Genomic DNA, 72,089 nt, shown 5'->3' on the forward strand with positions numbered 1-72,089 from the left:
GGTTTTCACAGGCTCACCGACTAGAACCACCCGATTGTTTTTTCCGGGTTCACAATCAAATCCAGTTGGTTTTTTCCGGTTCACCAACCACAACCTTACACCGTTGGTTTTTTCTTTGGCTCACCAACAAACCTTAACCCCTTGATTCAATCCCTTGATTGAATCAAGTTACAAGATATTAAAATAAATCAAGAAGAAGGATTTGCTAACTTGATTTAACTAAATTAAACTATGAGTGCGAATTGAAATTTATTAGAGTAGATAGATCTAGGATTTGGAATCTACCACATAGCATTGCATTAGGGATTGTGTTCTTAATTTTTATCTTTTGGAGAGGCATGCAAATTGACTACAAGCCTTTTAAAATAAAAGCATAAAGAGTGTTAGAAAGATCCATCTTCGGTGTAGCATGAAGTGTCTACCTAAGTATGCTAATCTAGGATGCAGCACACTTCATCTTCCTAGGCATGAATCATCTTAGACTACTTTAGCAAACATGATTAGTAACTAGCATGCTCAAAGTTTAAATATCATAAAGGAATATTTCATTGAAAATAAGAATTTAAACAAGCTCCAAAATAATAAAAAAAATAAGAACTACAATGCCCTGATACATTGCTAGGGCTTCATCCAGCCCTAGACTAGACGTTTAGCCGCGCATGGCTTTCGGACAACCTCCCATCTGCAAATGAAAGCCTTCACCTCCCATCATTCCCAAAATATCACAAAACATTCTCTTTTCCCCTCCTTTCTCTTTTTTTTATTTCTTTTTCTCTCCCTCTCGGCTTTCTTCTTCTTTTCACCGAAACAGGGGGTCTCCCCTGTTTTTCTGTCGAAGCCCCCTCCTCTCCCTCGGCTCTCTTCTTCTACCCTTTATATAGATCTCTCCCTGGCAATGAATCCAAGGGGAACGGACGCATGATCCTTGGGCGGAATGCGCATCAACGGCTGGATCATGGGAGCTGGTTGCGGAAGAGTGGTCGGTGGAAGATGAATACGGACGGGAGAAGGGGTTGAATACATGTCCCGATTTGGATGCGTGATCCTTGGCTTGATGCGAGAGGCTGAATCACCGGCTGCTGGGATTTCCTTCACGGATGCCGGGGATGCGCTGGGAGGAGCCAATCGGAGGATCGATGGGAATCCGGAAGAGGAAGAGGCAGAACGCCATTTCTGTGATTCGGCAGCTGGTGGCTGGTGTGGATCCGTGGATGGAATCATGCTTCATTGCTTTTCTTCTTTGGACCATTGGCTGCTGGGAGGTGAATCCGGAGGAGTTGCTCGCTGGTGTGCTCGTTGGATGCGGCTGGAACGGGCTAATGGCGCTGGTGCACTACGTGGATCACGGAGGAAGAAATGGATCACGAGTTCTCGGTGGAGGCCGGATCGCAGGAAGATGAGATTGGCTCCGGATGCGTCACGGGCAGAAGAAGGGCCGGAGGATCTGGTCGCGGGATCGTCGGGAGGTTGCCGTGGAAGGTGGACGGCCACGGGATCTGCGGGAGGGGAAGAAGATAAACAGTGAAATGCATTTTTAGTTTTTTTTTCCTAACACTGTTCATATGAACAGTGTTTTCACGGAACACTGTTCATATGAACAGTGATTCCAGTAATTTTCGGAAAAAATTCTTTTCTTGCTCTATTTTGACATGAAAATGGGCATATGTAGATTTAAATTAAAGGTCTCCCCTATTTTGCTTAGTTTGCAAACGTGATATGGAGATGGGAATTTATGAACCGTTCGATTGCTTGGGTGCATGCATGTCAGTTGGGCATTGGGCTCGAACCCAGTGTTATTGAACTGAAACGTGCTGGCTGATACGCTTGGAAGGCGAGGATATGTGAATTATTTACTTCTTATAATATTTTAAATTTATTTCAAAGATTGTTCTATTTTATGGTAAAATAAGTGGTTATCCGTTTAAGAACATTGAAAAGTGCTGGAAAAAGAATATTAAATTATAGATTAATCAGCACTTATCACACCCCCAAACCTACATTTTGCTAGTCCTCGAGCAAAATAAAAAAAAAAAAAGCTCTAACTCACTTTCGCAGGCATCGCGATTGCATTTACCATATGCAACAAGGCTTTAAACCCCTAGGTTACCCTAGTGGACGAGTTATAGTCTCATGAGGGTTTCTAGTGAAGATACCCACAAACTTCAAAATAAATCATTATTGTTATGAATTTTTTTTTCTTTTTCTTTTTTTTTCTCGTGAGGGTTTCTAGTGAAGATACCCACAAACTTCAATATTAAAATAAATCATTATTGTTATGAATTTTTTTTCTTTTTCTTTTTTTTAAAAAAAATCTAATTTAACATACATAAATGATAAGAATTTCAAAGCACACACGGTTTTATTTACTAAGTCAGCCCAAATCCTAGGTCAAGATGCAATTCAAGTTGAAGTCATCAAGTTTCCGTTAGGAAAGTTGTAAGACTCATTTATACTGGAGTGCTCGGTGAAATCTGGACCGTTCACAAGCTAAGGGTTTGGATCTCCAAAATGTTGCTAATACCAGTAGTTTCCAAGGATTGGTCGAAAGAACCTGCTCACTGATTCAAAATCATCTTATCTGCAGGATTTCGAGAGTTGTGGATGTTTACTTTAGTACCTCACGGGCTTTATCTGTAATATTCCAGTTTACTCGAATTTTTACAACGACGGCTTTCACACTATTATCTTTTTCAAGGTCAATACAGAGTTTTTTTTTATATAAAGATATATAAATTGTGCACTTTTACTCTTGTCGTGATTTCTCCGTGTAACGAGCAATCAGTCGACAACTCTCATACCAGTTGGCACAAGGTGTCAGGCATCAAGACTCCCCTACGGACTTATGCTCGGAGTTCTCATCACAAGCCCACTTGACCTTTGACAATAGGTAGCCCTTTTCGATGTTCCTGACTAAATCCATTATTATTGATGATTTTTTTTTTTTGAATTAGATAAGTATGATTCATCAGGGTCCAAGGTTGCTACTATACTATCAATATAATGTCGAGCATAGACCTTAGAAGTGTCGGCCAGTGTGTAGTGAAATTCCAAAGTATTAATTAGCTTACAACTCCCTAAGAGAGACTTAATTAAAAGAACTTAAATTTGTATTACTTCCGACTAGTCATTGGGCTTTTTAGATTTTATATACCTTGTGTGTTTAGCATTCTCGTATTAATGTATAGAAATGAGGTTTTTTAAAAACAAAAACTTTTTTTTTAATTTTTTTATTATTATTATGTTATAAAAAATGAAAATGAACATATTTTTTTTAAAAAGATATTTTTATATTTTTATTTTTTTTGATAAACCTGACATTATGAAGTGAAAACGAATGCAAGAGATGCAAACAAAACAAAAAATAATTAAAAATACTTAAAAATACCCCCAAACCTAAACCTAACATTGTCCTCAATGTTAAAGAAAACTAAAAGAATTGGGTTGCCTCCCAACAAGCGCTAAGTTTATTGTCTTCAGCCAGACACAGTGAGATAGTTTTTTGCATCTTCTTTTATGAGGTCATCTATTTTGTCTATCATAAAACACTCAACTTCCCTCGCGGGTTGGTCGGCCGCATTGAACACATTTAAGTTTTATCTTCATGTTCCCAAATGATATGTTCATTACCCCTGTTCTACAATTGATGCATGCATTGGCTGTTGCTAAAAAGGGCCGCCCAAGGATCACGGGGATTTGTTTCTTAGGATTAGGCTCATGCTCCATATCAAGGACAATGAAATCTACTGAAAAATAGAATTTGTCTACCTTGACAAGAACATCTTCAATTATCCCACGTGGTGTTTTTACAGATCGATCAGCCAATTGAAGGGATACCGAGGTTGGTTTTAACTCACCTAAACCAAGTTTCTCATAAACTGAATAAGGTAAAAGGTTGACACTTGCCCCTAGATCTAAGAGTGCTCGATCAATGAAATTATTTCCTAAGACACAGGAGATGGTGGGAGCACTAGGATCTTTGAATTTTGGAGGAGTGTTGTGTTGGAGAATAGAACTCACTTGCTCAGTTAGGAAGACCTTTTTAGGCACATGTGCCCTAAATTTTCGCTTTTGTGTACAAAGGTCTTTGAGAAATTTGGCATAGGAGGGAACTTGTCTAATAGCATCAAGAAGCGGAAGGTTGATTTTCACTTGTTTGAAAACCTCCATCATCTCCTCTAGTGAAGTTCCCTTCTTGCCAAAGGGAGAGGGTGAATTAAGAGCTTCAGGAAATGGGGCCTTTGGGATGTGATTTTTGGCAGAAGGTGGACTTAGGGGTGGCAAAATATGACCCGATCCGCCAACCCGACCTGTGTTCGACCCGCCATAAACAGGTTTGGGTTTGGCCTAAACAGGTTCGGGTCGTAAACAGGTCGACCCGTTTAACCTGTTTATTAATTGGGTCGGATACGGATTTTAGATGTCTAACCCGTTTAAACCGTTTAACCCGTTTAACTGTTGGGCAGGTTAAACAGGTCTAAACAGGTTAAACGAGTTAAACAGGTTAAACAGGTCTAAACAGGTTAAACGGGTCTAAATAGGTCTAAACAGGTCGGGTTGGGCAGGTTAAACAGGTTGGGTTGGACAGATTAAACAGGTCTAAATAGGTTAAACGGGTCAGGTTGGGCAAACAGGTTAAACAGGTCGGGTCGGGTTGGGTAAATAGGTTACCTGTTTATTAAACAGGTTAAACGGGTCGGGTCAGGTTACCTATTTAATAAACAGGTCAGGTTTAGGTTTGCAATTCCTGACCCGTTTAATAAACAGGTCGGGTTCAGATTTATAGTTTTCTGACCCGACCTGTATTTGACCCGACCTGTTTATGCCTGACCCGACCCGATTGCCACCCCTAGGTGGACTAGCTGAAGAAGAAGAAGATTTTAGATTTTTATTTGACACATGTCTATCCTCTTCTTCATCTTCCTTATTGTTATCTTCCCCAATCTTATTGTCTACTACACGTCCACTCCTTAGGGTAGTCAAAGCACTGGCTTGTTCCTGATGAATTGCATTTAATTGATTTTCTTGAGCCATATATTGTCCCCTAGGATTACTTAGTGGTTGGCTTGGAAGCTTTCCTTCCTCTCGCTTGTTCAGTGCATTAGCTAGTTGCCCCATTTGGGATTCTAGCTTGGCGATGGATTGCGTGTGAGAGTGCACCAATTGTGTAATGGTTTCCAAACCTTGAAGGGCGTTCAACACTTTCTCCTCAAAGGCTGTGTTTCTTTGGGGTGGAGGAGGAGTGTGTTGAAATTGAATCGAGGGACGGTAGGGATGAATATTTTGTGGGGTTTGAAAATTCTGAGGATTTTGAAAATTTTGGGAATAGGGTTGGGCTGTGTTCGAAGCTTGCTGCTTCCAAGAAAAATTTGGATGATTTCGCCATCCCGGATTATATGTATTGGAAAATGGGTCAGTACCCGATCTAGGCTGTGTTTGAGCAGCATTGATGTGTTCTTGCACGAGTTCGGAGAATTGGGGCGCTGAAGGGCACTCATGAATAGGGTGGGATGGGCTAGAATAGATAGTACACACTTGTGCTTGGGAAGAGTTCATGTAATGTCCACCTATCATCAGTTGGTCAATCTTATGGGACAATGCATCTACCTTGCTAGACAGGTCTATAGAATGACTTATTTCATAAATGGTCCCTTTTCTTTGAGAATTCGGGGGTGCTTGACGAGAACAAGAAGCATAGTGGAGGGAGTTTTCATTTAGATTTTCAAATAATTGCCATGCTTCATGCTCATTTTGAAGCATGAATGTCCCCCCGCATGCAGCATCGATCATCTGACGGTTTCGTTCAGTCAATCCGTCATAGAAACATTGCACTAGTTGCCACTTAGGTATTTGATGATGAGGGTATTTACGGATTAGGTCCCGAAATCTCTTCCAAGTTTCATGAAATTCTTCTCCCTCAGTTTGGGAGAAGCTTGTAATGGCACGTCTAAACTGGTTTGTTCTTCCTATGGGAAAGTATTTTTTTAGGAATTCTTGTTGCATTTGATCCCAAGAACGAATCGAGTTGGCTTCTAAAGAATTCAACCATTATTTGGCTCTATCTTTAAGGGAGAAGGGGAATAATCTAAGTTTTAGAGCATCATCAGTAAAGTTCTAAATCTTGACAGTAGTGCAAATCTCAAGGAATTCATCTAGGTGTTTATATGGGTCTTCATTGGTGAGCCCATAAAAAGATGGGAGCATTTGGATCACACTAGATTTTATTTCATATTGTACGGCTGCTACTTCAGGTAATCGAATGCAAGATGGGGAAGTGTAAATGGTGGGAGTAAAGTACTCCCTCAGGAGTTTGGGTTGTTCTTCAGCCATCTCAGGAGGTGGGAATGATTCTAAGGTTTTGATTTCAGCTCGAATATTTCTAAGGGTCCGTTATATTTCAGGGTCAAAAGGTAATAGGTCACGTACTCTAGAACGACTTCCTTGCATACACTAGTACTTGATCAATCAAGCATGCAATAAAAAAAAAACACATAAATCCTTGTATTTGTCCTAAAACCACTAGACAGCTCCTAACTGGTTTGAAGAGGGCACCTAAGCCTCCAATCCGGTCTAATGAACCGAGTTGACCAGGTAAGCTCCCAGGTAAGTAGAGGGGTCACGATGCGTTCGCAAAGGTTCCACTTAAAACCCACTTGCCTCGAACAGATGAACTGTCTCCCTTATAGGGACAAAGCTTGCCTAGACATCAACTAAGCCACAGAGCGAAATTGGTGCAACTTTCGGTGATATTCGTCCTATTGAGCTCGAATGTCCCTAGGAGCCAATGTCTAATTGATTTTAATTAAGCTGACACTATGTGAGATTGAGTTAACCTAAGTTGGACAAGAGTCCGATGATGAAATCCGGCTCTTATCTTGTTGGGGTGATTGCCCTTACTATGTGCGGATTAATTTGTGTATGCGTATCAAGCATGCATTCACACTTTTGCTGAAATTAAAATCAAACGATCACCACAAAATTTCAAGCTAATAATTAATTTAAATAAGAAAGGTTTAGAGGTTACCAAAGGGAATTTTTCCAGCAATTTAAAATTTTTTTAAGCAAACCTCTAAAGCATTCCTTTTTGATAGCCCAGATCTCCTCTTCGATTCCTGATCAAATAAGACCAAAAGAAAAATTAAAAAAAAATTAGTAGAAGAGAAAAAGGAGATAAAAAAAGTAACAATAATAGAAAATAATTTTTTATTTTATTTTAGATATATATTTTTTTTGAAAGTTTTTTTTAATTAATTATTTTTTTTAATAATAGGAAAAATAACTATGCTAGCAATCCCCGGCAACGGCGCCAAAAATTTGATCGGTTCTTTCAATTTTGAAAATAAACCACGCAATAGCACGTATCCTGTAGGATAGTGATTACGGGTGTCGGTCCACAGGGATTGAAGAATAAGTTATTTTTCTTTTAAAAATAAATCAAGAAGAAGGATTTGCTAACTTGATTTAACTAAATTAAACTATGAGTGCGAATTGAAATTTATTAGAGTAGGTAGATCTAGGGTTTGGAATCCACCACATAGCATTGCATTAGGGACTGTGTTCTTAATTTTTATCTTTTGGAGAGGCATGCAAATTGGCTACAAGCCTTTTAAAATAAAAGCATAAAGAGTGTTAGGAAGATCCATCTTCGGTGTAGCATGAAGTGTTAGGAAGATCCATCTTCAAGACCTACAAATGGAGACACAAGATATTCCTCAATCAAATGTACCCATGGATAAGGTACAACCACAACACACATCTCCTCTTCGAAGGTCAGATAGAGCGCGAAGAGCACCTGAGAGGTATGCCGAACCAATCTCCATACCGGACGTACCGAACCGATCTACAAGGACAATTTGCTGGAATTTCTCCTTGCAGGCCAGGGATGATCTCTGTCATTGCTTGGACAATTTTTGGATCGTCGCTGTAGCTTTTATAGCAGCGACCCCATCTTGGATCTCTACAAACCTGCACAAGGCTCGAGCAGAAGAAGACTGAAACTGAATGGTCCTGGATGTTCTCCGTGAGATATGTTTAGCTTATTTATCTTTTTTGTAAGAACCAAAATTCACAGCAACATAATGGTTTTATGTCATTGTTATCGAACACATGGAGCGAAAACATAAGGAATACCTGTTGCTCTCACTTCAAGAGCAGTTGCAGCCCCAATTCTCTTCACAAGTGCTGGTTCTCTAATAGAAAAAAAAAACATTTTTAACAAGAGCACAAAGATTATGAACATATAAAGAAAACGCTATGGAATAAAAGCAGGTTTACTTAATTTGATTATCCTTTGTAACTACTCTGACAACTAAATTAAGCTGCACCTTAGGAAAGAAAATATTTGGAACCACTTGAGCTGCCAGAATGCTGAACTGGCAACAATGCACTGATTGTTTCAAGTCATTTCACCCTCAGTGTGAACAAGTAGCAACAATAAGTTTAGTGGTACCAATACATATGCTGGATACGGCCTTACAACCATGAGAACTTTTGACACTCTTTGATGATAGCAAGCAGTGATGAAGGTATTGCCTTTTCAAAATGACTAAAATTGCCACGCCCCCAGCCCGAAATCGCGAGCCAAGGGTCGCGCCAACCGCCGCACACCAGTAGGAAACTTTCCCCACGAGCATGCAAGGCATCTTAGCCAACATCTCAATCTATATAAATTTAAAATAATTCAACTAAATAAATGCAATCTTATTTCATTGACTAACTCAAGTCATAAAGTCTCACAGTTCTAAATATGCAGCGGAACAATAATTTACCAACATGCAAAACTTAGTTCTTAAAATAACAAAACCTAGCAATGTCTAACAATTATAATAAATGTCCAAGATAATAGTTCAACTTAAATAACCCTAATCTAAGATAGCTTGTGCCACAATCCTTCTAGTCGCCCTCCCATTTTGAAACCTCAATAGACTAGTTCTCGAGATCTGTAAAACAACAATAAATTGTATAATGATCTAAACAGCCCAGTAAGTAACAAACACTCTAGCTAGATAAATCAGGCAATAATATACAGAAAATAAATATATATGCAGTTCCAAGATACAAATCAAATATTTCTTAAATTCTTAAGATTCTTTTCACGGTTTCGAGATTCTTTCACATATTCAATTCATCTTGTCGATCCTGGACTATGACCACATGTTTCCTGTGGCAGGGTTATCAATACCGACTAATCTTCTCGCGGTGAGTCCTTCAGGATAGTCAATTGCCAACGTATCTGCCCCCATTGGCGGGGTCCTCAATATAGCCAGGTCGAAGTTCAATTAGTTCTCTATTTCATATTTCAGTTATGAAAACATGCAGCGTCAAAACCAAATATCGTTCATATCTTAATTTCTTTCAATTTATCAGAATTCAACTTAACAGCCGAGAACTATGACCACATGTTTCCTGTGGCAAGGTCATATCACTGACTAATCTTCTTGCGGTACCAATGTATTAGCCCCTATTGGCAGGGTTCTCAACATAGCCCAACTGCGAGTCCAAATTTATTACGAGTTATTATTCTTTTCTTGCATTACGTTCAATTTTCTAAATCGAAAATATGATATCGAATCAATCAAACACAATCCAAGTCGAAAGCAAATATGTTCAATCAGAATTATACAATATTCTAAAAATAGACATATAACACCATGCATCGAATTTGTAAATCAAGAATAACTCGACTCGAGAAAATATTTATAACTTGCCGATAAATCTAGAAAAAGGTTACATTACTTACCTTACGAACGAGATCCACAACAAATCCAATTAATTACGCAAATCCCTCACAGAACCTAATATCCAAAAATCATATTTTTCTTTTAAAATTCATCACTATATATATATATATATAAAACTTAAATTTTAACATCCTCCCATGGTCGAGCCTGCAGAAGTGCCTAGCACTCCGAGTTCAGGTTCATACCCGTAAACCACCTCCCTCCCTTTATATATATATATATTTCCTTTTCTCTTTCTTTTTCTTTTTCTTTTCCTTTTCTTTTTCTTTTCTTTTCTTTTCTTTCCTTTTCTTTTCTTTTTCTTTTCTTTTCTTCTCTTCTTCTCCAGAATCTTCTCCCAACTCCTCTCTTCCTTCCCCCCTTTCTTTTTTTCTTTTTCTTTCTCCTCCTCTTCTCTTCACCCGACTTCCTCTCCTTCCCCCGCTTTCTTTCTTCTTCTTTCTTCTCCCGCAAAGGGAGGTCGGCGAACTTGGGAGAGGCCAAGTCGAGGCCGGCGATGCCCGCGGCGGCCGGCCCTCTCCTTCTTCCCGCGGAGGAGGCATGCGCATGGGAGAAGAAGAGCCCGCAGCGGTCGGCCTTCTCCTTCTTCCCTCTCTTCTTCTTTCTTTCTTTCTCTTTTTTTTTCAAATGGTATAACAAAGAGGTGAAGGCTAGGAATCTTTACCTCAGCCCCGGCAAAAATCCGGCGGCTTCCTTCCGACGGCAAACGGAGGAAGAAGAGCACCCAACCCATTGCTTTAATGGCTCTCCTCCCTCTCTCTTGGGCGGCAACACGAAGAAGAAGGAGAACCCCCAACCAGTTGGGCATGGCGGCTCCGCTTTGGATGGCTTCAAAGGAGGAGGAAGAAGCCCTAAAAATAACCAGGCATTCCTGGCTTCTTCGGGATGATTCTCCCCTTCATCACGCCCCCTCACATGTAACGCACGTGAGGCCGAAAGTTTGGAGCTGGGCTGGTCAAGTGGACTGGGCTCCGTTCCAGGGTCTCACATCCTTCCTCCCTTAAAAGAAATTTAATCTATGAAATTTTTGTACATGCAGTTCAAGAATAATACTTCTTCCAAATCAAGTCATAACACTCTTCAAATCAAAGTCATCTTGTTTAACCAATGTCAAATAATTCTATTCACCACACTTCCTCTGCACGCTCTGATTTAAACCTCAACATACCCGTGTCAAGTCTAGAGATTTTTTTCTCCTAGAATTACTTGCTTATTGGTACATTCATTATTATGTCTTAATCCGTGTGAACACTTTCGAAATTCAAAAGCTCATATTCTTCTTTTGACAATTAATCAAAAAAAATTGTTATGTAACTATTTAATCTTTTCTAGCAGCATAATAAGTTGTCTAACAAGGAGGAGTGGGCATAGCTAGACAATAAATAGAAATAAATATTGGAACTAGATTAATACCTGGCGTCCTTCAGGACAGTCAATTGCCAACGTAGCTGCCTCCATTGGCGGGGTTCTCAACATAGCGAGGTTGAAGTTCAATTAATTCTCTATTTCATATTTTAGTTATAAAAACATGCAGTGTCAAAACCAAATATCGTTCATATCTTAATTTCTTTCAATTTACCAGAATTCAACTCAACAGCCAAGAACTATGACCATATGTTCCCTGTGGCAAGGTCATATCACCGACTAATCTTCTTACGATACCAATGTATTAGCCTCTATTGGCGGGGTCCTCAACATAGCCCAACTGCGAGTCCGAATCTATTACGAGTTATTATTATCTTTTCTTGCATTACGTTCAATTTTCTAAACCGAAAATATGATATCGAATCAATCAAACACAATCAAGTCGAAAGCAAATATGTTCAATCAGAATTATACAATATTCTAAAAATAGACATATAACACTATGCATCGAATTTGTAAATCAAGGATAACTCAACTCGAGAAAATATTTATAACTTACCGATAAATCTAGAAAAAGGTTACATTACTTACCTTGCGAACGAGATCCACAATAAATCCAATTAATTACGCAAATCCCTCGCAAAACCTAATATCCAAAAATCATATTCTTCTTTTAAAATTTAAGTTATATATATCTATATAACTTAAATTTTAACATCCTTCCATGATCGAGCCTGCAAAAGTGCCTAGCTCTCCGAGTTCGGGTTCATACCCGTAAACCACCTCCCTCCCTTTATATATATATATATATAAAGATATATATATATATATATTCTCTTTCTTTTCCTTTTTCTTTTCTTTTCTTTCCTTTTCTTTTTTCTTTTCTTTTCTTTCCTTTTCCTTTCCTTTCCTTTTCTTTTCTTTTCTTCGCTTCTTCTCCAGACTCCTCTCTTCCTTCCCCCCTTTCTTTCTTTTTTTTTTCTTTTTCTTTCTCCTCCTCTTCTCTTCACCCGACTTCCTCTCCTTCCCCCTCTTTCTTTCTTCTTCTTTCTTCTCTCGCGAAGGGAGGTCGGTGAGCCCGGGAGAGGCCAAGTCGAGGCCGGCAACGCTCGCGGCGGCCGACCCTCTCCTTCTTCCCGCGGAGGAGGCATGCGCACGGGAGAAGAAGAAGTGCCCGCGGTGGTCGGCCTTCTCCTTCTTCCCTCTCTTCTTCTTTCTTTCTTCTTTTTTTTTCAAATGGTATAACAAAGAGGTGAAGGCTAGGAATCCTTACCTCAGCCCTGGCGAAGATCCGGCGGCTTCCTTCCAGCGGCCAATGGAGGAAGAAGAGCACCCAACTTGCTACTTTAATGGCTCTCCTCCCTCTCTCTTGGGCGGCAACACGAAGAAGAAGGAGAACCCCTAACCAGTTGGGCGTGGCGGCTCGACTTTGGATGGCTTCAAAGGAGGAGGAAGAAGCCCTAAAATAACCAGGTGTTCTCGGCTTCTGCGGGATGATTCTCCCCTTGATCACGCCCCCTCACGTGCGACGCACGTGAGGCCGAAAGTTTGGGGCTGGGCCGGTCAAGTGGACCGGCCAGTTCTAGGGTCTCGCAAAAATACTATTAAAATATTTTTTCTAAACTTACTTGGGATCCTATCTTTCTTTGCTCGTAGGATTTGAGTCAATTTAGCAATTAAGCGACCATTGGTTTTCGAATGGACATAATAGCTTCTTTTATTAGCTGTTACTCTATATGGCCTTGGTCTCGTTCGTCTCACTCTTTCACATTAGTCGAGGCAAGCAATTCTTACTCGGAAAAAAGAAGACTGTGACGAGGGAGTCCAATTAGTCAAATAGGAAGAAAATACGAAGAAAAATGGAAAGTCGTCGAAAAGCAGGGGTGGGATGTGATTCGCCAAGCTAGGGCAAACAAAGCCGTCCGGCCCTATAGGATTAGGAATGCGAAGGCTTTAAAGAATTGACCTATTCATAGAGTAATCCTATGATCTATATAGAGGATATATGCTATGTCTTTATTTATATAAATAAATATAAGGGTGACTCAATCAATTGGGGGTGGGACTCAGTAAGATTTAGAGATGCTCTTTTCAGTTTGTTTACAGATGTATGGCACCACTGCTGGTGTACATTGTTCCCTCTTCCGAAGTTCTTGCAGGGCCACTAGCAACACATTAAGCTGGTTGTGAAGGGGAAAAAAAGGTGCATCAACAGATAAAATACATTATTTGGCCCATTACTTTGACAAGTCTTAAAATATGGTGCATGGCTGCAAGATTTGCAAAGCAAAATGAATTGTTCCCAAATGTTTATATGTGGATGCAAAAATGAAAAAAAAAAATCTAGAGTTTTTTGGTGACAAATTAGTTTCATCACTAATCTTTTTTATATATGGTGACTGAATAAGTTTCATTGCAAACAGATTTTGATTTTTTGGCAAGGATAAGATTTCATTGCTAAATAATTCATTTATAGTTTTGGCGCAAAATGTAGACCATTTGTCAAATTGGTCTTCTGATTGGGTCATTAGGCTCAGTCCAAGGTCTAATTGGGTCTAACCTTGGTCTAGTATCATTTTAAATCATTTGGGCTTGAATTAGGGTCGGTCCAAAGCCAATTTGGTCTCTAATTAGTTGAATTAGGCTTGATTCAGATTAAATTGGGCCTGCTAGGACTAGCTCAGCTTAATTGGGTTCGGACCCAACTGAATTTGGGCTTGATTTAATTCGCATTTAACTCGGTCTGCAATTTAGGCTCGTCAGCCTTAGCCTAATCTGTTTGGAACCTGGCTTAGCCAGATTTAGCTAAGCCAATTACTTTTTATTGGACTTAACGGGTTTTGGACCCGAACCAGGATCCGCCCCGTTATGCCGTAACCGTTAAGGTCCTTCTTCCAGAGTATTCCCGCCTCTTCGCCTCCATCCTCTCTCTCTCTCTCTCTCTCGCCCCCTCCCCCCCCCCCCCTCCTTCGTCTCCACCGGATGCCCTAGCCCCTTTCTTTCTTCTTCTTTCACCTCCGGCCGAGCCCTTCTCCCCTCCTTCCTCTCTCTCTTTGCTTCCCCCCTCCCACCTCCTCTTCTCCCTCTCGCCGTGCCACCGTGGGGCGAGCCTCCTCCGGGAGATGCTTCCACCTCGGAGCCGCAGAAGGCGGACGCTTCCTCGGCCTGCAGCCGCTCCGGCGACTGCGGCCGAGGGGTGCCCTTCTCCAGGGTGGGAGCAGTGGGAGAGGGAGGGCCTAAACCTCCTCCAAAGTGATGCCGGAGTGAGTTTTAGTCTCCGGGGACCTCCCTTACCCCGATCCGACCACGGCGGAGGAGGAGAACCACCGTGACCGAGAAGGAGGCGCGAGAGACCCAGGTACGATCCTCCTTTTTTTTTTCCCCTCTTTTTCTTTCTTTATTTTCTTTTATTTTCTTTTTCTCCTCCTCCCTCTGTGGTGGCGCCACCACCTCCTCCGTTTTTCTTTCCAGAGTTTTCCCGCCTCTTCGCCTCCATCCTCTCTCTCTCTGTCCCTCTCTCTCTCTCGCCCCCCCCTTCCTTCGTCTCGACCGGAAGCCCTAGCCCCTTTCTTTCTTCTTCTTTCACCTCCGGCCGAGCCCTTCTCCCCTCCTTCCTCTCTCTCTCTGCTTCCCCCCTCCCACCTCCTCTTCTCCCTCTCGCCGTGCCACCGTGGGGCGAGCCTCCTCCGGGAGATGCTCCCACCTCGGAGCGGCAGAAGGGAAAGGGTAGGGGGCCCTGGACCTCCTCCGAAGTGGTGCCGGAGGAGTCAAACGGGTCCCCGAGGTGGGGCCGAGCCCCTGGGAGCTCCCGTGAGGAGGCGGACGCTTCCTCGGCCTGCAGCCGCTCCGGCGACTGCGGCCGAGGGGTGCCCTTCTCCAGGGTGGGAGCAGTGGGAGAGGGAGGGCCTAAACCTCCTCCCAAGTGATGCCGGAGTGAGTTTTAGTCTCCGGGGACCTCCCTTACCCCGATCCGACCACGGCGGAGGAGGAGAACCACCGTGACCGAGAAGGAGGCGCGAGAGACCCAGGTACGATCCTCCTTTTTTTTCCCCTCTTTTTCTTTCTTTATTTTCTTTTATTTTCTTTTATTTTCTTTTTCTCCTCCTCCCTCTGTGGTGGCGCCACCACCTCCTCCGTTTTTCTTTCCAGAGTTTTCCCGCCTCTTCGCCTCCATCCTCTCTCTCTCTCTCTCTCTCTCGCCCCCCTTCCTTCGTCTCCACCGGAAGCCCTAGCCCCTTTCTTTCTTCTTCTTTCACCTCCGGCCGAGCCCTTCTCCCCTCCTTCCTCTCTCTCTTTGCTTCCCCCCTCCCACCTCCTCTTCTCCCTCTCGCCGTGCCACCGTTGGGCGAGCCTCCTCCGGGAGATGCTCCCACCTCGGAGCGGGAGAAGGGAAAGGGTAGGGGGCCCTGGACCTCCTCCGAAGTGGTGCCGGAGGAGTCGAACGGGGTCCCCGAGGTGGGGCCGAGCCCCTGGGAGCTCCCCTGAGGAGGCGGACGCTTCCTCGGCCTGCAGCCGCTCCGGCGACTGCGGCCGAGGGGTGCCTTTCTCCAGGGTGGGAGCAGTGGGAGAGGGAGGGCCTAAACCTCCTCCAAAGTGATGCCGGAGTGAGTTTTAGTCTCCGGGGACCTCCCTTACCCCGATCCGACCACGGCGGAGGAGGGGAACCACCGTGACCGAGAAGGAGGCGCGAGAGACCCAGGTACGATCCTCCTTTTTTTTTCCCCTCTTTTTCTTTCTTTATTTTCTTTTATTTTCTTTTTCTCCTCCTCCCTCTGGTGGCGCCACCACCTCCTCCGTTTTTCTTTCCAGAGTTTTCCCGCCTCTTCGCCTCCATCCTCTCTCTCTCTCTCTCTCTCTCTCTCTCTCGCCCCCCCTCCCCTTCCTTCGTCTCCACCGGAAGCCCTAGCCCCTCTGTGGTGGCTTTAAATTCTGTCTTTTGAGTTTTCACATGCTTCTTTTTTCTAGAAGCCAACTATGTTTTTTTTCTCTTGATCAAGTCACCATGTATTTAGTTTCCCATTCATACTTACTAAGTATTCCTCCCGCTTTTCAAGAGAGGGAGGCACCTATTTTATGGCATCTTAGTTTTTATATTCTTATAATTAAGTAAGCTCTGTGATAACTGAATTATGTCGCCAATAGTTATATAAGTTCTGCATTTTTCTACACTTGTTATTGGCATGCTATCCATGTGATTTTGTGTTGATTATGGTGGGATATAGAATCACCGTTCCTGTAATTTATGCATTACACAGTAAGTCATGGATGTCCTCTCCATTATGTTTAAGTGCACTTAGTTTTGAGAGTTCCTTGAATTTCAGCCTCCCTCTTCATCTTCGCCTTCTCTGCTTTCTAATTGCTGGGCTTTTTGTTTTCAAGATTCTTTTTTAAGGGTTTCTTGAATTTTTGAGAGATTTTAAAGTAGATTTAGGTGGAGAGTCAAGGAAGTGGGAACTTGGTTCAGCCTCCCTCTCTCCCTTTTCTTCAGTATATCTTCAACAGTTTTGAACTTGGTTGCGATTGACTAATTAATTTAATTTGTTTTTTTCATTTTTATTTCTACTCTCATTTAATTTGGGATGCTCTGATCTTTTGCTGACATTTACATCCTTGTTTTCTGTACATCATGATAGTGACACCACTACTTTTGCCCCCATTTTTAATTAGTCATGCCTTTCATGGTAGATGCTGTTTCTAGGTCTCTGTTGGTCTAAAGTCTAAACTGTGGATGAAATAGTCTGCTGGATGATCGCACTTCATGTCATTGTATCAGGCATTGATAAATAATTAATTTTCAATCCAACAATATTTTTTGGGTATGGTAATGTGCATTTTGTTGTTTTAATTCGTTGTTCAGTAAGCATTATTTAGTTGATCTCACCTAAGTTTAATCTTCACGTGATGCTACAGGCCTTAAAGCATTTATGTCATAACTTATATTAATTGTAGTTGGGTTCTAAAGTATCTCTGTTCCTTTTTTATTCTTATCATATCCACAACTGAAGTGACATAACAAAATCCTGACCATAAATAGATGGGCTCTTTTACATGGACTACCGGTTTATTTGTGAATCTTATTATACTATTATTTTTCTGCAATTCTTTTAGGTCTCTTGTTATTAAGTTAATTGAAATGCCTGCTTCACTATTGGATAACTTTTTCTCCCATTTGTTGCGTTTGAATCTTGAGAAATTAATTTAAGTTGTTTTTTCATTTTTTTTTTCTGCCCTCAGTTAATTTGGATGCTCTGGTCTTTTGCTGACATTTACATCCTTGTTTTCTGTACATCATGATAGGGACACCACTACTTTTGCTCCCATTTTTATGTGCTGTGTATGTTGCTTAATCTTTTATTTGACAAAATTGTTTGGTTCTCTTAGCACAACTTTCAAATAGTATCATTTGCCATTGCCATGAGACAAGGACATGATCTTCTGAAAATGCATTTGCATAATCTCAGAACTATTAGACTAATCCCTATACAACTGGGAGAGCAGCATTGCTTATGTTTCTTCTATTTGGCTTTTCTTCTTCTTCATTGTTTCGCAAACTGGGAGAGCGGCATTGCTTTTGTGTTCTATACAAAGAGGCTGGATGATTCTTGGATGAGGGTTTTGCTACATTTTGAGAGGAAAGTAACTATTCTCTTGACGGTGAGGCAATGTTGGATGGTCTGCTGCTGTTGTTCTGCAAGCAACCGTTTGCAGCTGTTTTGATTTATTAGTTGCAGATCAATTGGTGAATCTAAGCCTCTCCCTCCATCTTCCCATTCTCTGCTTTCAAATTGCTGGGAGTTTTGTTTTTCAATATTCTTTTTGAGAGATTTTAATTTAGATTTTAATGTAGATTTAGGTGGAGAGTGTAGGAACTAGGGAGATCTTGGTAAAAGTCTCCTCTCCCTCTCTCCCTTTTCTTCAGTATATCTTCAAAAGTTTTGAACTTGGTTCTCTCTGGACTTGAATGATGGAGAGATAATATTTTGATCGCTGTTTGTTCAATCTGGATTTGGTATTCTTGGTTGTTGGTGATATTCTGTCTAATTTGGTTCTGGAGGTTATGTTTATATTGCTTCGATGTGCAATCTCTCCCTCTTTTCAATTGTTAATGTTATAGCATGTGAAATGATCTCTGACATGCTAAATCCATAGGAAATCCTAAATCATTGAGCTTAAATGGTTGCTATATAGGATTTCTTCGGAGGCTTATTTCGCTAAATGCTAAGACTAGTTCGATGGTTCTTCATGTAAAGAGTTTGGATTATTTTATTGCTTCTATTTCTCTCATCCTGCTTGGTTGTTGTAGATAATTTGTGCTGGTTGTTGTTTTGGTTGGCTGCCATTGCATGCTCCATTTGATGACATGTGAATGATGTTAATCAAATTTTGAGCAAACTTCTTTTAGGTCCGTTAGTCTTGGTGATGCAATTGGTTGTCCACCTGCTTTAATTTGTTGTCGCAAGCACCACATTTGTGGAATGCCTGAACATCAATTTAAAGTCGGCATTATGTGGTTCTGTATGCTGTTTTTGCCACTGTGACTGAGACACACATAAAACTTTAGTGTTTTCATGGATGTATTATAGTAATTTCTGTGCTTTTGTCGCCTCTTCCTGTCATGATATGATCAAGCCTTTCAAGGTGGATGCTGTTTGTTGGTCACTGTTGGTCTAAACTCTTAAGCTGTGGATGAAATAGTTTGGTGCTGGCGGTTATGTCGTCTTCGGTAGCGGTAGAGCGAGCAGCTTTTGAATGTCTGCTGTTTCGCAGACATCCGAGCAGCGGCCATGGTTAGAAGGGGGGAGGAGAAGAAGACATTGTGGGATCTTTTTCCTAGGTCGGCTTCTAGTTCTCTTTCTCAAGATTTGCTGGTATTCTATTTCTTCTCCTCCTACTTGTTCTTGGTCTCCCGGGTGGATAATGGTCACGATGTTGTGCTTCTTGTTATCTTTTTCTCTTTGTTTATGTGCCTTCTCTTTTGCTTTTCTTATTCTTCTTTGTTTCCCAAATTGGGAGAGCGGCGCTGCTTTTGGGTTCTTTACAAGGAGGCTATGATGATTCTTGCTCGAGGGTTTCGCTACAATTGAGAGGAAAGCAGTTCTTCTCTTGACGGCAAGGCAATCTTGCAGGCAACTATTTGCAGCCATTTTGATTTATTAGTTGCAGATCAATCGGTGAATCAGAGCCCCCCTCTCCATCTTCCCCTTCCCTGCTTTCAAATTGCTGGGATTTTTGTTTTCAATATTCTTTTTACGGTTGTGTTTCCGAGAGATTTTAAAGTAGATTTAGGTGGAGAGTGTAGGAAGTGGGGAGATCTTGGTCAAAGTCTCTCTCCCTCTCTCCCTTTTCTTCAGTATATCTTCAAAAGTTTTGAACTTGGTTCAGATATTTTATTTTGTCAACTTTGCTTTAAGTTCTCTCTGGACTTGAATAATAGTGAGATAATATTTTGATCGGTGTTTGTTCAATCTAGATTTGGTATTCTTGGTTGTTGGTGGGACTCCATCTAATTTGGTTCTGGAGGTTATGTTCTATATTGTTTCAATGTGCTTTCTCTCCCTTTTTTCAATTGTTGACGTTCTGGCATGTGAAATGATCTCTGACATTCTAAATCCATGGGAAATTCTAAACCATTGAGCTTAAAAGGTTGCTATATAGGATTTCTTTGGATGCTTATTTCGTTAAATGCTATGACTAGTTCTCTAGTTCTGCATAGAAAGAGTTTGGATATTTTATTGCTTCTATATCTCTCGTCCTGCTTGGTTGTACATAAATTTATACTGGTTGTTGTTTCGGTTGGCTGCCATTGCTTGCTCCGTTTGATGACACGTAATTGATGGTCATCAAATTTTGAGCAAACTTTTTTTGGGTCCGGTAGTCTTGGTGATGCAATTGGTTGTCCACCTGCTTTAATATGTTGTTGCACGCACCACATTTGTGGAATGCCCGAACATCTATTTAATGTTGGCATTATGTGGTTCTGTATGCTGTTTTTTGCCGCTGTGACTGAGACACATATAACTTTAGTATTTTCATGGATGGATTATGGTAATTTCTTTGCGTTTGTTACCTCTTGCTGTCAACTTTGAATGATATGATCAACCCTTTTTTGGTAGATGCTGTCTGTAGGTCCCTGTTGGTCTAAACTGTGGATGAAATGGTCTGCTAGTTGATTGCACTCTCTGTCATTGTATTTGTCTTTGATAAATAGTTAATTTTCGGACCAACAAATTTTTTTTTTGGGGCTATGATAATGTGCATTTTGTTGTTTTAATTCATTTTCGATAAGCATTATTCATTTGATCTCACCTAAGTTCAATCTTCACGTGATGCTACAGGCCTTAAAGCATTCACGTCATAAGTTATATTAATTGCAGTTGTGTTCAAAGTATTTTCGTTCCCTTTTTTATTTTTATCATATCCACAACTGAAGTGACATATGTCACGCCCCGGACCCGGATCCGTGACATGGCCGTGCTATTGCCGACTACCGCCCACAATAGCACGAAGCCTCATACATGGGTAACAGGGTAGTCAGACTTGTCAAACTGTCATATATTTAAAATATTTGCTGTGTATCATATAAGGTAGTACAGGTATTTCTTCTTCCATCTCTGTGCCAGAGTCTTTTTTCCTCTGTTTTACTGTTGAAACAGAGGGAAGAAACATTCCACAGAGGAACTTTCCCTCTTTTTATTTTGTTTAAACCCATTTAAGTAAATCAGGTCATACCTTGCTCCGGGTTGGCTACAGCCGAGCAGTACACCCTTCAAGAAATCCCTCCTTCCTCTCCTAGGGCTTCAGAGGTTCCGCTCCATCAACCTTCGGCTCTAGGGTTCGGCTTCTCTGGTACAGTACTCGAGAGGGCTAAGGAATAAGAGGGTATAGTAACTCCTAAGTTAAGAAACTGAGAGTTTAAATAAACTCTGCTTAGGAGGTGACCCTTGGAGAGGCGGCACCCTCTCCTTCCTCCTTGCTCCGGAAGCCTACAGATGCCCTTTCCCTTAGGCCAGCTGGGCTTGTCCTTTCAACCTGGGTGAGGTGGCAGACTCCCATTTTGCATGGATGAGGGCCCAACAGCTGGTCTTCCCCCCTATTGGCCAGCGGGGGCCCGTCACTTCAGTCCTCAGGCGTGAGGTGAGGGTTGCCATCCATGGGCCCAATACGGCCCCATTAACGACCGAGCCCAAATACCCTTAAACTGGGCCTCAGAAGTATTGGGCCCAGTTAGTATCAGGCCCGGATGTTACATTCTTTCCCATCACTGGGCCTCAGAAGTATTGGCCCAGTTGATCTGCATGACTTTCCGTTGGCTTGGAAAACATTTCTGCATGTTGTTCTGGATACTTTACCATTTCTTTTTCAACCTCTCTTTCTCTTTAATTTTCATGATTTCATGCCTGAGCATGTTTGTTAATGTATTACGTGCGGGTGGGGCTTGGTGCAATGGTAAGGTTGCTCCATTTGACCTGTGCATCATGTATTCGAAACACCTCAGATGCTAAGTGGCAGAAACCTTGGGGATGCCTTTTTTTGTTTTCTTGAATGTATTATGTATCATAAAGGTAAGGCTTGTGATATGTCGGGATGATTATATTCTATTAAGTTGTGAATGATTGTTTTATGATTATTATTTTTAGGATGTAGTCTTATCTTCTAAAGTTCAAATGGACCAACAATTAGCATATCTGGTTGACTCGGTGATTTATTTTTCGAGCTGAGGTTGGCTCGTTACAAAGCCAAATATTGTGTATTCTAGGTAAATTGTCAGTTTTGGTTTCTTAGGACTCACTTCTCGTAGGCTAAACGTGATTCCTTTTTTGGCTTCCAAAAAGGCTCCATTTATTTTTATACAAGAATTGACTTGTGTCTGGCCTGTAGTGGATATAGCTTTGTGTTCTTTATTATTGGAAGCCATTCTTTTCTTTTCTTTTTCTTTTTTTAACATTTTTTAATATTTTTTTTCTTTTTTTAATAAAAAACGTTGTCTTCTTGCACCTTCCATGCTAGACCTAATGATTTCTATTGAACACAGATAATTCCTTGACCTGTACGTGGTTTGACGGCCATACTCTTTCTGGTTCCCTTTAGATGAGATGAAGTTTCTTGATTCCACCTAGTTTGAGACTAAGTTTGTTTAATTTATTTACATAAATAGTACACTTGTATTGCGTTCAGATGATAATGTACTTGCTTGAGTTTCTATTGTCCGCCGGCCTTTGTAGTTTAGGTAATTATGGATAGCCACTCTCTTTGCCAGCTATCCCTTTTTAACCACAACTTTTATGTTGATTATACACTTTGCATTCCGCTTTATTCAAATCTACTTCATCAGTTTTTGTGGCTCGGACCTTCAAACTGCATCATCCTAGAATTTTACCAAACTCATAAAAACTGTTCAAGTATATTCGTGTCTGCTGTTGTCTTATCTATTTATCTTCCGAGCTATTGCTGACCCTATGCAGCAGCTAAAGTTCGAACCTTTTGGGTGATGATGACATCTTTACTCCTTTCTTTGATAGCCTTTAAATGAAATATTACAGCTCCTAGTCATCTTATCTTATAGGGGCTTGATTCGTGATTTTCTGTGGAAGCTGTCCTCGATAAATCCTAACCATTGATGTCTCTTTAGCAAGCATATCTGATTGGTGGAACAGCGTGCTCAGGTCAAAAAATTTTCTGATCGCATTATTTCTTGAAGTATATAAGTATATTTTGATTTATTTGCCAACAATTTGTCATAGTATTACTTTTATTGCTTTAGGCTGTGATTTCTTGAATCAAATTAGCTTTTTGGTCTATTATTGACGTTCAACAAGCATCAATAGTCTTGGACACCAATTTTTGGACTGGTATACTAGATTAAATTATCCATGTGTTGCTGACCTGTTCTGGCCAGATCTTGATTTGAAAGCATTGGTAGCTTGCGGGTTGGGAGGGAACCCTCTTGGTTCACGTATCCAAAAGCTCCAAAAAAATTTGGAACCGGTACGGGCCGATACGGTTAGCCGGTTCGGGCCGGTACGGGTTTTTAACACCGAACCAGACCGTTCGGAGCCAGTATCGGTTCGGTACGGGCTGAACCGGCCGGTACAGCATTCCTTGCTTTTTTGTTTGTATGGATGCATTTTTGCAGGAATATTGATGCAACAAGGGTTGACTTCTAAATTTGTTCTCTTCTTTGCATGCCACCTTCTCTAGCAATAGGCGAGGCATTTTTGGAAGGTCTACTACACTGCTGACAACCAATCTGCATTCATTGTAAGTTGGAGAGGTCATCACCCAAGGAGAGGAGGAGCGGGGATCTCCTCTTTTTGTGTGTATGTATGTATATTGATGAGATGATGGGTGACTTGTAAAATTGCTCTTTTCTTCTTTGCGTGTCAGCTTCTCTAGCAATTGGCGGGGAACATCTGGAAGTGGCGAATTTGAGCCTCTTTTTCCTTTTCCCATTTTGCCTTCTAATTTCTTGTTTTTTGAAGATTATATTTTTTTAAGGCTTCTTTAATTACAAAACTGTAATTAAATTTCTTCTGATGTGTTTTTTCTGCTGTTCCTGAAGAATTCATATGATTTGGAGGCTGATGATAGTTTCGAGATAAAGATGGTATCAATAAAGGTACGATTTTGACTTCGAGAACCGACATTCTCAAAGTTCGTGTTTTGCTTGTCAGAAATCAGGAGTTGTTTGCTCAATACTAAAATGTGTCGCATATTTACATTTTCTCCTTCACAAAATCCCGACCATAAATAGATGGGCTTTTTTACATGAACTACCCGTTTGTGTGAATCCTATTGTGCTATTTTTTTCTGCAATTCTTTTATGTCTCTTGTTATTAAGTTAGCTGAAATGCCTGCTTCACCATTGGATAACTTTTCTCCTAATTGTTGCGATTGGCTAATTAATTTAATTTGTTTTTTCATTTTTATTTCTGCTCTCATTTAATTTGGGATGCTCTGGTGTTTTTCTGACATTTACATCTTTGTTTTCCGATCGCAGTATTTCTTGAAGTATGTAAGTATATTTTGATTTATTTGCCAACAATTTGTCATAGTATTACTTTTATTGCTTTAGGCTGTGATTTCTTGAATCAAATTAGCTTTTTGGTCTATTATTGACGTTCAACAAGCATCAATAGTCTTGGACACCAATTTTTAGACTGGTATACTAGATTAAATTATCCATGTGTTGCTGACCTGTTCTGGCCAGATCTTGATTTGAAAGCATTGGTAGCTTGCAGGTTGGGAGGGAACCCTCTTGGTTCACGTATCCAAAAGCTCCAAAAGAATTTGGAACCGGTACGGGCCGATACGGTTAGCCGGTTCGGGCCGGTACGGGTTTTTAACACCGAACCAGACCTTTCCAAGCCAGTATCGGTTCGGTACGGGCTGAACCGGCCGGTACAACATTCCTTGCTTTTTTGTTTGTATGGATGCATTTATGCATGAATATTGATGCAACAAGGGGTGACTTCTAAATTTGTTCTCTTCTTTGCTTGCCATCTTCTCTAGCAATAGGTGAGGCATTTTCGGAAGGTCTACTACATTGCTGGCAACCAATCTGCATTCATTGTAAGTTGGAGAGGTCATCACCCGAGGAGAAGAGGAGCGGGGATCTTCTCCTCTTTTTTGTGTATGTATGTATCTTGATGAGATGATGGGTGACTTGTAAAATTGCTCTTTTCTTCTTTGCGTGTCAGCTTCTCTAGCAACAGGCGGGGAACTTCTGGAAGTGGCGAATTTGAGCCTATTCTTCCTTTTCCCATTTTGCCTTTTAATTTCTTGTTTTTTGAAGATTATATTTTTTAAGGCCTCTTTAATTACAAAACTGTAATTAAATTTCTTCTGATGTGTTTTTTCTGTTGTTCCTGAAGAATTTGTAGGATTTGGAGGCCGATGATAGTTTCGAAATAAAGATAGTATCAATAAAGGTACGATTTTGACTTCGAGAATCCACATTCTCAAAGTTCGTATTTTGCTTGTCAGAAATCTGGAGTTGTTTGCTCAATACTAGAATGTGTCGCATATTTACATTTTCTCCTTCACAAAATCCCGACCATAAATAGATGGGCTCTTTTACATGAACTACCAGTTTGTGTGAATCTTATTGTGCTATATTTTTCTGCAATTCTTTTATGTCTCTTGTTATTAAGTTAGCTGAAATGCCTCCTTCACCATTGGATAACTTTTCTCCTAATTGTTGCGATTGGCTGATTAATTTAATTTGTTTTTTCATTTTTATTTCTGCTCTCATTTAATTTGGGATGCTCTGGTGTTTTTCTGACATTTACATCCTTGTTTTCTATACATCATGACAGTGACACCTCTACTTTTGTTTTGGTTTTTATGTGCTGTGTATGTTGCTTAATCTTTTATTTGACAAAAGTGATGGGTTCTTTTAGTACAACTTTCAAATCATATCATATGCAGTTGCCATGAGATAATGACATGATCTTCTGAAAATGCTTTTACATAATCTTAGAACTATTAGACTAATCCCTGTATAGCTCCTATCCCTTTTTATATTAGATCAAGTTTCGAATCGGAAGAATTTCTCATTGTTTTGTCTGCTGGCCATCAGTTATGGTTATATCCTTGTGACATACCGTGTGGTAATTCCAATCCTTTAATCTTTTTTTATTAACCTTGTTGGTTACAATGAATCTGCATGACTTTCCATTTGCTTGGAAACTTTAATTTTCATGTTTTCATGCCTGAGTTTGTATTGTAATTTTAGTATGTTTGTTAATGTATTTTTATGTGGGCGGGGCTTGGTGCAGTGGTAAGGTTGCTCCATTTTGACCTGTGCATATTATGTGTTCGAACCACCTCTCGAGATCCTGTGGGGCAAAAACCTTGGGACGCCTTTTTTTTTCTTTTGAATGTATTATGTCTAATAAGGGTGAGATTTGTGATATCTTGTAATGATTATATTCTATTAAGTCGTGAATGATTGTTTTATCCTTATCATTTTGTAGGGTGTAGCCATATCTGCTGAAGTTCAAATGGACCAACAATAAGCATATGTTGGTTGACTCTGATTTATTTTTGGATCTGAGATTGACTTGTTACAAAGCCAAATATCGTGTATTCTAGGTAAATTTTCTGTTTTGATTTCTTAGTACTCACTTCTCAGCTATTGTTGGACCCTATGCTGCAGCAAAAGTCCGAACTTTTTGGGTGAAGATGACAGCATCTTTACTCATTCCTGTGTTATCCTTCAAATGAACTATTTCTACTCCTGGTCATCTCATTTTATAGGGGCTAGATTCGTGATTTTCTGTGGAAGCTGTCCTTGATAAATCCTAACCATTGATGTCTCTTAAGCAAGCATATCTAATTGGTGGAACAACATGCAAAGGTCGAAAAACTGTCCGATCGCAGTATTTCTTTAAGTACGTAAGTATATTTTGATTTGTTTCCCAACAATTTGCCTTACTATTACCTTTATTGCTTATGGCTGTGCTTTCTTCAATCAGATTGGCTTTTTGATCTGTTCTTGATGTTCAACAAGCATCAGTAGAGTTAGTCATATTTTAGATTGGTATACTAGATTAAGTTATTTATGTGTTGCTGACCGGTTCTGACCATATCTTGATTTGAAAGTACTAGTAGGTTGTGAGCTGGGAGGGAACCCTCTTGAGTCATATTCAGATTTGCGGTAAACCTTATTTATTTATTGCAGTAGACCTGATTATCTAATGCTCGAGATTTTGTGAGCTTGTCATGCAAGACATAAGCTTCAAAATGGCTTTTATAATGGTTCCATGCTTTAGATGGAGCACGGGCAGGCATACAATGTGACGGATAATCGCCTTCTCAAAGAGTTGGTTCTTGTATGTTGGTAAAAAGGCTCAGCCTTCCACCTCTCCTGCCCCCTAGCTTTCTTCTGCTCTTTTTTGTGTACGTATGTATATTGATGAGAAGATGGGTGACTTGTAAAATTGCAGTTCTCTTCTTTGCGTGTCAGCTTCTCTAGCAATAGGCGAGGAACTTCTGGAAGTGGTGAATTTGAGCCTCTTCTTCCTCTTCCCTTTTTTCCTTTTAATTTCTTGTTTTTTGAAGATTATGTTTTTTTATGACTTCTTTAATTACATAACTGTAATTATATTTCTTTTGATGTGTTTTTTCTTCTGTTCCTGAAGAATTCATAGGATTTGGAGGCTGATGAAAGTTTTGGGATAAGGATGCTATAAAAAAGGTACGATTTTGACTTCGAGAACCCAAATCCTCAAAGTTTGTATTTTGCTTGTCAAAAATCAGGTGTTGTTTGCTCCATAACAGGCTGTCACATTTTTACATGTTTCAAATCTGCTCGCATTCCAACCTCATTTTTTCAGTTTTCCTGACTCTTCTTTTTTATTTCACTTATTCTTTCCCAGGTAATTTTTGGTCTTGCATGGATTCTGTCATCCTTCATTATTCTCTATTTTCCATCTTTTCTTCAAGTAATAGTGTGAAAAAAGACGAAGTGGCTTGCTTAGAGGCCAACTAGTGCTGGCGATAACTTTAAGTTCCATTTTTGCGCTTCATTTATGTAGGAGTTGCAGAAGCCGAGGTAGAAATTTCTCTAGAGTTGGTATTAACTAGGGTAATCTCTTTGGACTTTCCCATGATGATGTCCTTAGTCTTGGTAACAGTTATTTAATCAATCAATTATTTATTCTGGTCCTTTGTCTACTTTTATTTTTCCTGATCTTGCTACTTATCTCTGTATATCTGGTGGTAATTTGATTCACTTGTAAACTTTTATGCTTCAGAGGCCTGGATCATACTCTATTGCTATGTGGTGGTCTATTGGTTGCTGCTGCAGGAATTTCTATACAATAGTTTGAATTTGATTTTCCACTACAACTGTTCATGAAATACTCTTTCCTTATAAACTTATTACTATTGTTTGACTACTAGAATTATTCCGAATTTGTTATTTATAAGATTCACTTCTATTTATTTGCCCCTTTTTCTTCATAGCTATTTATTTGCCCCTTTTTCTTCCTAGCTATTTCGTAGTATTATTTGCTAATCAAATTGGAAAGGGCGGAAATAAAATATAAAAATTTTATGCTTTGCAAGTTGTAAGGTCCATTGTTCTGCAGGCTACTGCTGCAGCCTATTGGAGACTGGACAAGATTTTTGGATCGCTATATGCCTTTCCTCCTACTCAACTCTGTATACCATTTCTTTCCTACTCTTCTGTTGGTTGATTTGTTCATTAAATATTGCACTTTATTCTTTTATTGACAGCTTTTGAATTTATATGTTAAGGCCATTTTCTCCAGAAGGTTGTGATGATTCTTGGACCCGGGTTTTGCTATGAAAGGAAAGCGGCTATTTTCTTGACGACGAGGCAATCTTGGATTTGGCATTCTTGGCTGTTTGTGGGACTCCGTTTAATTTGGTTCTGGTGGTTATGTTCTATATTGTTTCGATGTGCTCTCTCTCCCTCTTTTCAATTGTTAATGTTCTGGCTTGTGAAATGATCTCTGACATGCTCAATTCATGGGAAATCCTAAACCATTAAGCTTAAAAGGTTGCTATTTAGGATTTCTCCGGAGGCTTATTTCGTTAAATGCTAAGACTAGTTCTCTGGTTCTTCATATAAAGAGTTTGGATTATTTTATTGCTTCTATATCTCTCATCCTACTTGGTTGTTGTGCATAAATTTGTGCTGGTTGTTGTTTCGGTTGGCTGCCATTGCTTGCTCCATTTGATGACATGTGAATGATGGTCATCAAGTTCCGGGCAAACTTTTTTTGGGTCTGTTAGTCTTGGTGATGCAATTGGTTGTCCACCCGCTTTAATTTGTTGTTGCCCGCACCACGTTTGTGGAATGCCCCCGCATCTATTTAATGTTGGCATTATGTGGTTCTGTATGCTGTTTTTTGCCACTGTGACTGAGACACATATAACTTTAGTGTTTTCGTGGATGTATTATAGTAATTTCTGCGCGTTTGTTACCTGTTGCTATAAACTTTGAATGATATGATCGACCCTTTCTTGGTAGATGCTGTTTGTAGGTCACTGTTGGTTTGAACTGTGGATGAAATGTTCTGCTAGTTGATTGCATTTCTAGTCATCGTATCTGGCGTTGATAAATAGTTAATTTTTGAACCAACAATTTTATTTTTTTGGGCTATGGTAATGTGCATTTTTTTGTTTTAATTCAATGTTCAATAAGCATTATTCAGTTGATCTCACCTATGTTCAATCTTCACGTGTTCAATAAGTGGTTCTGTATGCTATTTTTTGCCTTTGTGACTGGGGTACACATATAACTTTAGTGTTTTCATGGATCGATTATAATAATTTCTATGCTTTTGTTGCTTCTTGCTGTCAACTTTGAATGATATGGTCAGGCCTTTCATGGTGGATGTTGTTTGTAGGTCACTGTTGGTCTAGACTGTGGTTGAAATAGTTTGGTGCTGGAGATTATGTTCTCTTCAGCAGTGATTGAGCGAGCAGCTCCGGAAGGTCTGCTGTTCCGCAGACAATTGAGCAGCAACAATCGTTCGATGGGGGGAGGAGAATAAGAGACACTGTGGGATCTTTTCCCCAGGTCGGCTTCTAGTTCTTTACTCACGATTTGTTGGTCTTCTCTTCTTCTTCTCCTTCAACTTGTTGTTGGTCTCCCGGGGGGGTAATTGTTGGGAGTTGTATCCGACGTGTCAATCGTCAGCGTGTTGATCTCTTATATTCATTGTTGGGAATTGATTGATAAATTAATAAAGTGTTATTTGGTATTATTCATCATTTCATTGTACATCTTCAAAATGATCTCTTATATGATGTTCTTAAGACTTATTTTATGATAAAGAAGGATTTATGTTCTTAAACCTATTTGCGACCAAATGATATGCTGTTAATAGGACAACAGCATGGTCGAGATTAGGTCGTTATGAGACATATACGTTGGTTGTCCTCTTAACCAAGGAGTGTGGAGATACTGATATGTCACACAGGTGAAGTGGAGTACATTTCAGTGAACGTAACCAATTCCGGAACGCTCTACTGTCAAAGAAATGTTCCGAGTGGATATGGGTGTAAATATCGCTCAGACCTGAGATCACCACAGTGATTAGCAAGCAACTTACTGTACTTTGGTACCGAACTAGCAGAATTTCTAATTCTGGAACGGAAGGTTACTGGGTGCAGTCAAGTACTTGCGAAATCAGTGCGTGAGTCAAGATGGAATTGTCCCCTCCTGAAAATAGGAGATAATGCTGTGTTCAATTTAGCAAAATCTTGGCCAGGGCAATCCTTGTGATGAGTCACAGGATTTCTAAAGTTGATCCCATAGTGGATGTATTGATTAGAGAGTTGACAGAACTCTGAGGTCATCCTAGCATTAGGAGTCAAAGGGATGATTTATACAGTAACCATAGTCTAGGGTTTCAGAATATTTGCTTCGCATATATTCGGCCTAGTCCGGACGTCGGATACCATTGCTAGATGGTCACATCGATTAGTGCAAGAAGTCGTTCCTGTTACTACCGGCTTTAGGTTCGAACAATGAGGTCACACGCATAGAAGTTTTCTGATTGATTCAAGATAGCTGATGGATGATTGAGAATCATTTAGGAATACATTTGGTCAATTTGATTGGCAAATTATCCTATAAAAAATTAAAGTAATTATTGGAGGATTAATTAGTAATTAGGTTACTAATAAACTCAATTTGATTGAGTAAATGGACTAAAGATGAGCCAAATTGAATTGGATTTAATTTTGGTTTTGACCTAATTGGATTAGTGGCGCAGGGGTCGACTCGAAGTAAATGGGTCGACTCGAGATGGGCTGGGGTCGACTCGAGATGGGCTGGGGTTGACTCTCTCTCAGAGAATCCAAAGAACGAATTCTTCCCAGGTGGGGTCGACTCGAAGTAAAGAGGGGTCGACTGGAGATGGGTTGGGGACGACTCTCTCAGACAATCCAAAGAACGACTTCTGTTTTTCCAGGTGGGGGGTCGACTCGAATTTCCTTGGGGTCGATTCGAAGCAAGTTGGGGTCGACTCGAGCTCCTGAAAGGGTCGACTCGTTGGGGGTATCAGGAGTTCTCTGTCGTGCTCAGCCAGGGTTGACCTGCGAAGCTATGGGGTCGACTCGGGTCGACTTTGGAGTCGACTCGAAGGGGAAGGAGTCGACCTCGAGGCGACTTGGAGTCGACTCGAGATCGGAAAGGTCGACTCCCTGAAAATCCTGAAACTCGTGGACGGGCTGAATTCGGAGGATTCGATCCGGACGTGGATTTTCAATGAAAAGTGAAGGGATTTGGATCGTGGGACGTGGGACGTGGAGCCTACAGCTGCCCTTTCCCTGTCCGATTGCAGTATTTCTTGAAGTTTGTAAGTATATTTGATTTATTTGCCAACAATTGTCAGAGTATTACTTTTATTGCTTAAGGCTGTGATTTCTTGAATCAGATTAACTTTTTGGTCTGTTACTGACGTTCAACAAGCATCAATAGTGCTGGACACCAATTTTTAGACTGGTATACTAGATTAAATTATCCATTTGTTGCTGACCTGTTCTGACCAGATCTTGATTTGAAAGCATTGGTAGGTTGTGAGTTGAGAGGGAACCCTCTTGAGTAATATTCGGATTTGCAGTAAACCTTATTTATTTGTTGCAGTAGACCTGTTTATCTAATGCTGGAGATTATGTGAACTTGTCATGTAAGACATAAGGTTCAAAATGGTATTTATAATGGTTCCAAGAATTAGGAGCATGGGCGGGCATACAATGTGACGGATAATCGCCTTCTCAAAGAGCTGGTTTTTTATGTTGGTAAACAAGGCTCAACCTTCCACCTCTTCTTTCTCCTAGCTTTCTACTTGAGAGAGGAGGTGAGCATCTATAGTGATTTCTCAGTTACCCTTCAAGCATTGTTCCTTCTCCTTTTCTTCTTCCCTTTATTGTGTATGGATGTATTTATGTATGAATATTCATGCAACAAGGGATGACTTCAAAATTGTTCTTCTCTTCTTTGCATGCCATCTTCTCTAGCAATAGGCGAGACATATATGGAAGGTCTACTACATTGCTGGCACCCGATCTGCATTCATTGTAAGTTGGAGAGGTCATCACCAGAGGAGAAGAGGTGCAGGGATCTTCTCCTCTTTTTTGCGTGCATGTATATTAATGAGATGATGGGCAAGTTGTGAAATTACTCCTCTTCTTTGCGTGTCAACTTCTCTAGCAATAGGCGAGGAACTTCTGGAAGTGGTGAATTTGAGCCTCTTCTTCCTTTTCCCTTTTTGCCTTTCAATTTCTTGTTTTTGAAGATTATATTTTTGTAGCACTTTTTTAATTACATAACTATAATTAAATTTTTTTTGATGTAATTTTTCGGTTGTTCCTGAAGAATTCATTGGATTTGGAGGCTGATGGTAGTTTCAAGATAAAGATGGTATCGATAAAGGTACGATTTTGACTTCGAGAACCCAAATCTCAAAGTTTCTATTTTGCTTGTCAAAAATCAGGAGTTGTTTGCTCAATACTCGAATGTGTCACATTTTTACATTTTCTCCTTGACAAAATCCCGACCATAAATACATGGGCTCTTTTACATGAACTACCAGTTTATGTGTGAATCTTATTGTGCTTTTTTTTTTTATGCAATTCTTTTACGTCTCTTGTTATAAAGTTATCTGAAATGCCTGCTTCACCATTGGATAACTTTTTCTCCCATTTGTTGCGATTGGCTAATTAAGTTAATATGTTTTTTCATTTTTATTTCTGCTCTCATTTAATTTGGGAAGCTGTGGTGTTTTTCTAACATTTACATCCTTGTTTTCTATAAATCATGACAGTGACACCTCTACTTTGCTCCCATCAAACGTCTTTTAGGTCCGTTAGTCTTGGTGATGCAATTGGGTGTCCACCTGCTTTAATTTGTTGTCGCACGCACCACATTTGTGGAATGCCCAAACATCAATTTAAAGACGGCATTATGTGGTTCTGTATGCTGTTTTTGCCACTGTGACTGAGACACACATATGACTTTAGTGTTTTCATAGATGTATTATAGTAATTTCTGTGCTTTTGTCGCCTCTTCCTGTCATGATATGATCAAGCCTTTCAAGGTGGATGTTGTTTGTTGGTCACTGTTGGTCTAAACTCTAAGCTGTGGATGAAATAGTTTGGTGCTGGAGGTTATATTCTCTTCAGTAGCGGTAGAGCGAGCAGCTTTCGAATGTCTGCTGTCCCGCAAACATCCGAGCAGCAGCCATTGTTAGATGGGGGGAGGAGAAGAAGACATTGTGGGATCTTTTCCCTAGGTCGGCTTCTAGTTCTCTTTCTCAAGATTTGCTGGTATTCTATTTCTTCTTCTCCTTCTACTTGTTCTTGGTCTCCGGGTGGATAATGGTCATGATGTTGTGCTTCTGGTTATCTTTTTCTCTTTCTTTGTTTATGTGCCTTCTCTTTTGCTTTTCTTATTCTTCTTTGTTTCCCAAATTGGGAGAGCGGCGCTGCTTTTGGGTTCTTTACATGGCGGCTGTGATGATTCTTGCACGAGGGTTTCGCTACAATTGAGAGGAAAGCAGTTATTCTCTTGACGGCAAGGCAATCTTGCAGGCAACTGTTTGCAGCCATTTTGATTTATTAGTTGCAGATCAATCGGTGAATCTGAGCCCCCCTCCATCTTCCCCTTCTCTGCTTTCAAATTGCTGGGATTTTTGTTTTCAATATTCTTTTTTACGGTTGTGTTTTCGAGAGATTTTAATGTAGATTTAGGTGGAGAGTGTAGGAAATGGGGAGATCTTGGTCAAAGTCTCTCTCCCTCTCTCCCTTTTCTTCAGTATATCTTCAAAAGTTTTGAACTTGGTTCAGATATTTTATTTTGTTAACTTTTGCTTTAAGTTCTCTCTGGACTTGAATGATAGTGAGATTAATATTTGATGGTGTTTGTTCAATCTACATTTGGTATTCTTGGTTGTTGGTGGGACTCCGTCTAATTGTTTCTGGAGGTTATGTTCTATATTGTTCTGGCATGTGAAATGATCTCTGACGTTCTAAATCCACGGGAAATTCTAAACCATTGAAGCTTAAAGGTTGCTATATAGGATTTCTTCGGATGCTTTATTTCGTTAAATGCTAGGACTAGTTCTCTAGTTCTTCATAGAAAGAGTTTGGATTATTTTATTGCTTTCTATATCTCTCGTCCTGCTTGGTTGTTGTACATAAAGTTTATGCTGGTTGTTTGTTTCGGTTGGCTGCCATTGCTTGCTCTGTTGATGATACGTAATTGAATGGTCATCAAATTTTTGAGCAAACTTTTTTTTGGGTCCCGGTAGTCTTGGTGATGCAATTGGTTTGTCACACCTGCTTTAATATGTTGTTGCACGCACCACGTTTGTGGAATGCCCGAACATCTATTTAATGTTGGCATTATGTGGTTTGTATGCTGTTTTTGCCGCTATGATTGAGACACACATAACTTTAGTATTTTCATGGTTGGATTATGGTAATTTCTTTGCGTTTGTTACCTCTTGCTGTCAACTTTGAATGATATGAATCAACCCTTTTTTTGGTAGATGCTGTCTGTAGGTCCCTGTTGGTCTAAACTGTGGATGAAATGGTCTGCTAGTTGATTGCACTCCCCGTCATTGTATCCGTCTTTGATAAATAGTTAATTTTCGGACTAACAAATTTTTTTTTTTTGGGCTATGTTAATTGGATTTTGTTGTTTTAATTCAATGTTCGATAAGCATTATTCATTTGATCTCACCTAAGTTCAATCTTCTCGTGATGCCTGCAGGCCTTAAAGCATTCACGTCATAAGTTATATTAATTGCAGTTGTGTTCGAAGTATTTCTGTTCCTTTTTATTTTTATCATAACCACAACTGAGGTGACATATGTCACGCCCCGGACACGATCCGTGACACGGCCGTAGCTATTGCCGACTACCGCCCACAATAGCACGAAGCCTCATACATGGGGTAACAGGTAGTCAGACTAGTCAAACTGTCATATTTTTTAAAATATTTGCAGTGTATCATATAAGGTAGTAAAGGTTATTTCTTCTTCCATCTCTGTGCCAGAGTCTTCCTCCCTCTATTTTACTGTTGAAAACTTGAAACAGAGGGAAGAAACATTCCACAGAGGAACTATCCCCCCTTTTTTATTTTGTTTTAAACTTATTTTAGTAATCAGGTCATACTTTGCTCCGGGTTGGCTGTAGCCGAGCAGTACACCCTTCAAGAAAATCCCTCCTTCCTCTCCTAGGGCTTCAGAGGTTCAGCTCCTTCAACCTTCGGCTCTAGGGTTCGGCTTCTATGGTATAGTACTCCAGAGGGCTAAGGAATAAGGGTATAGTAACTCCTAAGCTAAGAAACTGGGAGTTTAAATAAACTCTGCTTATTGGAGAGGTGGCACCCTCTCCTTCCTCCTTGCTTCGGAAGCCTACAGCTGCCCTTTCCCTCAGGCCAGCTGGGCTTGTCCTTTCAACCAGGGTGAGAGGTGGAAGGACTCCCATTATGCATGGATGAGGGCCCCAACAGCTGGCCTTCCCCCCTACTGGCCAGCTGGGGGCCCGTCACTTCAGTCCTTAGGCTTGAGGTGAGGGTTGCCATCCATGGGCCCAATACGGCCCCATTAATGACCTGGCCCAAATACCCTTAAACTGGGCTTCAAAAGTATTGGGCCTAGTTAGTATCGGGCCTGGAACATTACATTCTTTCCCTCTTAAATAAATTTCGTCCTCGAAATTAATCATACCTCAATTCTTTGGTATGCAATGTAATTCTCTAGAAAAAACCGACTGAAATAAAGAAATGTGAATAGCCAGAATCAAACGAAATCCATGGAAAATCCTAAACCATTGAGCTTAAAAGGTTGCTATATAGAATTCTTTGAGGCTTATCTCGTCAGATGCTAAGACTATTTCTCTGGTTCATATAAAGAGTTTGGATTATTTTATTGCTTCTATATCTCTCATTTTGCTTGGTTGTTGTACAAGATTTGTGCTGGTTGTTGTCTCAGTTCGCTGCCATTGCTTGCTCCATTTGATGACATGAATGATGGTCATCAAATTTTGAGCAAACTTTTTTTGCTCTGTTAGCCTTGGTGATTCAATTGGTTGTCCACCTGCTTTTATTTGTTGTTGCATGCACCACGTCTGTGGAATGCCCCATCTATGTATGTGGTTTTTGTATGCTATTTTTTGCCTTTGTGACTGTGACATATAACTTTAGTGTTTTCATGGATCTGTTATAGTAATTTCTCTGCTTTTGTTGTCTCTTACTGTCAACTTTGAATGATTTGATCAAGCCTTTCATGGTGGATGTAATAGTTTGGTGCTTGAGATTATGTTCTCTTTTTTTTTTTTGGTGTACCGGCATCTCACTGCAAACCGTGAAAACGCCCAGAATAATCAAAAAGCAAAACACGCTCTAGTGCCACCGGCACTCGCTCGAAACCCCTCCATAGGACGGCTCCAGAGTGGTGTGCTACGAATGAGGCGACCCAGTCTGGCTGCACTGTTCGCCTCACGAAAGACATGCGTGGCTCGGAAGGAGTCCACCTCCCCCACCAGATAGCAGATATCATAGACAAGAGGGTGCAGATCTGGCCGCGGCTCTTTAGCAGCGATTGAGTGAGCAGCTCTGGAAGGTCTGCTGCTCCGCAGACAGCCGGAGCAGCAACGATCGTATCGATGGGGGGAGGAGAAAAAGAGACACTGTGGGATCTTTTTCCCCAGGTCGGGCTTCTAGTTCTCTTACTCAAGATTTGTTGGTCTTCTCTTTCTTCTCCTTCAACTTGTTGTTGGTCTCCTGGGTGGATAATGGCCGCGATGGTGTGCTTCTTGTTATCTTGTTCTCTTTGTTTGTTTTTGTTCTTCTCTTTTGCTTTTCTTCTTCTTCTTTGTTTTCGCAAACTGGGAGAGCGGCAATTGCTTTTGGGTTCCATGCAAAGAGGCTGTGATGATTCTTGGATGAGGGTTTTGCTACATTTTGAGAGGAAAGCAACTATTCTCTTGATGGTGAGGCAATCTTGGATGGTCTGCTGCTGTTGTTCTGCAGGCAACCGTTTGCAGCCGGTTTTGATTTATTAGTTTGCAGATCAATTGGTGAATCTGAGTCTCCTTCTCCATCTTCCCCCTTCTTTGCTTTCCAGTTGCTGGGATTATTTTTTTCAATATTCCTTTTTAAGGGTTTCTTGAATTTCTGAGAGATTTAAGTAGATTTTGGTGGAGAGCGTAGGAAGTGGGAGGTCTTGGTAAAAGTCTCTCTATCCCTCTCTCCCTTTTCTTCAGTATATCTTCAAAAGTTTTGAACTTGGTTAAGATAATGCCTTTTGTCTAAGTTGCACATGATAATGTACTTGCTTGAGTTTCTATTGTCCGTTAGCCTTTGTAGTTAGGGATAATTATGGATAGCCCACTCTCTTTGCCAACTATTCCTTTAACCACAAATTTTATGTTGATTATACACTCTGCATTCCGCTTTATTCATGGTAAATCTACTTTCATCAGTTTTTGTGGCTCGGTCCTTCAAAACTGCATCATCCTAGAACTTTACCAAGGCTCATAAAAATTGTTCAAGTTTATTCTTGTCTCTGTTGTTGTCTTAATTATCTATTTATCTTCTGAGCTATTGTTGGACGGTCCGGTCCGGTACGTACGGCCGGTACCGTACCGGCCGGTATGCGGTAGTTTCAAAAACCACAGCGCGCGGCGCTGTGGTTCTAAAAAAAAAAAATCGTACCGGTGCGAACCGGCCTATGCTGCAGCAAAAGTCCGAACCTTTTGGGGCAATGATGACAGCATCCTTACTCATTCCGGTGATAGCCTTCAAATAAACTATTACAACTCATGGTCATCTCATCTTATAGGGGCTAGATTCGTGATTTTCTGTGGAAATTGTCTTCGATAAATCCTAACCATTGATGTCTCTTTAGCAAGCATATTTGATTGGTGGAACAGCATGCTCAAGTCGAAAAACTGTTCGATTGCAGTATTTCTTGAAGTTTGTAAGATATTTTGATTTATTTGCCAACAATTTGTCAGAGTATTACTTTTATTGCTTAAGGCTGTGATTTCTTGAATCAGATTAACTTTTTTGGTCTGTTATTGACGTTGAACAAGCATCAATAGTGCTGGACACCAATTTTTAGACTAGTATACTAGATTAAATTATCCATTTGTTGCTGACCTGTTCTGACCAGATCTTGATTTGAAAGCATTGGTAGGTTGTGAGTTGAGAGGGTACCCTCTGAGTCATATTCGGAATTTGCAGTAAACCTTATTTATTTATTGCAGTAGACCTGTTTATCTAATGCCGCAGATTATGTTAACTTTTCATGTAAGACATAAGGTTCAAAATGGTACTTATAATGGTTCCAAGAATTAGGAGCATGGGCGGGCATACAATGTGATGGATAATCGCCTTCTCAAAGAGCTGGTTCTTATATGTTGGTAAACAAGCTCAGCCTTCCACCTCTCCTTTTCTCCTAGCTTTCTACTTGAGAGAGGAGGTGAGCATCTATAGTGATTTCTCAGTTACCTTTCAAGCATTGTTCCTTCTCCTTTTCTTCTTCGCTTTTTTGTGTACGATTTATTTTTGTATGAATATTCATGCAACAAGGGTGACTTCTAAAAATTGTTCTTCTCTTCTTTGCATGCCATCTTCTCTAGCAATAGGCGAGACATATGTGGAAGGTCTGCTACATTGCTGGCACCTGAGCTGCATTCATTGTAAGTTGGAGAGGTCATCACCATCGGAGAAGAGGCGCGGGGATCTTCTCCTCTTTTTTGTGTGCATGTATATTAATGAGATGATGGGCAAGTTGTGAAATTACTCTTCTTCTCTTCTTTGCGTGTCAGCTTCTCTAGCAATAGGCGAGGAACTTCTGGAAGTGGTGAATTTGAGCCTCTTCTTCCTTTTCCTTTTTTGCCTTTCAATTTCTTGTTTTTGAAGATTATATTTTTTGTAAGACTTCTTTAATTACATAACTGTAATTAAATTTCTTTTGATGTGTTTTTTCGGTTGTTCCTGAAGAATTCATAGGATTTGGAGGCTCATGATAGTTTCAAGATAAAGATGGTATCGATAAAGGTACGATTTTGACTTCGAGAACCCAAATTCTCAAAGTTTGTATTTTGCTTGTCAACAATCAGTTGTTTGCTCAATACTCAAATGTGTCACATTTTTACATTTTCTCCTTCCCAAAATCCCGACCATAAATACATGGGCTCTTTTACATGAACTACCAGTTTATGTGTGAATCTTATTGTGCTTTTTTTTTCCGCAATTCTTTTACGTCTCTTGTTATAAAGTTATCTGAAATGCCTGCTTCACCAATGGATAACTTTTTCTCCCATTTGTTGCGATTGGCTAATTAAGTTAATATGTTTTTTCATTTTTATTTCTGCTCTTATTTAATTTGGGAAGCTGTGGTGTTTTTCTAACATTTACATCCTTGTTTTCTATAAATCATGACAGTGGCAGCTCTACTTTTGCTCCCATTTTTATGTGCTGTGTATGTTGCTTAATATTTTATTTGACAAATGTGGTTGGTTCTCTTAGTACACTTTCAAATAGTATCATATGCAGTTCCCATGAGATAATGACATGATCTTCTGAAAATGCATTTGCATAATCTCAGAACCGAACTATTAGACTAATCCCTGTATAGCTCCTATGCCTTTTTATATTAAGATCAAGTTCAGAACCAGAAGAATTTCTCTTTATTTTGTCTGCTGGCCATCAGTTATGGTTATATCCTTGTGACATACTGTGTGGTAATTCCAATCCTTCAATCATTTAATCATTTTTTGTTAACCTTGTTGGTTACATTGATCTGCATGACTTTCCATTGGCTTGGAAAACATTTCTGCATGTTGTTCTGGATACTTTACCATTTCTTTTTCAACCTCTCTTTCTCTTTAATTTTCATGATTTCATGCCTGAGCATGTTTGTTAATGTATTACGTGCGGGCGGGGCTTGGTGCAATGGTAAGGTTGCTCCATTTGACCTGTGCATCATGTATTCGAAACACCTCAGATGCTAAGTGGCAGAAACCTTGGGGATGCCTTTTTTTGTTTTCTTGAATGTATTATGTATCATAAAGGTAAGGCTTGTGATATGTCGGGATGATTATATTATATTAAGTTGTGAATGATTGTTTTATGATTATTATTTTTTAGGATGTAGTCTTATCTTCTAAAGTTCAAATGGACCAACAATTAGCATATCTGGTTGACTCGGTGATTTATTTTTCGAACTGAGGTTGGCTCGTTACAAAGCCAAATATTGTGTATTCTAGGTAAATTGTCTGTTTTGGTTTCTTAGGACTCACTTCTCGTAGGCTAAACATGATTCCTTTTTTGGCTTCCAAAAAGGCTCCATTTATTTTTATACAAGAATTGACTTGTGTCTGGCCTGTAGTGGATATAGCTTTGTGTTCTTTATTATTGGAAGCCATTCTTTTCTTTTCTTTTTTCTAACATTTTTTAATATTTTTTTCTTTTTTTAATAAAAAACGTCGTCTTCTTGCACCTTCCATGCTAGACCTAATGATTTCTATTGAACACAGATAATTCCTTGACCTGTACGTGGTTTGACGGCCATACTCTTTCTGGTTCCCTTTAGATGAGATGAAGTTTCTTGATTCCACCTAGTTTGAGACTAAGTTTGTTTAATTTATTTACATAAATAGTACACTTGTATTGCGTTCAGATGATAATGTACTTGCTTGAGTTTCTATTGTCCGCCGGCCTTTGTAGTTTAGGTAATTATGGATAGCCACTCTCTTTGCCAGCTACCCCTTTTTAACCACAACTTTTATGTTGATTGTACACTTTGCATTCCGCTTTATTCATGGTAAATCTACTTCATCAGTTTTTGTGGCTCGGACTTTCAAACTGCATCATCCTAGAATTTTACCAAACTCATAAAAACTGTTCAAGTATATTCGTGTCTGCTGTTGTCTTATCTATTTATCTTCCGAGCTATTGCTGACCCTATGCAGCAGCTAAAGTCCGAACCTTTTGGGTGATGATGACATCTTTACTCCTTTCTTTGATAGCCTTTAAATGAAATATTACAGCTCCTAGTCATCTTATCTTATAGGGGCTTGATTCGTGATTTTCTGTGGAAGCTGTCCTCGATAAATCCTAACCATTGATGTCTCTTTAGCAAGCATATCTGATTGGTGGAACAGCGTGCTCAGGTCGAAGTATTTTCTGATTGCATTATTTCTTGAAGTATATAAGTATATTTTGATTTATTTGCCAACAATTTGTCATAGTATTACTTTTATTGCTTTAGGCTGTGATTTCTTGAATCAAATTAGCTTTTTGGTCTATTATTGATGTTCAACAAGCATCAATAGTCTTGGACACCAATTTTTGGACTGGTATACTAGATTAAATTATCCATGTGTTGCTGACCTGTTCTGGCCAGATCTTGATTTGAAAGCATTGGTAGCTTGCGGGTTGGGAGGGAACCCTCTTGGTTCACGTATCCAAAAGCTCCAAAAAAATTTGGAACCAGTACGGGCCGATACGGTTAGCCGGTTCGGGCCGGTACGGGTTTTTAACACCGAACCAGACCGTTCGGAGCCAGTATCGGTTCGGTACGGGCTGAATCGGCCGGTACAGCATTCCTTGCTTTTTTGTTTGTATGGATGCATTTTTGCAGGAATATTGATGCAACAAGGGTTGACTTCTAAATTTGTTCTCTTCTTTGCATGCCACCTTCTCTGGCAATAGGCGAGGCATTTGTGGAAGGTCTACTACACTGCTGACAACCAATCTGCATTCATTGTAAGTTGGAGAGGTCATCACCCGAGGAGAGGAGGAGCGGGGATCTTCTCCTCTTTTTTGTGTGTATGTATGTATATTGATGAGATGATGGGTGACTTGTAAAATTGCTCTTTTCTTCTTTGCGTGTCAGCTTCTCTAGCAATTGGCAGGGAACATCTGGAAGTGGCGAATTTGAGCCTCTTTTTCCTTTTCCCATTTTGCCTTCTAATTTCTTGTTTTTTGAAGATTATATTTTTTTTAAGGCATCTTTAATTACAAAAACTGTAATTAAATTTCTTCTGATGTGTTTTTTCTGCTGTTCCTGAAGAATTCATATGATTTGGAGGCTGATGATAGTTTTGAGATAAAGATGGGTATCAATAAAGGTACGATTTTGACTTCGAGAACCGACATTCTCAAAGTTCGTGTTTTGCTTGTCAGAAATCAGGAGTTGTTTGCTCAATACTAGAATGTGTCGCATATTTACATTTTCTCCTTCACAAAATCCCGACCATAAATAGATGGGCTTTTTTACATGAACTACCAGTTTGTGTGAATCTTATTGTGCTATTTTTTTTCTGCAATTCTTTTATGTCTCTTGTTATTAAGTTAGCTGAAATGCCTGCTTCACCATTGGATAACTTTTCTCCTTATTGTTGCGATTGGCTAATTAATTTAATTTGTTTTTTCATTTTTATTTCTGCTCTCATTTAATTTGGGATGCTCTGGTGTTTTTCTGACATTTTACATCTTTGTTTTCGGATCGCAGTATTTCTTGAAGTATGTAAGTATATTTTGATTTATTTGCCAACAATTTGTCATAGTATTACTTTTATGCCTTTTCGAAGGGGATTTTTTCTTTCTGGGTTTGTTTTTGATCCCAAAATGGATGATTTGTTGCCCCTAGCCAAGGTTCGGGAGCTAGATTTTATGTTTTTCTTTCTATTGGATTCGATTTTCTGCCAAAGATTTGGTTTTGGAATCTCTATCTTGATTGCCCATCAAACTTGATCTCTTTAAATTTTTCATTGTCTTTTTTTTTAATTATTATTTAGCTGAATTCTTTATTTCTTATTTGCTTTGTTATTTCTCTCTCTCCAGCGCGCGCGCGTCTCATGCCAGGTATTTAGAGTCACTTATCTAACGTTGGAGTTTGGATTTTATAATATCATGGAAGAGCTGCTTTGATAAATTTTTTTTCCTGATTTTAGTTTCTATTTATTGAGAGTCGAAATTTGGCACTAGTTAAACATCTGCTTGAGTTGTGAAAAACAAAAAGATCTGAATTTGGGTTTTGAAGATTGAAGAATAGGTGGCAATATTCAGAAGCCAGGATTTTTTTTTCTCAATTGTTTAGCTTGTCCAAGAATGTTTCTGACCTCGTAAAAGTAGATATGATATGTTTTCAGCTTATGTTTTAAACTATGACTGCCGTGAGTGTTGGACTAACTTTAATTTACTATCTTAGCTCGTTTACAAAACTTAATTTATTTGGATTGTTTAATGATTACAGCAGTCTTTTGTTAAGTATGTCGAATCTGAAAAGGTCCCCAAGGAATTTAAATCATTCCTTTACTGTTCTCCTTGAGGCTTGGAAGAAAATTTGCTCCATGGCTTTTTTATTTAGTCTGTATTAAGTTATTTGATTTTCATTTTTCCCATCAATTTCCTATGCCTATCAGAGCATCATAATTTTACTGTTGTTAATTCTTTTTTTATCATGTAAAGGATTTCAACCAATTTTTACAAGACAATTATAAATGTGATATAAAATTTTGCCCCAAAGTCAAACCTATGGAAAAAACATTAATTTTTCTTGGATTAAAGTTGGAAACACTACCTTGCTTTTGACCCCAGCCTATTTCAGATATTGTTTTCTTGTTTGGATGAAGACTTTCTTAAATGCAATTAAGAAGTTGAATTTTATGTAAACCTAAATTGATTATACTCTCATCTGCTTGTGGTCAAGAAGTTTTCAACCCCATGCTATTAGCACAATGGTCATTGAAAATATATTTATAATTTTCTTGATGAATAGAGTATTTTTAAAAATCTAGCAAAGTTTGCCAAGTACTTTACAAATCACTGTGACAAGATTTTGCTGTACTCTTCCCTTTTACATACTCAAATTTCAGGAGATTCGTTATTTTTCCTACTTTACTCGCAACTTTATCTCATGTTATTACATTTCCTCTATCATCGTTATCACATATTTTGACATTGTTACCGTGACAATCTAAACTAGAATATGATTCTCAGTGTTTTGACTTTTACGCTATCAAGGTTAAGGACTAAAACTGTCGTTCTTTTTCCTAATGTAGGTATCTGCCCTTGCTTATACTTTTGTAGAATGGGAGGCACCATCAACTGACTGCTTTTGCCTCCAATATATTGTGTAATAATTGTAAAGTAACTGGTTGACATGAAATGGCGACCAGTGTTGGTCAGACTTATTATGGATGGTCACAGGAGGAGTTATCTGATCGAGATGATTCTCAAGTTAATTTTTTTCTAATCTCTTTGGGTTGTTCACCATCATAATTATTTGTCTAAAAAAATCTTTAATGCTCCTTTAGAGTGCTAAACTAACAGCAATTCATTCTTACATGTATCAAACCATCTATTTTTTGCTCTTTAACCCTTTTTTAATGACATTATTCAGGTTACATAAATGCTAACTACAATGATAAGATATTTTATCTATTGCTAGTTTCATTTTGCATTTCAGATTTTTTAATATATGATCTTACATGTAATATATTGTATCAAATTCTACACTATATTTGCAACAGAATGGTACGAGTTCTTTTATTCTCTGCTGTGGTCTTATTGGTTCTATTTTTGCTTGTTTTCCTCTCCTTGCAGTTTCATTGCTGTTTTTTGAAGTATATACAGTTGGGATGATATAAACTCCTTACATCTGCTTATTAAGTTAGATTGCTATGCAAAAGGTCTATAATGAATATAATTTTCCTATTCTGTTGTTATTGGGTGGCTAAATGGGTGCTTGAGCTTTATTAAGTACCTGAGTTTCATTTCTCTGTATTTCCTGATGTGACCTACTTTGTTATTCTTCTCCTATATTGAATTCTGAACTCATGATACATTACCTTTCAGCTGTGTTGGTATATTTAATTTTCCCCTTTTTGTTTCTTACATTTTTCTGTTGATTTATATGGATATTATATTAAGTTTGATACAAAGTTAGCAGAGAATATAGCATGTGATACAAAGAAGCCAATGGAAAGATAATGGGGTGCTGTAATTATTTAAATATATTGTTTTCTTTCATTTATGTAGAGTATTAATATGTTAATGTGGTTGCAGGAAGCTTCGGTCTCGCAAATGCTTGATTCATGGTTCTATATCCTTTGGAAGATTTGCAGCTTGAGTCATTGTCATGGGAGAAAAGGTCAGTGTTTACTCACGACAGACGCCAGGGAGGAACTGGACAAGTTTAGTGGCTTAGTTGCCAAAAAGAAAGCATACTTTTGAAGAATACTACAGAAGGCTTCGAGCTTTAAAGGCCTTGGAACAGAACCAGCAAACTGAGCTCACATTGGATTATGGTGGTTTGATGTAGTAATTCTAGCCAAACTGGAGAAGATGATGAACAGCTCTGCAGCATGGAAGTCTTAGGATGGGCCGCAGAACTATTGATGCCCTTCTACAGAAACTGAAAATGAACTAAACTTCAAGCAGGATACGAAGTGCAGTCAAGCTCTTCAAACTAGACCGCTGTATCCAGGATCCACAACATCAAATATAGACTCGCTGAGAAGAAGCATGGAAAAATTGAGCCAGAGAGAAAACTTTAACCATGCTGTGATGCAAGACCTGGACAGAGAATCCTTGTCGTCATTAAGTAGAAGCATAGAAGAGATTGAACAGAATGATATCAGTAGTGTTGATGACAAGAGATTCTGAGGGAACAGGAGAGTCCAGGGTCTAATGTTGAATCTGGGCCTCCTACCAACAGGTCTGTGTCAGACGTGACAAATTCTAGAACCGGAGTCTCACAGCATGCACCTGGTCACAACTTGATACCATACAAAACCAAACTGGCTGTTGAGAAACCTCCAGACTGTAAATTAGTTCCTGAAGTGAAGAAGGTATGGCAAACTTGGAATGTTTTCTTGCATGTGTATAAAAACTACTTGTTACTTTGAATAAGCTAGTTTGTTTTTCTTCAGTGACCAAATGAAATCAAGACTGGGAAAGGAACTGGAAATGTTTGTTTCGCTATGCTGCAGCAAATCCAACTTCCCAGTCAGATATGATGTCCAAATTTGTTTTAAAAATACGGCGTGCTAGGGACATACTTGGGCAATAGCTCATTTAGGAGGAAAATCTTGACCACCATGGGTCACCCAGTCCACAAAATTGATTCAGATAGGATTTTGGGTGCAGTAGTTCGTGCACATTTTCTAAATGCAATATCTCCTTTTCCACCATTCAGCTCAGAGCTAAAGCAGAGCCGGCTTGTTACACCGTCTCCACAGAATCCAGCATGATTTATTGATCAGAAATTGTTTCTTCCTTTCATCCCTTTAACCTTCCAATCAGATATAACTTATTTTTATATTAGTTATCTAACCAAGGGTATATATCATGGCCATCACCCACAATTCAGAGAAGCATAAAAAAAGAGAAGTTGATGTACTCCATACGGTGGATTTTGATATGCCAAATATTACCTATTCTTCAGTTTATTCTTAATAGTAAATACAGACTTACTGTATATGCTAAGTATTGTTTGTTCCTACTAGCGTACTGAATATATTCAGTCAAGAGAATAGTGTAAGCCTAATTCTGTTATACATGAGATTGATCCTTAACATTCTAGGAAAATGCTTCCCTTAAAACAAATATCGTTTTCCACATACAGCACAAATACCCTGGATTGCTTCTTTTATCATATTAATCTCCTTTTATGGGCCTAGGAACATCAATGTTTCATTCAAGTCATCAGTGCAGATATTCAATGTGGATATGAGGAAATCTCCTCCTCCCTAGCAAATTATACTAATAAGCACATAGTTATGAAAATATAATTTCGTGTTTTGAAAATATAGCTTCATGATGAAATCAGGACTCTCCAAGTAAAACGTTCTTTCATTTGAACAACTTAGCAATTTTCATTTTAAGTTTTTCAATATTTATTTCCACAAGCAAAATGGTTACTTTTAGGAGGCCTAAGCCACAGAACTCAAGATAAGTTGGTCTTTTACTATGGCCTATGGGGCATCAGTAGTAACAGTTGATTTTTCACACTGTTCGCAATGCCTCCTCTGCTCCTTTCTTTGGTCGTAAGACATATGGTATTCTAAGATTGTCGGTGTTTCTTGTAGCGGAATGTCAATACCAAAAATTCACTTGAATAAAGAACAGATTAATGACACCTCAGCTGCTCTTTTCCTTTTTCTTTTTTTAACACTGGATAATCAGGTTTATTTTTGATTTGATCTTATTTTCAGGAGCCTGTTGCTTCAGTCAAGACTGGCCTGGATCTAAAACATGGAACAAAGACAGAAGTATTTAAGTTGTCAAGTAGAGCTAAACATTCACGACAGAAGCTAATTGGCACGGCAGATAGCAGTCTCCATTCAAGCAAGACAACTGCTAATAAAGTCACAAGCAACAATAAATCTGCCTCGGTTGCTTCGCATGGATCAGTTACAGAAGTATGTTCCAATATTACGAGTGCATGCCCGTTTTCTCTTGCCATGGAAAGAAGATCAGGCAGTAGGGAAAGTGCAGCGAGATTGGATTTGAAGACCCCCAACAGATTTGTATTATCACAAAATCAGGCAAATGGTGGGTCAAGTGTGCAGGTGAGTTCAAAGAGGACTTCTGACAATTGATCAATATTGTAATCTTTGAACCTTCTAGCTTTTTTTCCTTTTCTTTCTTTTTTTTTTCCCTTCTGAACAACACCCGTAGCACTTTTGATTTCAATATCACAATAATCTTGCTGCAGTCACTGACTGTCCCAGTTGTCATTTTTATAGGGTGGTTCAAAGAGGATGAACGCAACCTGTAGAGTGAAGAGCCAGGAACTACAAATTAAAAGGTTAACTTGTTACATGATCATGACATCATTTTGAGAAGATATATGTTGCACTTTAGATACTCATATTGTTGTTTTGTAATATCTGCTTTGAATTTTTCAGGGACTGCAAAGAAGTGATTAGACAATCTTTGACATCGGAGAGCCAGGGCACCTGCCTGAAGGGCAGAGCTGCCCATGTTGTCAGACAATCAAAGCCGAGGTTAAGATCTCAACTGCATCTGAAATTTGAAAATTATGTTTTTGTTCTAATGTTTTGCAATTTTTTCCAATAATATATTAGAAAGACTAAAATTTTAAAACATCTCTTTTTTGATTTCCAGTTCTACGGACCTTTTGGCAAGGAACAAATCTAATTCTGATGGTGCGTCTGAAGTTCAGCTCACAAATACCATCCAAAGGAACAAACCAAAGGAGGTAAAATGGCACATTATAGATGCTTCTCTTGTTCAGCAACTTTTATTTTCAGGGAGCCATTCCTAGCTGACAAACAAGAAAAAGTTGTTTTACCTAGTTACTCGACCATATATTGGCTCCTAATCCTTTTAGGAAATATGATATTTGGATGATAATCAGACCAATCCGTTAGAAGAATAGATTCAGTTGCAATATGTTCAATAATATATGCATCAATCATTAGACTCCGGTAATGCCAAAACTTGGTATGATTCGGTCATATTAATGTTCAACGGTACAATCAATTGACTTACCAATTTTGATTTATGATATCAGAGCAAATCAGCGCTGAATGATTTGGCATCCAAAGTTCTCATCCTTCAAAGTTCTCATCCTTTCTTGTTTTGAAACTTAATGAGATTTAGATGTTTCTTTTATGTTTTTTAATTGTGTGCCAATTGTCACATTTAGTAACGTTTTTTGGAACTCTTGTAATTGCAATTACAAATTTGAGGCCTTAATGCTTGGTGCAAAACTTCATTTTATACAAGTACAAAACTATCAATTGAGTTCTTGGAGTGTTAAAGCATCTAATCTCATGCAAAGGAGCGGGTTTTAGTTTTTGATCCCATAGATGAGGAGAGTCTCATGTGATGCATGGAAGACAGAAGACATTTAATTGTAGGGCTGAAATTGGATAAGATACGGATCTAATAGTAGTATATTCATATATATATTGGTTTTATTTGACAAATACAGTACAGATACGGATGTTAGTCAGATACAAAAATGCACATCCATATTTATTTTAAACGGATACGGGTATAAATCAGATACCGAAAGTATGGATATAAATCGGATAATTAAACTTTATGACCACAAAATCAAAGATATTACTAAGTGGATGATCAATCAAGTTAATAGTATGTTAATGTGACTATTTTTTTTTTTAAGTTCATGAGTGCTATATAAAATTAAATAAAATTACAAATGGAATCAGATATTCAAATATGGATTGGATAGTTATCTATCCATATCCATTTTTTTTTATGGATATGGATACGAATACAGATATTAGTCGGATGCTCAAATTTCTTTCCATATCTGGATGGATTCAGATACAAAATCGGTTCTGAACACTTTCACTCCTATTTAATTGATTCCACTCAACACAACTGATTGACATGCAACTCAAATAGTACTTGGGGGTTGAATTACATGGATTTGTAGGGGGGTTTTCTGTGATGTAAAGGAGACTTATCTCTAAAGATTTTGCAGTAACTTCCTTAGCATCAGACCTTGCTTTATAACAACATGCATAACGATCCTCTGAGCTCACTAGCAGAGCTGGAAATATAGCACTTTTCTAGATTGTCTTAAAACTTTCTCTTAGGTGTGCTGTGATTCTCATGAAGTCGATCATGCAGGAAAAAGGGGACAGAAGGTGGAAGGGGTCAAGGTGGAAGGGGCCTCAAGGACCTAGTACCAAGATTGTTGCTCCTCTCACTGGAAATCTCAGGACAGGAAATAAAAAGGTGGGTTTCATTCCTGCGTATCCAATGACCATTATTATGGAACAACAGTGGTTTGTCCTATAACCATCTCTTGTGGCTACCAAGCATTAGTGCCTGGCAGACATTAGATGACTGATGACTGTGGATCTGGCACATTCCTGCAACTGTAACACATTCCTTTAACCCTTGCTCTGATGAGCAGCATTATCTTGTGGAAAGTAGGAACCATGCATCTCTTCTACTCACTTTTATCCTGAAAACTACAGGAATTTCCCTCCCGAACTGGTGAGGAATCAAATAATCGGAGGGAACCCCAACTCAATATGTCACGGGATGGGAGGAAGCCAAGGTGTGCTACTCTTTTGCACTTTTTGAAGCTTTGCGTATTGAGGCATTGCTGCTTATGTTTTTTGTTCCCGTCTTTCCCTTAAAACAATATCGTTTTGGTTGTGGACAGGCGAGAAACACCACGATGGCAATGACTTGTCTGAAGATGCAAAGCCTCGGTGTTCCGATTAAAAGGAATCAATCATCAGATAGCTGCAATCATGCATAATGCAGTGGTCAGCAGCTGCCTGCTGTGTGCGGTTACCTAGTTATAATACCTGTTTTCTCTCCTAGTTAAAATGGCTGCCTGCTGTCAAGTGGTACATATCTGTAGTCTGTGTAACTTGCTGTATCATATATGCCATAAAGGCTGTAATTTAGATCTTGAATTGCTTTGGAGCGTTGATCCCGTCGGGTTACTCTCACACGCGTTGCGACGATCGCAGTGAAAACACACGTGCGGGTTGTTCATCACATGAACATCCCAGGAAGGTAGAATTCAAAAAAATTCTGAGTCACAACTCAGAAAATTATGAATTAAAAAAAGAGATAAAATTAAAACTTGATTAATTTAATTCTATAATAAAGAATTGTAAAGATCCTATTTTATCTTGAGCGGGTAGATCTTTACCGCTATCTGATGATCGAGGGATTCGGATTTGCTTGAAGCCGCACAAGTGTCCGATCTTTATAGGTATCCACACGAGGTACAGATCGCTCAAGCATCTTGATCTCATCGGAGTGCTAGCTTCCTTGCAGAGATCCTTTTTTGAAGTTGAAACTTCTCTAAGCAATTGAACTCTTGGTTGCTTCCAAGAGGAGGAAGAAAGAAGAAGAAAAGAAACATTTTCTTTTTTTCTTGGAAGGAGGAAGAAGAAAAGGACTTCTTTGTGGTTAAAGAAGAGGAAGAGAAGGCTGAATTCAATAATCTTTAATTGCATATTTAGCCCTCATGCCCCCCTCCTCTTTATGTAAGCATCTCATGTCTAGCTTAAAGAAGGAAAAGGATTTGGAGAAATTCTTTCTTGATTCACCCCTTCCAATCCTTGTACTTAAAAGAGGTTGGAGAGAATCAAGGAGAGCAACATGCTCTCCTTGTGCCGGTGTGGAAGGCCAAAAAAGAAAGGAGGGCGGGGCGTGATGCAATCAAGAGGTTCTTGGCATGATTCAAGGAGGGTGGATGTCCCTCCTTTGTTTCACCTGAGGAAGGAAAGGAGGGGAGTTTCCTTCCTTTCATGCTTTAGATTTTTTAATTCAATTAGGAATCACGTGGTCCCTCTTGATAATTGAATCCTAATCTAATTAGGATTCAATATGTCCTCCAATTTGATTCATGTGAATTCTAATCCAATTAGGATCCAAATTGGGATTTATGAATTAAGTTCCTTATCAAATAAGGAGTTCTAATTAATTGAGACTTTCCATCCTTATCTTAAAAAGGTTAAGCTTTAATTGATTTAGTCCAATTGAATCCAATTGAAATCCTCCTTTAACTCACTAACTCTTAGTAGGTTAAACCAATTATCAATCAAATTGACAATCAAGATATATTGCAATTCTAAATCGCAATCCAACCGTCGGAACGATCAAATCTCTTATATGTGTGACCCCATAGGTTCTATTTTGTCTGATAGCGAGATATATTGTGATCTCCATCATAATATTATTGAAACTTCTTTCAATGGGTTGAAATAATTTCAACTCTTTTCTTCAGGAATTTACTGATCATCAAGTGAATGCTTCGAGTCTCACAATCCACCAGTGATACCTAGCAGCATGTAGTGACAATCCAGTTAAAATGGAATAGATGAACTTCTAGGTGCAGTTAGCGTATGATATAGTTCTTCTATCGTGGATCCCGACAAGATGGGAGGTCATGGATAACTCTCAAATCCCATCGTCTGTCATATGTCAAAATTTATTTGACTCAAGTTCGAGATTAGAAAACTCCGTTTTCCGAAATGTCTTAGCCAAGGTTTTTCGAAACTCAGACTCATAATCACATAGATCTCTCTTAAATCTATCAAGGTCGATAGATCCCATCTAGATGCAACCCTAATTCGACAATGAACCTACTGCAACCAATCTGCACCACAAGGATCCTAATGGATAGGGCCCATGTTTATGTACTCGTCAAACTACAGCGACCTCACTGTGAATAGCTGTGCATCGCAGGGTCTAAGTATCAATTATCAACTGCAGCATCAAGTAAATCACTGGACATTCAAGTGACTTCTTGCTTTGGGTCACGCTCAGTACCCTTATTTTCTAACAAGCACTTGCATAATCATTTTAGTGTTCCCACACTGTGGACTCAAGACTCGTCCATTAAAAAATATGATATGTGCACTAATCTCATCGAATCGATCACCATCCTTCGTAATGATCCATCGATCAAGAGTAATTCAGGAATTAATCAACAATGGCACATGCTTTAAATTCTCAACTTTTGAGAATATATGTCATTATCTTATTAATTCTTTGGACGATTCATGGACGGATAATAACATGAATGAAAAAAATATCCAATTTTATTAATTAATAAAAAGATCAAGTACAAATTTATGTCTCAGAATATATACAATGTGTCTGCCAAATTAGCTTCTAGGGCATACTTCTAATAGATCCTGCAGCTAGAAGTGTCATTGGATATTTAAAAATGGTGTATATAAATCAAAGAGAAAGGAATGAACTTAGATATATGAGCATGATAGACATCAAACATCTCTTTCTAATTTTGATTGATATGGTGATCATGTAATTTGGAATGTATAGTAGGTCAGTGGATTCCTTTGGGCCTTGATATGCATGTCAATGGTTCCTTTTGCCCTGTTGCTTCTGTTGGGAACCTGCCCATGCCGCAGAAAATTCAAAAAAAATTCAGATGGCAACGGAATTCGGCATAAGCGGGATCGACGTTCATCGCATGAACGTGTTTCAAGAAACCGTTCGTAGATAGATAAGAATTAAAACTTTTAGAACCTTTAGGAATATCAGATCTTCACCTTGTGCGGGTAGATGATCACCGCAAACTGATGATCGTGGTTTTTGGATGAAGGTTCGCTTGAAGCCGTTCAAGTGCCCGACCTCTACGGGTATCCACACGAAGCAGAGGACCAATCCAAGCTCTCTATCTCCCCGGGGTGCTAGCTCCCTTGCAGAGATTACTTTGATGGTGATCACCTCCCTTTACTTCAACTCTTGAATGATAGAGGGAGGAGGAAGAAGATGAAGGGATCAAGGGAGAAGATCCAAAAGGCTAGATGCAACCTTTCCTTTTCCTTGTGTTGAATCCCAAACGAAGGAGGAAGAAGAAGACTATCAAGGCCCTTTTCCTTCTTGCTTGCGGCTAATCCAAGAGGAGAGAAGGGTGGCCACGAATTGGAGAGGAGGAGGGCTTCTAATGATGCCCTAGGTCAGCCGCCCACCTCCTTTTTTAAAGTCATGAAGGGCTCCTACAAGTTAGGAGCCCTTGACTTATTTCCAAGAGAGGGCGCCGGCTCCCTCTCTTCATGCCGCACCAACCAAGAGGAGAGGGGCTTATGCCCCTCTTAATTGGTTAACCTAATCCTCCTCGAAGGAGGATTAGGTGTCCTTCTCATGGTTTAGTCCTAATCTAATTAGGATTAACCAAATCATGAATCAATCGGGTTCAATCTATGCTAGTCCTAATCCAATTAGAACTTGAATGAACCATGACTCTATTGAACTCTTCAATCCTAACCCAATTAGGAGTCATGTTGATTCATTAGATTAATAATTAATTATGACTTAAGAAATCCTAATCCAATTAGGACTTGTTTAATTTTAGTTCTAATCCAACTAGAACTCTAATTTGAATCCGAAGTCCTAATCCGATTAGGACTCTAGGAATCCTATTCCAAGTAGGAATCCAATTTTAATTTCAAATCTCCTAATCTAATTAGGATTGTAGGAATCCTACTCCAAGTAGGAATCCCAGTCCTACTCCAATTAAGATTTCCAGTCCTAATCCAATTAGGACTCTAGGAATCCTACTCGAAGTAGGATTCGTGTTTTAAGTCTAATTAATCAATTTACATTCCTTCTTCAACTTATTATCAATCGAATTAATTACTCGTGATTCATAATCACTTTCCAACCATCGGATCGGTCAATACTTCTAGTGTGTGTGACCCCATAGGTTCTATTCTGACTGGTAGTAAGATATATTGTGATCTCTATCACAATATCATTGAAAACTCCTTTCAATGGATTGGAACGATTCCAACTCTACTCATTAGGGTTAATCAATATCGAGATAATCCCTGTGAGTCCCACCATCCACCAGTGACACCTAGCAGCATGTAGTGGCTACCTAGCAGAATAGAATGGTGAACCTCTAGGTGCAATCAATATGTGATACAGTCCTACTATCGTGGATCCCTACAGTACGGAGGTCATGGACAACTCGTCAAACCCCATCGTCTGTCATATGTGAAGATTTATTCGACTTAAGTTCGAGAGTGGGAAAACTCTTTTTCCACTGTGCATACTGCCCCGGCCGAGGTCTTACGAACTCAGTCTTATAAATCACATAGGATCTCTCCTTATCTATCAGGGTCGATAGATTCCTTGTAGATGCATATCCTACTCCTACAGTGAACCTACTGCAGCCAATCTACACTGCATGGACCCATATGGCTAGAGACCATGCATGTGTGCAGTCAAACTACAATAACCTCACTGTGAGTGGCCGAAGCACCGCAGGTCAAAGGACCAGTCACACTACTGCAACATCAAGCAAGTCACTGACGAGTGGATAGACATCCAAGTGACTTCTTGTATTGGTCACGCTCAGTACCCTTGTTCTCTAACAAGCACCTGCACTATTACTTCAGTGTCTCCACACCGTGGACTCGAGTCTCGTCCATCCATAGGGAAAGTAATGTGTGCACTGATCTCATCGGATCGATCACCGTCCTCGTGATGATCCATCAATCAGGAGCGTTTAGAAATTAATCACTAATGATACATGGCTCAAATTCTCAACTCTTGAGAATATGCATCATCATCTTATTAATTCCTTGGACGATTCATAGACACAATAACAATATGAATGAAAAAGATGCCTTTCATTTATTCAATAATAATAAAGTTAAGTACAAATTATGTCCTAGAATTAATAATGTGTCAGCCAAAATTGGCTTCTAGGGCATACATCTAACAATCTCCCACTTGCACTAAAGCCAATCAGTCATATATCTTAGTCCCATCTTCTCAAGGTGGGCTTCAGTCTTTTGTTGACTTAGCTGCTTAGTGAATAGGTCAGCCACGTTGTCCGTGGAGTCTACTCTCTGCACCTCGACATACTTCTTCTCAATATAGTCGCGTATGAGGTGGAAGCGCCGCTATGTGTGCTTGGAACTTCTGATAAGATCTTGGCTCCTTAGCAAGAGCTATGGCGCCATTATTATCGCAATAGAGCTATGGCCTTACATCCAATTCCGCAATAAATTTCTTGAACCAGAAGCCTTCCTTAGCAGCTTCAGAGGCGGCGATATATTCAGCTTCCACAGTAGAATCAGCAATGATCGGGTTGTTTAGAACTTTTCCAATTCACCGTACCACCATTGCACAAGAACATATATCCAGATGTTGACTTTCTATCAGTCATGAAGTCTGAATCTGTGTACCATTCTACCTTCAACTCTGATGATCCTCCAAAAACCAAGAATAAATCGTTAGTTCTTCTCAAGTACTTAAGGATATTCTTCACAGCTGTCCAGTGTTCTTGACCTGGATTCGACTGATATCTGCTTGTGACACTCACAGCAAGGGCTATATCAGGTCGTGTACATAGCATGGCATACATGAGGCTCCCTATTGCCGATGCATAGGGAATCTTGCTCATGCGTTGAATCTCTTCAGATGTGTTGGGGCACATCTTCTTGGAGAGATGAATTCCATGCCTAAGGGGTAAGAGACCCCTTTTGGAGTTTTCCATGCTGAACCTTTTCAGCACTTCCTCTATGTACATCTTCTGTGATAGGTCAAGCATCCTTTTAGATCTATCTCTATAGACCTTTATTCTGAAAATATAGGATGCTTCCCCAAGGTCTTTCATGGAGAACTCTTTTGACAACCAGACCTTGACCGAGGTTAGCATGGGAATATCATTCCCTATCAGGAGGATGTCGTCCACGTACAGTACGAGAAATACGATAGCACTCCCGCTAACCTTTTTGTAAACACACGGTTTCTCTTCGTTTTTGATGAAATCAAACGTTTTGATTGCGTCATCGAAACGAGTGTTCCAACTCCGAGATGCTTGCTTTAGTCCATAGATGGACCTTTGCAGCTTGCAGACCTTGTGATCTCCATCACTGGAAGTGAAACCCAAAGGCTGTTCCATATAGATATCTTCATCAAGATATCCATTCAGGAAAGCAGTTTCACGTCCATCTGCCAAATTTCATAATCATGAAATGCTGCAATGGCAAGCAATGTTCGGATGGATTTTAGCATAGCTACAGGTGAAAAGGTCTCCTGATAGTCAATGCCTTCGCGTTGACTATACCCTTTCGCCACCAGCCTTGCCTTAAAGGTCTCTACCTTTTCATCCGAACCTATTTTTCTTTTGTAGATCCATTTGCATCCAATAGGTACAATACCTTCTGGTGGATCTACTGAGGTCCAGACTTGGTTGGAATGCATGGAGTCTAATTCTGACTTCATGGCTTCCAGCCATTTCTCGGAATCGATATCTGATATCGCCTCGTCGTAGGTTTTGGGATCCTGTATGTGATCCCTATCTCCCACTAGGAATATTTCCTCGGTATCCTCTTCTAGTATACCTAAGTATCTATTGGGAGGATGGGAGACCCTACTAGATCTGCGAGGTGGTTGAGGGACATCGTGTACTGGCTCTGTATGAATGGGTTCAATAGGATCCATGACTCGTTGCTTTTCAGAGACTTTCTCTTCAAGCTCAATTTTCCTCCCACTGCCTCTATCAAGGATAAACTGGTTTTCCAAGAAGATGGCATGACGGCTCACAAACACATTGTGATCCTCTGAGACGTAAAAATTGTATCCTAATGACTATTTAGGATATCCTATAAAACGAGCACTTATGGTCCTAGCCTCTAGCTTGTCCGCCTGTAGTCTTTTGACGTGGGCCGGACATCCCCAATCTTGAGATGACCAAGACTTGGTTTCTTACCATACCATATCTCATACGGTGTGGTAGGAACGGATTTAGAGGGAACTCTATTAAGTAGATATACTGCGGTAAGTAGGGCATCTCCCCAAAGAAACATCGGTAAATCAGTGAAGCTCATTATGGACCAGACCATATCCAATAGAGTCCGATTTCTTCTTTCTGACACCCCGTTGAGTTGAGGTGTACCCGAAGAAGTCCATTGTGAGACTATGCCATTGTCTTTGAGATAGTTCCGGAATTCTCTACTAAGGTATTCTCCTCCTCGATCTGATCGAAGAGCCTTAAGGGGTTTTCCAGTTTGTTTTTCTACTTCATTTCTGAAGTCTTTGAACTTTTTGAAAAATTCAGATTTGTGTCTCATAAGATACACATACCCATACCATGAATAATCATCGGTAAAGGTAATGAAGTACGAATAACATCCCCTGGCTTGCACATCGAATGGGCCACACACATCTGTGTGTATCAGGGTAAGTATTTCAGTGGTCCTCTCCCCATGTCCTACAAAGGGCAATCTGGCCATTTTTTCTTGAAGATAGGACTCGCAAACTGGATATGACTCGGAAGTCAATGAGCCGAGAAGCCCATCTTTATCCATTTTGTTCATTCTGTCCTCTCCAATATGGCCAAGCCTGAGGTGCCACAAATATTTTTGGTTTATCTCATCCCTGGATCTCTTGGATCCTTTGGCACTCATTTCTTGCTCAGACACATTCACAGATACATCCATATGCAAATGATAGAGACTGTCAATCATAAAACCACGTGCAACTATTTTATTTCTGAAATAAATAGAATAGCAGTTTTTGTCAAATGTAAAAACATGACCTTCCTATGCTAGACATGAAACAGAAATCAAATTTCTGCTAGCAGCAGGTACATAATAGCAGTCTCTAAGTAATAAACTAAAACCAGACGGTAGTCGCAGATGGTAGGTGCCCACAGCCACAGCAGCAACTTTTGCTCCGTTGCCAATCCGAAGGGTTACCGCACCTTCCGCGAGCCTTCTACTTTCCTTTAGACCCTCATGGTAGTGCACAGATGAGCACTAGAACCAGAATCTATAACCCAACTAGAAGTAGAAGAAACCGTTAGATTAGTTTCTGAGGATGATAGTGTTATTTTGATGATTAACAAGTAATTATCTAGAGCATGCTATAAGTTAAATTGATACTTCATTTATAAGTTCATTACTCTCAGTACATTTGTTTAATTGAAAATATATGTATGGTCTTGTTCATTTGGATGAATCTAACCTTGAGAATGCAGCAAAGTGTGGATTGAGTCGACCCATAGGTTGATTGGGTCGACCCCGGCACATCTAGGAATCATCTGGCACACTCCTGCAAAAACAGCACAAATGAACAGTGAGTTGGGTCGACCCAAGGTAAGCATGAGTCGACCCAACCTCCAAAGAACCTCAAAACGCAAAGGAAGAATGCTCTCTGGATTCACTGAGAGGGTCGACCCACACAGTGGTTGAGTCGACCCAAGCTTGAGTCGACCCAAACTCTGAGAGGGTCGACCCAAAGGGCAAGACAGAAAGACAGACAGAAAACGGTTCTCTGGAATTACTGAGAGGGTCGACCCAAGAAAAATTTGAGTCGACCCAAGTGAACTTTGAGTCGACCCAAAGAATGGTTGGGTCGACCCATGGGAAGAAAGGCTGAAATTGAGGTTTCTGTGGTTACTGAGAGGGTCGACCCAAGAAATGGTTGAGTCGACCCAAGGAAAAGTTGGGTCGACCCAAGGACAGGTTGAGCCGACCCAAACACGGGCTGAACATAACGGCTAGTTGTGCAGAAATGCTTTTTGGACTCCCAACGGCTATAAACGGCTAGTTTCTTCAATCCAACGGTCAGAAAGGACTATTTGGATGTTGGAGAAGTATTTAAGAGGGAGTATTCATCAGAGGAAGCAAGCTTTTGGGAAAATACATCAAGTGCATTCAAGAGAGAACCCTAGCAAGGCAAGCTTCATCCAAGTGCTTCATTCAAGAGTTAAAAGAAAGGGGTTGAGCAGATTCAAAGAGTCATCAAGAGCTCCATCCTCCCTTGAAGAGTGAAGCATCCTTGACAAAGAAGAGAGAAGCCACTTCAAAGCGATAATTTCTTTCTAACTCTTCTTTGTAGTTCATATTGCTTTATATGCTCATTTAGGAGTTTAAATCTTTTCTTTTCATTTGTTTTAAATACTTTGTAAAGGTTCGTTGGTAAGCCCGCAAAACCAACAAAGATTTTTGGTAAACCCGGAAAACCAAAGTTGTATAGGTTCGTTGGTGAGCCCGCAAAACCAACAAGGTTTTTGGTGAACCCGGAAAACCAAAGTTGTATAGGTTCGTTGGTGAGCCCGTAAAACCAACAAGGTTTTTGGATTGTGAGCCCGAAAAACAATCCAACTGTAATCCGTGAGATTATAGTGAATTCTCAAGGGTACGCTTGGGGAGTGGACGTAGGTGCTAAGGAGAGCACCGAACCACTATATATTGGTGTGTTTGCATTGTGTTTGTGCTTTCATTTTCCCTTGCTTTATCTTCTATTCTTGTATTAGCTTAACTCACTCAAATAACCTAAGTAAGCATCCACCGCACTTAATTACGAAAGTTTTTAAAAAGCACTAAAATTTAGAAAAACCCAATTCACCCCCCCCTCTTGAGTTGTCACCTTGGGCAACAAGTGGTATCAGAGCAAGGTGCTCTAATATTAATTATTGATCTCAAGATCAAGAGCCAAAGATCATGACAACTCAAATAGATAGTTTTCTAGGAGAGGGACAATTAATTGATAGACCTCCACTTTTTAATGGCACAAACTATACATATTGGAAAGCACGCATGCGCATTTTCATTCAAGCACATGACTATGATTTATGGAGTATCATAGTCAATGGACTACACACAAACACTGATCATGATAAGAAAATGGCTCAGCAAAATGCAAAAGCTATGAATATTCTATATTGTGCATTAGATGATAGTGAACTTAATAGCATATCTTTTTGCATAACTGCTAAGGAAATTTGGAATATGCTTGAAGGTAAATATGAATGCACTAACATTTTTAGTGAATCTGAAACTAGCTCTGAAGAAGAAGAGCAGCAATCTGAAATTAAAAATCCTTGCTTTATGGCACATGAAGATGAGGTATGTACTCGAATATAAAGTGATTTCTCATTCAAAAATCAAGTACATACTGAAGCTCAATCTGATTTTACATTTGATGAACTTCATGATGCATTTTCTGATTTATACTTAGAATACAAAAAGCTTAGTTTAAAGAATAAAAAGCTACATCTGAAAATTTCAAAAGAAAGAAATTCTTTTGCTGAAATACAAGACAAACTAAATTCTGAAAATGAAAGCTTAAGGTTAAATTCAGAACAATTGATTCAGAAAAATCAGAATTTAATTAAAGAAAATCAAAACCTAAATGAAGAAATCAACCAATTAAAATCTTTTATTAACAAATTCACTGTAAGTTCGGAAAGATTAAAAATGATGTTTGAAAGCCAACATGTTGATTATGATAAATCAAAATTTGGCTCGACTTCCTTACTTAACAATAAATCTCTAGAGAAAAAGATTATCAATTCACCAAGCAAACCATTAAATAAGATAACTTATCTCAAACATGAAAAGAATGGGCATAACAACTTTACCTATGGTTCTAATACAAATAAATCAAATGGTAAAGTTATTACGATTAAACAAATTTGGATTCCGAAAGGAACCATATGCACTAACCCTCAAGGACCCAAGCAAGCTTGGGTACCCAAAATGAAAATATGAGGGTGTAGATGTAGATGTGCCAAGCTACCCATGGAACAAATGAAATTTTCATACAAATAGGTGCGTTGACACATAATTAAAGATAAGTCTCAATTTATTCATTAAATCTTATCTCAACGATTTTAGCATGAAACTTTCTAGTGCTTGCATCATGATAAGAAAACAATGAATGGATATTTATATAACCTTCTTCTTCAAGTTTACAAAATCTAAATTTCCTCTCTAGTATAAACACTTGATGCTGATTTCATACCTTCATGTTAAAACTTTATTGAGCATAATACTTATGAAATCTTATTTCATTATTTGTGAAGGTATGAGTATAATTTATCATTATATCACTCATTCCTTATGTGATTATTTGAAATATATTATGATTTACTCTATAAGTCGCATGTATGCATCATATGTTTCAATCATAAATGATTAATGTGTCGTGATCATAATGGGAATTCTACTAAAAAAAAAAAAAAGTTTTATAACAATGGATTGTTTTTCCTTTATAAGTAATTCTCAAGACTATTCTAAAAATCTAAGATTAATAAATCTGATCTTTAAAGTGTTTCATCTAGTATAATCATTGTATCCTTGATTGAATGATTAATATCCTTACATAAAATTATCTCAAATTCTACTGATTAATGTTAACACGTCATGTTTAATCTGAGCATAAAAATATTCTAAAAGTATGAATATTAATTTCTTTGAACCATCTCCCATAAGTCAAATATAAAATCTTAATTAATCTAAAAGAAAATTGCCTATCTCTCTGAAACAAGATTATTTGAAAGCCGAATCATAACCAGAATTTTGATAGAAACAACTATTTAAGATAATTTGATTAAAACTTAACTGGTATATCTTATTGATAATTATCTTAAGCAAATAAAATCTAAGCTAAATTGCTTCTGAAAATAAGAAATTGGTTTGACTTTGATAAATCTTCTTATTGCCTCACATGGGTGTCCTTGAACCATATTATTTAATAAAATTATCTCTTTAGTTCAAGTGACTGGTGCTTGCTTATATTTAGGCAATCTCTTGAGTAAAGTGACTCAAATTCAATTATTGTCATGTCTCATGTTGAGTCATCTAGTTAGGAAATATGTTGTATGAATGTTTTTGTATCCTAGAGAACCTAATGAATTGCCTTCAAGAAAAAAAAAAGATTTTGCTAATGATACAGGATTTGTGAGCAAGAAATTTCAACTTGAAGGACACCTCGATGAAAGATACAATAAACATTCCCTTGGAAACAAAAAAAAGGAAAGATTTTCTTCAGCCAAGGGTGTAAAGAATCTAAAAGGTATTTGGCTTGAAGAATGCTAAATGCACTGGTAATCTAAACTCTTCTCTTGTGAGTTAGTTGAGCAAAATCAATAGTATGAAATTATATGGTAGCATGATTAAAACTTTAATTACTGATCATCTTGATATCATGCTTCATTCTCATGCTAGTGATGATTGTTTCATGGTGTGATTAAATTGAAGTTTACTTTTTTCTATATAATGCATAACCATGAAATACACAAGTTTATGCCTCAAATCTCTAATTCAAAATAACTTGTGATAAGCTATGAATTATTGGGCATAATGAAAATGCTGTTTGCATGATATACATTTATATGCAGTATATAAGATTATTTTTTTATTCTGCTCTTTCATGTAAATTACTTGAGAATAACAAAAAGAGAGAGAGACAAAGAAAAGAAAATGGATATTATTAAAGAGAAGTAAAATCTAAGTAAAGGCAAATACTTCAATCTTAAGGAAAAGCAAAACAAGCATAATACATTCGGCACATTTGTAAGACTAGTGAAAGGGATAAAATCCGTAATCAATTACACTTAAACAGAGAGAGTTTGAAGTGAATATTTTAACATTTCTATATTGCTCATCATAGGGATGGTGCCAATGGGGAGGCTAGTGGTAGTACCCGACACTATTTGACCCAACTATTCGGTGTAGGGCATATTAGGGACGGCACAAGAGGGAGGCTAGTGGTAGTACCTCGTGCCCCTTCCAACTCCACCGGATAGGGAGCAAATAGAATATAGAGCATAGAAAAGTAAAACCGAAAAATAAATGAAGATAATCAAAATGTTCATTGAATGGTTAAAGAAAGAAATTAAAAATTTGGGGAATGAATGATAAATAAATGAAAATATATAAGAAGGTTGTGAAAAATCAAATGAAGTTTCAATCACTTGAAAACACACCTTAAGGATAAAATCAGTGCTAAATTGTATTTAAATAAAGGAAATTTTATTTGAAAAGAATTGATTTTGATCCATGACATGCTTGTTATGTTTTGCATACTTTGAATTATGTGTTTTCAATATTCAGTTTGAAATGCTTCATGCTTGAATAATTTGATTGAAACATGTTTCTACCAATAGCAAATTTATTTTTCTTTTTTTTTTATGACACTCATAATTTGGAATAGGCTTTAACTTTGTATACAAGTTTTTGCTTCATCTTTGACTTCGAAATAACTTGTGCCTCAAAGCCTAATGAAAATTGTTTTTACTTGTATTCTATACTCATCAATGATATGTTGGATTTCTCTTGTACTCTCTTGATCAAAAATAAAATTTCTTATTAAATCGGTTCCAATGCTTGAATGTTTGAAAAAATTACATAAAGAATTTTTCTAAAAATATTTTTGAAAGAAATTTTAGATTTGTCGTTCATGATCACCTTTGAAATCTGAAAGTTGAATATATTTATAAAAAGAAGAAGAAAAGGATACTTCTATTCTAATGAATATCTTCCAAAAAAAAAAAAGGATAATCTGAATTTGCAAATTAGGCAGAATGAATTGATTATAATTTATCTTTCAACTTGCCTAACATTAGTACATAATGTCCTCCAATTTGTACCAAAATTCAATATGAATTACAAAGATTCTGGATGTGCTCTAATGTTTTTGAAATGTGTGTTTTCAATCTTAATAGTTTAAGATGAGCAACAAATGAGAAGATACATATCTCAAATTACAACCTTGAAAGCCTCCTTGAGAATCTTTATGAAATTCAGAATCTGATTTTGTATAAAAGCTTAAACTCAATATGAATTTCTAGATAAAACTACAGCTTAAAAAAAAAGAATAATTCTGATGCCTTGATTGCTTGCCCCGATACGCATCTGAAACATATCATTTCTTATCTTCAAAGTGTACTAATATTGGTCTGAATGATGTGTCTTTCGATGATCTTGAGTGCAAACAAATATTTTTAAATATGTGATTTTATTTTGATATTGAAAAGATTTATTGTGCTTCATATATACATTGCTGAAAAACTTTGATTAAGAAATTGAGTTCTATAAATATATATACTTCAATGATCATCTATATGTTTTTTTTTCCTCTCCTACATTATTAAAGACTTCTATCAAAATATATATGTATATATATATTATTAAAAGAGTGAATGATCTTAAGTTTAGAAATATTTTAGCTCACTCAAATGATTCTTAAAAGAAAGAAAATGTAAATGCTTTTGAAAGAATTTGAGCTTCAAATGAATTATTTTCTGATTAATATTTCAGTACATTTTCTCAAAGATTAAGAGGAAGCATAACTTGTTCTCAAAAGATTAAAAAGAGTGATTGCTATAAATTTTGAATAATTCTAGATCACTCTACATTTTTGATATCATAAAGTTTCAGTTTTATTCACGTTTATCATTAAAATCTAAAATTCAACAAAAGATAAGAATAATTAAAGAAGAATGCATCTTTTAAGGGGGAGCTTTAGATATTCAGTATCTTATCCTAAAGTTACTTTAATTTGATGCATATCTTGAATTTTATGGATTGATTTTGATGAACCTCCTTATATTGCAAGACTTGCTTTAATTATATAATAAGTTTATACCTTGAGATGAGTTCTATAAAGGTTGTCTTATCTCAAACCTTGAGTCTTATGAAAATAAAATATATTTTCGAGATTGACAATTTTATTGAACAAATTCTAAAACTCTCAAATGGAATGATTAATTAAGGGGGAGAAAGAAAATTTCAGAGGGAGAGATCATATAGACTTAATCATGTAAATTCACAACTAAAGATGAGAGAAAGAATACTAAATGTAAAGTGGTATTAAACTTTGTGCCTCATTGAATATCTTTTGAAAGTTGGATTTTCATCTGTACTTAATTGGTAAATCACTTGTTTTGAAAACTAAGTGAAAAGGATTCCATTTGTCTTAGTATTGAAAATTTACTTTGGAATCTACATTTAGAGATCACTTCTGGCTTATATCCTAAATATCTCATTCCTAAAGCCAAACACATAGAAATAAGATATGATTTTATTAGGGATCATGTGCAAAATGGAAACATATGTATTGAGCATATATGCACTGAAAAACAATTAGCCGACATATTCACAAAACCCTTGAGTGAAGATAGATTCTGCACGCTAAGGAGGGAATTAGGCATATGTGATCCTTTTTATTGAAGAAATATAAAAGGGAGCAAGTAGCCTCATGATACATTCCTCCAATTTCCAAAAACCCATGAAACATGAGTCAAACTTGTTATCTATAGATTCCTTACTCATGTATCATTGTCCCAGAAAGAATTTATACAGATTGGAAGCAAGAAAAATTTTTAGAAGCAAAAAGGAAGAGAAAAGAAAAGTTCTGCACTTGGGTCGACCCAACCCAGAATAGGGTCGACCCAACGTTGAGTCGACCCAAGAAAATTCTTGAGTCGACCCAAGAAAATTCTTGAGTCGACCCAACGTCGGGATCCCACTGTTAAAAGGGGGACCCGTGAGCTATCTAGGGCACTGTTTACCCTTTGTCCTCTTCCGAAAACCTTATTTTCCACTCTCAAATCTTCTCCAATCATCTCCAAACAATAGATTACTTCAAGATCTTGGAGAAATGGGACCCGAGAGAGCCGTAGCCAAGCGATCCGGGAGAGTCTCACGATCTTATTTAGAGACTAGGATATGTATCTAGTTCTCATATGTATTTGGTGGTTATCATGCATCTTTAAACTTTGATTGAGGAGTATTGTATTTGCTTTTGCTTTTGATATACTAAAATGTTCCTATTGTGATCAATGAAGTCTGAAGTTTGTTCTTAATTGCATTTTTTCCCATATATATGTTTTTGATGATAACAAAAAGGGGGAGAAGAGAAAGAAAGAGTATATAAAGGAGAAGAGAAGAAAAGAGTATATAAAGGGGGAGAAGAAAAGATAGAATATTCACTTTAAGAAAAGAAAAAGTATTTCATTTGAGAAGTTAAGAAAGAGTATTAATTTTGGGAGAAGTAAAGATAGTGTTTAAAGAAAGAGTATTAACTTTGTGAGAAAGAGTGAGTAAAGAAGTTATGAAACGAAAAGAGAAATAAATGGGCAAACAAATTGAAAATCATATAAGAAAGCTTATATATCTAAGGGGGAGCAATTTGTAACAATGAAAATCATCAGATCAAAAATTTCTATCATAATTCAGAACTTGGCACGCTCCTCTCGCACCCCGATACATAACCTGAAACTCATATGATATCTCAAATTTTTGAAGTTTCATTGCTAATGAATTATAAATGAAAGGGGGAGTCATTCAAAAAGTCAAATTGGCAAATTTTGAATAATATAGGGGGAGATTTCACAAGTATATATGAAAAGCTGAAATTCTGAAATTCAATCCCTTTTATAAACTGATTTTAAAGACAAGTATCAATAGGCTTATACTCTTTATTTTGTAATCATCAAAAAGGGGGAGATTGAGGATGATAGTGTTATTTTGATGATTAACAAGTAATTATCTAGAGCATGCTATAAGTTAAATTGATACTTCATTTATAAGTTCATTACTCTCAGTACATTTGTTTAATTGAAAATATATGTATGGTCTTGTTCATTTGGATGAATCTAACCTTGAGAATGCAGCAAAGTGTGGATTGAGTCGACCCATAGGTTGATTGGGTCGACCCCGGCACATCTAGGAATCATCTGGCACACTCCTGCAAAAACAGCACAAATGAACAGTGAGTTGGGTCGACCCAAGGTAAGCATGAGTCGACCCAACCTCCAAAGAACCTCAAAACGCAAAGGAAGAATGCTCTCTGGATTCACTGAGAGGGTCGACCCACACAGTGGTTGAGTCGACCCAAGCTTGAGTCGACCCAAACTCTGAGAGGGTCGACCCAAAGGGCAAGACAGAAAGACAGACAGAAAACGGTTCTCTGGAATTACTGAGAGGGTCGACCCAAGAAGAATTTGAGTCGACCCAAGTGAACTTTGAGTCGACCCAAAGAATGGTTGGGTCGACCCATGGGAAGAAAGGCTGAAATTGAGGTTTCTGTGGTTACTGAGAGGGTCGACCCAAGAAATGGTTGAGTCGACCCAAGGCAAAGTTGGGTCGACCCAAGGACAGGTTGAGCCGACCCAAACACGGGTTGAACATAACGGCTAGTTGTGCAGAAATGCTTTTTGGACTCCCAACGGCTATAAACGGCTAGTTTCTTCAATCCAACGGTCAGAAAGGACTATTTGGATGTTGGAGAAGTATTTAAGAGGGAGTATTCATCAGAGGAAGCAAGCTTTTGGGAAAATACATCAAGTGCATTCAAGAGAGAACCCTAGCAAGGCAAGCTTCATCCAAGTGCTTCATTCAAGAGTCAAAAGAAAGGGGTTGAGCAGATTCAAAGAGTCATCAAGAGCTCCATCCTCCCTTGAAGAGTGAAGCATCCTTGACAAAGAAGAGAGAAGCCACTTCAAAGCGATAATTTCTTTCTAACTCTTCTTTGTAGTTCATATTGCTTTATATGCTCATTTAGGAGTTTAAATCTTTTCTTTTCATTTGTTTTAAATACTTTGTAAAGGTTCGTTGGTAAGCCCGCAAAACCAACAAAGGTTTTTGGTAAACCCGGAAAACCAAAGTTGTATAGGTTTGTTGGTGAGCCCGCAAAACCAACAAGGTTTTTGGTGAACCCGGAAAACCAAAGTTGTATAGGTTCGTTGGTGAGCCCGTAAAACCAACAAGGTTTTTGGATTGTGAGCCCGAAAAACAATCCAACTGTAATCCGTGAGATTATAGTGAATTCCCAAGGGTACGCTTGGGAAGTGGACGTAGGTGCTAAGGAGAGCACCGAACCACTATATATTGGTGTGTTTGCATTGTGTTTGTGCTTTCATTTTCCCTTGCTTTATCTTCTATTCTTGTATTAGCTTAACTCACTCAAATAACCTAAGTAAGCATCCACCGCACTTAATTACGAAAGTTTTTAAAAAGCACTAAAATTTAGAAAAACCCAATTCACTCCCCCCCCTCTTGAGTTGTCACCTTGGGCAACAGTTTCAATTATGAGCAAGTCTATACCTTCTGAAGGTGTGTCACCTTTCTTGTTCTTCAGGCTCTCGAGGTATGAAGGACAGTTCCTCTTCCAGTGGCCGTCGACATTGCAGTGGAAACATTTTCCTTTGTCATTGGCCTTTTTCTTTTGAACTTCCTTCTTTGGCTTCTTGTCTTTCTTCTGCTTCTTCGCAGGCTTCTTTTTCTTCCAAGTAGACTTTCTCTTGGAACCAAAAGTCAACTCAGCAGCAAGGACATTGCCCCTTGAACCTTTCAAGGCTCCCTCAGCAGTTACCAACATATTTATTAGTTCAGTCTTAGTGCATTCAATCTTATTCATGTGGTAGTTTACTATAAACTGACCAAATGAATCAGGAAGGGATTAAAGGATCAGATCTACTTGCAATTCCTTGTGCATGTTCATACCGAGCTTCTCAAGCTCCTCTAGGTCCTTGATCATAGTCAGACCGTGATCATGGACGGACTGTCCCTCGCGCATCTTTGCTTTGAAGAGCCTCTTGGACACTTCAAAACGAGCTGTGCGACTCTGCTCACCATACAAATCTGGCAGGTGTGCCAGTATGTCCCTAGCAGTCTTCATATTTTCATGCTGGCATTGTAGTTCATTGGACATGGATGCCATGATATAGCACTTGACCCTAGTGTCATCGTCTGTCCACTTCTCATGCGTCGTACGCTGATCAGCGGTCGGACGTACTGGTAACGCGGGGATGTCATTGTCGAGCACATAGCCTATTTTCTCGCAACTCAGAACAATTTTGAGATTCCTAAGCCAGTCTCTGTAATTGGTACCGGTCAATCGGTTGGTCTCAAGAATACGAGTCAAAGGGTTTGAGGCTGATATTATGATCTGCAGAGAGTAAAGATTCTAGTTAGACTTTTGTACTTGATCCTTAATCTGTTCTAAGGTCTTTTAGAACAAATGTACCTCCCACTATTTTCTCGAATTCCTCACACTCTCCTGGTAGAAAAACGGAAATCCTAGGCGACTAGGGTTTCTAGTAGGTACTGCGGTCTCACCAATCTACATGGCACCTCACCTAACAGTTATTGGTGACACATAGATGGATGAGTGTACAACTCTTGTACAATGCTTCTCAAGCATGTTGCAGTGCAACTTGGTCTCTAAGCCATGAAGACCTCACCTAACAGTTATTGGTCTCATTTCTTAGTTAAGTCAGACCCACCGTATAACCGTAGAAATAAAGTCGTCATTGGGTCCTCACCTAACAGTTATTGGTGCCCAACCCCACCTTTATCCTATAACATCTCATGTCTATAGAGAGGTCCAGCCCCCCGATGCAACTTGACCACTGTATCCAGCCGAGACAAATCAACATCAGAAAGACCTTAGTAGCTCTACTACAGTGGAAGACCTATTGACTTAATATTGGTTAATCAGGTCTTAGTGTTTGCAACTTGAGCTCTTCATAAGAGGTAATCGAACAATTGGCCAGGTAAGCAGGTGGGAGGCTCCCCTTTCTCAGAGAGTAAGGTCCTAATTAAGTAACCACCTTTCATGCTTTCCTAGACACCAATTAGATCAATTAATCTAATATGACTTGCTCATGTTGGTTCACTCTCGACTTGATTAAGGAGGTTTTAATTTAGGTCTCAATTGGGTTTGCTACATCACATGTAAACCTATCTACCCCGCTTTCATTCACATCACATGCAAACGGCACATCACAGGCAGTTATAATCGTAGCATTAAGTAAAACTAAACTTTAAATGGGTGATGATCATGGATTCTAATTAGGTCGTATTACAAGCACATGCACGTCAATCGATCAATTGGTCTTCAACTCTTGAATTGGTTCCAAGCCTCCTTGATTCGATCCTTGACCAACTCTTGATCCAATCGCCATCAACCGCTTAGACCCCTGTTCATCTCATGCATCATCTTCAACTTGATCGTTGACGTACATCACATCACAGAAATACAACCAGATATAAAATAAAAATAATAATAAATTACATCTTCCTTTTAGGAGGCACGCAGGCCTCTCAAAATATCAAATAAGATGCATGCAAGCATCTGAAAAATTACATGACATTACAGATCACATCGCAGGTCATTACATTTGATACCAAAAGGGTTTGAATCCTATGATCATCACCATATGCAGCAATTATAATTTTCAGATCTGAGAATTAATTGATTATGTTATGACATAGGTTGCTGATCATGCTAATCATGATTCTAAACTTTGTAATCTCATTAACAATGCAATTAGAATCATCATCTTATCACATAAAAATCAGCATACAAAAATTCAGCAACCCTGAAAAATCTGCATGCAGAAATTTTCAGCACGCATAATCCTTCAATTTTCAGATCTAAGATGCCTTTAGATAATTAATTCTTACCTTAATCTATGAAGCCTAGGCTCTGATACCACTGTTGGGAACCCGCCCATGCCGCAGAAAATTCAAAAAAATTCAGATGGCAGCGGAATCGGCATAAGCGGGATCGACGTTCATCGCATGAACGTGTTTCAAGAAACCGTTCGTAGATAGATAAGAATTAAAACATTTAGAACCTTTAGGAATATCAGATCTTCACCTTGTGCGGGTAGATGATCACCGCAAACTGATGATCGTGGTTTTTGGATGAAGGTTCGCTTGAAGCCGTTCAAGTGCCCGGCCTCTACGGGTATCCACACGAAGCAGAGGACCAATCCAAGCTCTCTATCTCCCCGGGGTACTAGCTCCCTTGCAGAGATTACTTTGATGGCTGATCACCTCCCTTTACTTCAACTCTTGAATGATAGAGGGAGGAGGAAGAAGATGAAAGGATCAAGGGAGAAGATCCAAAAGGCTAGATGCAACCTTTCCTTTTCCTTGTGTTGAATCCCAAACGAAGGAGGAAGAAGAAGACTATCAAGGCCCTTTTCCTTCTTACTTGCGGCTGATCCAAGAGGAGAGAAGGGTGGCCACGAATTGGAGAGGAGGAGGGCTTCTAATGATGCCCTAGGTCAGCCGCCCACCTCCCTTTTTAAAGTCATAAAGGGCTCCTACAAGTTAGGAGCCCTTGACTTATTTCCAAGAGGGGGCGCCGGCTCCCTCTCTTCATGCCGCACCAACCAAGAGGAGAGGGGCTTATGCCCCTCTTACTTGGTTAACCTAATCCTCCTCTAAGGAGGATTAGGTGTCCTTCTCATGGTTTAGTCCTAATCTAATTAGGATTAACCAAATCATGAATCAATCGGGTTCAATCTATGCTAGTCCTAATCCAATTAGAACTTGAATGAACCATGACTCTATTGAACTCTTCAATCCTAACCCAATTAGGAGTCATGTTGATTCATTAGATTAATAATTAATTATGACTTAAGAAATCCTAATCCAATTAGGACTTGTTTAATTTTAGTCCTAATCCAACTAGGACTCTAATTTGAATCCGAAGTCCTAATTCGATTAGGACTCTAGAAATCCTATTCCAAGTAGAAATCCAATTTTAATTCAAATCTCCTAATCTAATTAGGATTGTAGGAATCCTACTCCAAGTAGGAATCCTAGTCCTACTCCAATTAGGATTCCCAGTCCTAATCCAATTAGGACTCTAGGAATCCTACTCGAAGTAGGATTCGTGTTTTAAGTCTAATTAATCAATTCCCATTCCTTCTT

At 38.8% G+C, this 72,089-nt stretch overlaps 1 protein-coding gene and 2 long non-coding RNA genes across 28 annotated transcripts; all 3 read left to right on the forward strand.

Moving 5' to 3' along the window:
* The first annotated feature begins 14,112 nt into the window (after positions 1-14,112).
* Positions 14,113-42,217, forward strand: LOC120106983. 6 transcript variants are annotated; one of them, XR_005508981.1, is made up of 7 exons: positions 14,113-14,460; positions 14,983-15,130; positions 15,654-15,801; positions 32,103-32,321; positions 32,461-32,517; positions 41,174-41,273; positions 41,507-42,116. It is a non-coding gene; the product is annotated as an uncharacterized LOC120106983 (long non-coding RNA). The 6 variants fall into 6 exon arrangements; XR_005508984.1 differs by lacking the exons at positions 41,174-41,273; positions 41,507-42,116 and adding an exon at positions 42,176-42,217; XR_005508983.1 differs by lacking the exon at positions 41,174-41,273.
* Positions 22,425-28,728, forward strand: LOC120106982. 21 transcript variants are annotated; one of them, XR_005508967.1, is made up of 13 exons: positions 22,425-22,765; positions 22,999-23,189; positions 23,307-23,360; positions 23,487-23,718; positions 24,341-24,500; positions 24,612-24,736; positions 24,974-25,030; positions 26,078-26,494; positions 26,785-26,935; positions 27,050-27,104; positions 27,245-27,300; positions 27,641-28,268; positions 28,365-28,728. It is a non-coding gene; the product is annotated as an uncharacterized LOC120106982 (long non-coding RNA). The 21 variants fall into 21 exon arrangements; XR_005508975.1 differs by lacking the exon at positions 22,425-22,765 and adding an exon at positions 26,715-26,760 and having other exon boundaries at positions 22,773-23,189; positions 26,876-26,943; XR_005508963.1 differs by lacking the exon at positions 22,425-22,765 and adding an exon at positions 26,715-26,760 and having other exon boundaries at positions 22,773-23,189; positions 26,876-26,935.
* Positions 42,218-45,515: 3,298 nt separating the features above from the next.
* On the forward strand, positions 45,516-50,543 carry LOC103698672. Its single transcript, XM_039120125.1, has 8 exons — positions 45,516-45,959; positions 47,325-47,681; positions 47,859-47,920; positions 48,021-48,119; positions 48,241-48,334; positions 49,741-49,848; positions 50,094-50,176; positions 50,285-50,543. Exons 2-8 carry the CDS (start codon positions 47,574-47,576, stop codon positions 50,307-50,309), a joined length of 579 nt encoding a protein of 192 aa, XP_038976053.1. The 5' UTR covers positions 45,516-45,959; positions 47,325-47,573; the 3' UTR covers positions 50,310-50,543.
* The last annotated feature ends 21,546 nt before the right edge of the window (positions 50,544-72,089 follow it).

Source organism: Phoenix dactylifera, unplaced genomic scaffold, assembly GCF_009389715.1.
Source record: "Phoenix dactylifera cultivar Barhee BC4 unplaced genomic scaffold, palm_55x_up_171113_PBpolish2nd_filt_p 000716F, whole genome shotgun sequence".
Classification (NCBI taxonomy): domain Eukaryota; kingdom Viridiplantae; phylum Streptophyta; class Magnoliopsida; order Arecales; family Arecaceae; genus Phoenix; species Phoenix dactylifera.

Coding starts and splice junctions, on each gene's coding strand:
- LOC103698672 (XM_039120125.1), top strand. CDS start 47,574: ATGGAAAGAAGATCAGGCAGTAGGGAAAGTGCAGCGAGATTGGATTTG. Junction 48,335..49,740: donor AAAGGAACAAACCAAAGGAG/GTAAAATGGCAC, acceptor TCGATCATGCAG/GAAAAAGGGGACAGAAGGTG. Junction 50,177..50,284: donor CGGGATGGGAGGAAGCCAAG/GTGTGCTACTCT, acceptor GGTTGTGGACAG/GCGAGAAACACCACGATGGC.